Consider the following 72,089-nt stretch of genomic DNA (forward strand, 5'->3'; position numbering starts at 1 on the left):
GGGCTCCATGGGAACCAGGACAGAAGCCAAGCTCCTCAGCTGTGTACAGTTCCGGATCAGTGCAGACTGGTATTAATGTGCTGGGCCAAATGCAGCCCTGCTGTAAGTGGGTGCAGTTCTAATATTTTTGTGGAAACTTTTATTAAGGAAACTTGGCTTTTCAAAGGAAACAGAAATGTTTGTGGAAAAACTTTTTTCCTTTAAAATTTTCTGATTTTTTTCCAGCTGAACATCAGAAATCAAAAACTGAAAGAAGTTCGGTTATTGGTAAAAATGTTTGGTTTTCTACAACTGAAAATTTTTACTGAAAGCTGAAAAATTTCATTGTTCAAAGAACTGAAAAAAAAATCAGTTTTTTGGAAATTGTTTGAAAAAACTTTTTTCAGTTTTGTATTTTTTGAAAAATGGAACAATTTTCTCAGGACATGTTAATAAAAATTAAAATGTTTTGAAATTTCCAGAAATAGTTGGTGTTTTCTGAGCAGTTCTAGTCAACAGAGTTCCATCCACCCACAAGAGAGCTGACTGTGCTCCAAATGTATTTACTTCAGAAATGATCACAGAGCTGGCCATGTGTGAGTCCGTGTGTGCGTGTCTAGTTAAGGTGATCAGATACTATGGTGATGGACAATGTCTAAAACCCAGATAGACTGATCCTATATTATTACTATGACAGCGCTTAGAGCCCCCAACTGAGATCAGGCCACATTGTGCTAGGCTCTGTATAGACACATAATAAAAGACCCTGCTCTGAAGACCTTACAATTGAAACTGACAAGACAGGAAAAGGGTGGGAGGGGAAACTGAGGCACAAAGAGGAGAAGTGGCTTGCCCAAGGTCACACACCAGATCTGCGATAGAAGTAGGCATGGGATCCAGATGTCCTGAGTCCCAGACCAGCGACCTATCCACTGTCTCTTGTCCCTTATACAAAACACTTACAGAATTTCATAAAGTTTAAACTTCTAGATTTCACTAGATATATAACAGGATTCCACGGAAATTGCAGTAACAGCTACAGAATGTAACAGGGAGTGAGGTCCTGTCAACAAGCTTTTGAACCCTCCCGTGTTCTATTAGGAGGCTGCTGGTAGAATCAGGCCAGGTCTAAATACTTCCCAGGGTCCCCTTCCTCAGGCAGGGGAACAAATTCTGCTGTCAGAGCCAGCACAAGAGTTCACCAACGTGTGGCAGTGCTGGGACTGAAAGGTGCAACAACAATATGCAAATGTCTCAGAGAAATGAATTCTGGGAGCCTTATGCATAGTAAGATACTGTTTAATAACTATTGATTAGTTATAAAATGTGACCAAAGTTAAATTGACAGTGGTGTGGATTTGGGGAATGGTTTTGGACCAGTGCCACTATAAATACCATACCTTAGCAAAATATATTTTAGCTTTGTAGAGCAGTGGCTACATTTATTTGCTTCATTTATTGTGCATTACATACAAAAAAGCTACATTGGCAGATTTTTTAAGCTTGCAGAGCCAAATGCTCAGAAGTTAGAGAAAGCCAGGATTAATGTTACCTACGCAATCTTAATTCTATTCCTTTGACCATATGTATTTCAATGCTGTCTTTAATCACAAGCTTTCTTTTACCCCTGATCCCTGCCTCATTCAATGCATGGGATAGATGGTGTCTAGTGAATTAGGGAGCTGCTTAATTTAGAGCTGGAAGGGGCCTCGACAGGTGATCCAGTCCAGCCCCTGTGCGGAGACAGGACCAAGTAAACCTAGACCGGCCCTCACAGGGTTTGTCCAAACTGTTCTTAAAAACCTCCAGTGAAGGGGATTCCACAGCTGCCGTCGGAAGTCCGTTCCAGAACGTAACTACCCAGATAGTTTTCCTAACATCTAACCTAAAAGTCAGAGAACTGGTAGGTTAAGTCCCATGGGAAGAAAATTTAAGGGACAAAGGAGTTCAGGAGACCCGGCGGTTTCTCAAGGAGCCAATATTAAAGGCACAACTGCAACCTATCTTGCTGCAAAGAAAAGCTAGGAAGAATAGTAAGAGGCCCATATGGAGCCATTAGGAGCTATTTAATGACCTGAAAATCAAAAATGAATCCTACAAAAAGGGGAACCAGAGACAAATTGCTAAGAGGGAGTATAAAAGAATAGTGCAAGCATGTGAGGACAAAATCAGAAAGGCTAAGGCACAAAACAAGCTACGCCTAGCAGGGGACAATAAAAGGCAATAAGAAGTTCTTTAAATACATTAGGAGCAAGAGAAAGACAAAGGAAAATGTAGGTCCTCTACTTAGCGGGGAAGGAGAGCTAATAACTGATGATGTCAAGCTGACTGAGGTGTTTAATGCCTATTTTGCTTCAGGCTTCACTAAAATGGGTTAATGTTGACCAGATACTCAACACAATTAATATTGACAACCAGGGGGAAGGAATGCGAGCCAAAGTAGGGAGAGAACAGGTTAAAGAATGTTTAGATAAGTGAGATGTATTCAGGTCGTTAGGGCCTGATGAAATTCATCCTAGGGTACTTAAGGAACCAGCTAAAGCAATTTCGGAACCATTAGAGAACTCATGGAGGACGGGTGGGGTCCCAGAGAACTGGGGGGGGAGCCCCACAGGTGCAGACAGACGAAGAGCTAGCAGTGGTGCTGGTGACATGCCATTTTCCTCCCATGGCAGGTTCTTCTTTGTAGAGTACCTACAATTGCAAGTTAAGGACAAGTATCAGGGGGTAGCCGCGTTAGTCTGTATCTACAAAAACAACAAGGAGTCTGGTGGTACCTTAAAGACTAACAGATTTATTAAGGACAGGAAACAAAAACCAACCCCACACGACCCTACCTCCCTCTGCTGACCAGCTCAGCCGGCTGTCTCCCTTCGTCTCACCAGCCGTGTCTTACCAGCCACTGGAGCCTGCGTGCTTTGTAAAGCCTGGGCCCCACACACAGCCAGAATGGGTGACTCACTCCTTCTCACTCAGCTGGCCTATCCAAGCAAAAACTGCCCTGCTCTCGCTTCTAAGAGATACATCTATATTATCCTCATCCATCAGTGTTTGGCCCAGACCTTATTTACTGCATGCCATCCAAACCATGCTCTGAAGACATGATTTCCTCATGGACTTTTCTAGGATGCTCATCACCTTAGTGTCTGAGCATCTCACAAACATTTCTGAATTTATTTTCAGAAATCTCAGGTGAGCTAGCGGAGTAGCATGAGCCCGTTCTTGCACCACATTGCTATGATTGTTAGCCTTATTTTACAGATGGATAATTGAGGTATAAAGTCATTGAGGCCAAAATTGGCAACAATTTCCACTGATTTAAGGTGTCTCAGTGACTGGGCGCCCAAACTGAAACCCAACTTTCCAGAGTATTTATCCTGTTTTGGGTAGCACGTTATATGCTCAATGCACTGTGCAGACTGACTGAATAGCCCGCCCAATGCTCCTGTGACATAGTTAGATAAGCACCATTATCCCCATTTTACAGATAATGATTGTCACAGATTGGCAAAACAATCTGAGCAAGGCCACTATGTGAGTCGGGATTAGACTCAAAACCACCTGATTTCTTAAACTGTGCTGCTCCAGCAAGGCCACATTGCATCCTTGCCTCTCACTGACTTCAGTTCCTGCAGACAGTGCTCAGCACCCCTAAAAATGAGGGCTCCAGTGTCTCAAGTTGGGTACGATTTGTGACCACCTGCAAAAATGATGGTTGAAGTGACTTATCCAGTATCACACAGGAACTCAGCATCATAGACAGAAGCAGTGAATTGCCTGAACCACAAGACCTTCCTTTTAGTTCCTGCAGTCTTCCTGCTTCATTCGCGACACAAGTTCCTACTTCTGCAGTGAATGAGGCAGGGCATAGAGATAATGGCCCTCATTCGTTCCCTGAGCTTTGTCCATCCTCTGCACTGAGTGAGGCCCGGCCCAGCAGAAACAATAATCTGTGATCCTGTAATTACATGTAATTAAATGTATTATAATCACACGCACAAAGGGGTTCAATTAAGGTTGCACAGGCAGCCTTAGTTCTGGCATTTCCTAACTTTTGAGTGCTTGACTTTACAACCTTAATTTTTTTTTAAATGTTTGTAATGTAGTTTCTTAACTTTTTTTTTAAAAAAATGTCTTATGTCCAAGTGTAACCCCCTAACTGTACCATTACCAAGGTTTGAACACTGGACTGTTAGCTCTGCAGTATACACTGATAATACACGTGCTAAAAGGGCAATTACAGCTAGTCCCTGTGGACCAGCTGCTAGAGGAAGACCCACAACATACTGACCCAGTGGGTTTCCTGTGAATGAGTAGCCCTACTTTATGGACAGCAGAGCCAAGCACTTGGATTCAAGGGTGTTTATTTTAAGAGTCAATGTGGATAAGTGGCTGAGACCATGGTTGGCCAGAGGAGAGAGCTGGGTATAATCTCACCCGGTTTGTGCACTCTCTTAGTGGGTGTATGTCCTTGCTCAGCAGGAAAGGATTTAAAAGGCACAGAACTATTAACACGAGCTAGTAGAAGAGACTATTCTAGGGTTCATGGCCTTGTAGGGCCTAGTTCTCAGAGGTGTTTAGGGGCTGACTTCCCATTAAAATCAGTGGGAATTAGGTGCCTAAATACCTTTGATCTTGGCCTTAGCTCCCAGCCTCCTGGCCTCTCCTTAGGCTGAAGGGTGTTAGAGGAAGAGGCTGGTCCCAGTGGGAGGTTCAGTTCTGCAGGGCAGGCTGACGTGAGATGCTGGGGAGCACGCTCACTGCAGATGGACGGAGGGGCGATTTTAGCAGCAGGCCGCTAGCAAGCTCCACTGAGCATAACACAGCTTGCAAATGGCAATTTGACACAGCTTGTAAGTCAGCCAACTGTGAGAGGATTTGTATGGGGACAGGGAAATGCACCTTGTTGGCCCCAGTATGACCCCCTTGCCAAATGTCAAAGTACTGCCACAAAGCATGGAGTCATCACAGCACTTCAAAATAAAAGTTAGGAAAAATGTTACAAATGGAGGCGTTAGGCAGCCTTTGTATAGGGGTCACTATGGCTCCCCTTATACTTTACTGTGTCAATACGGTGAGTCATGTATCTCTAACTGAATACATCACTTACGGATCATGAAAGAATTTGCTCTTTCTCTGGACAATTGATAATATTTAGTAATTAACTCCTTTGCTTGGCACCTTGCTTCAGACACTGCACCCATGAGCAGGTGGGCCAAGAGCCCCCCCATCCCCTCTCTTCTCCATGCCCGCTCACTCCCTAGCAGAGAGAAATTTCTGAGAGCGGCTGACCTAGAGCAGAGATCCAGTGGGCTGAGGGAACGTGTGGGTGGCAGGGTGGGTCCCTCATTCCATTACTTAGTAATTTGTCATTAAAGAGCAATTCACTTGCTCCACAATAATAATGAGGAGAAGTTACTATGACTTGCTCTGTATTCCCACAGCCTGCTTCCAGGGTGGGCACATTCCCTCCCCACTCTTAGGATGAATCACAAAGTGTAAGTCCTGACAGGAACGTGTAAGTGTGTGCAGCGAAGAGGGAACACTGTGTCTGCACAGCTTCTTGCGCAAACAGGCTCTCAGCGGGGGGGTGGGGGGGGGGGCGCTACACATTGTTGTTGCCATACAGATAATGAAGGATAATAATTTGAAGGCTGTGCTGCAGTTTGGCTCGAGCCGTGGAGCGTGTTATGGGTCTAGTGTATTACGTGTCGGTGGTGCTTCTGTCTTGTCCAAGGCCAGAAGTGGCAAGTTTCCCCAAGTCTCCTCCCTGGACGAGAACCCAGGCATTCCATAAAATGGGTTTAGCCAATGCCCCTGCATAAGAGGTGTGACAAGGGCACTGCTCAGAGAATAAATACTAGTCTCTTCTCAGCCCTCCTAGGGGCCATGCTTTTAATAGTGTCAGAAGCAAACCAAATCTTGGCAGAAATGCTCGAAATATTCAGACCGTGGCAGCTCCCCATAGCCAAGCAGGACTGTGCTGGTTCGTGCACCTACTGCGTTCAAGACAAAGGTGCAGCCCACGAACTCATGGGCTATTGTCAATTTACCTTCCCCTGGCTGAACTTCACGGTGGCTTCTAAGCGAGGCTAGGATGAACCCCCCCTGGATTGTGAGAAAGGGTGAAAGGCCAGTTAGGTTCATTCATAAAGTTTAAGGCCAGAAGGGACCGCCAATCATCCAGCCTGACCCCCTGCGTATCCCAGGCCACCAGCACCACCCCGCCCCCGCCCACCAAACCCAACAGCCAGAATTAGACCAAAGTCTTACAGCTCCCTCTGGGTGGTAATGAGATCGTTACTTGTCTGCCAGAGAGAGTGGCACTGCAGAAGGATCAGGTGATAATTCAAAAGACACCTGGGCCTTATGAATAGGCTGAGAGAGTTGAATCAGGAGAAGTGGCTGGCTGGCTGAGTGGGTGGCTCGCTCGCCCCTGTGGAGAGCTGAAGTCCCAGAGACTATTGGAGGCTAGAGGCCTCCATAAGAGTGAGGCTGGGCAGGATCGACCATGATACCAGAGCTGGGAAAAGGCTGTGGGACCCCAGGAAGGGGCTGAGCACAGGGCCCAGCAGATAGTTTATTCTTTGGATGATGCTTGTTAATCGCGTCTCAGCCAGAGAGCTGAGTTGTGCATAGAGGTGGATGGCCCAGAGGGGACACTGGAGACAAAAACCGCTGCAATGCTGTATCCATAGAGGTGGACACAGTTGACACCTCACCTCAAAGGGGCAGGGGATTATTGGGGACCTTTCCTGGGAGCTTGCAATGTTTGAGATTAAATATTCAACCTTAGCTTGGAATTTCCTCCTTGTTAATGTTTGGAGTTTTTAAAACTACTTTTTTGGCACATTTTCCCCACTGTAAATCACTTCAACTTTCTGAGCTTTAACTCCAGTTTCATAAGGTTCTTGGCCTGGGAGCATTCAACATGACTCCCATGGTAGGAAAAGCATCAGTTCCTTTGTATTGTAGGCATCTTTTTCTTTATTGGGGCCTCTGCTTTAAAATTACAGAGTAGGGGAACACGAGTCCTGTTTATAGAGAACTTGGAGGACTTTCAGACTAGCAACGCACCTCTGTTGGGACTCACAGCTCCTTGGCCCCTCCAGTTATGCCCCCTCCACACAGCTCTGCCAGTGCACCTCAGGGCTTGCTTGCAGCATCCTTTGCTGGTGCCACTCGTTTTATCTAAAGCTCAATTGATGAAAGACTAAAGGCTGGGATACTCAAAGGAGGCTTGAGGGGCTGGGCACCCAACTCCTACTAGCATGTAATGGGTTTGGGGGCAAAAATCCCTTCGGCAACTTTGAAATTCACATGCTAAGGGCTTGTCTACACTTGCAATGCTACAGTGATGTAGCTGCGCTGCTGTAGTGCTTCAGTGTAGACACTACCTACCCCGAAGGGAGGGTTCTCCGGTTGGCATTGGTAATCCACCTTCCCTTGAGGCAGCAGCTAGGTCTATGGACAAATTCTTCCACCGGGGATTAGGTTGTTGTCTTAACTAGGTCACTCAGGGGTGTGTATATTTCATTTCCCTGAGCCAGGTAGCTGGGTTGACCTAACTTTTTAGTGTAGACCAGGCCTAAGATGTTATGTCCCTTTCTCCAAAACAAATGGTTCGATCTGGACCATAGATCCTAGTGCTTATGTCGCTAGAAGCACAGAACGGGTGTGGACATTCGTGTGGCCGTGTGAGCCTATCTGTAATGGGTATCTGGAGGTGTGATGGCTTTGCAGAGAGAAGCAGTCTTTATGTGTGGTGAGGTGTGTCAATAGAGGGGTGATGTTTGCTTCCAGGGGTGTGAACTCTGCATGTGCTTGCAACACTAGTGAGCTGTGAGTGTGTCGGAGAGGTGTGTGAAAGGTGCAGCGTGGGACATGGCTCTCCCTGCATGTGAGCTGTGGAGTGGAAGGAGGGTGAAATACTGCATGTGCGTAGGAGTGGAGGAATGTTGAGTATGTAAGTTTGGAGGATGACAAGAGCAGTGCGTGTGTAGGAGTGTGAACGCTGGGTGTGCAGAGTAAAGGATGAAAGTGCATGGCCAGGCAAGTGTGAGAATGCAAACTCCAGGTGTCTGTGAGTGGAGGACTGTGAGGATTGCTGCAGAGTGGAGGGGCAGGAGGTTAGGCATGTGTGTCAGCATGGGGATGTGAAGTGAAGGGGTGTGATTGGAGGGTGTGGGCGAGTGAGTACGTGTGGGGGGTGTGCTGTCGAGGTGTACATGTTGGAGCAGCTGGAGCGCACAGGCAGCACCTAGATGCTGATGGCACAAAACCCGCTTTGAACCCTCTGCCTGTGTCACAAAGGTTTCCTACCGGCCTGGGCCACCACGGCAAGGCAGCAAAGAAAACCTTCTATTCCAGCGTCATCCCCGCTGTCAGGTCATGGCCAGCTGCATTACTCTGCATGGACAACCATGAACCGACCCAGAGCATGTAACCCAAAGGGCAGGTGCAAGTGTTCACTGCTGCAAGGACAGGATCTCCCTGTCCTCCCCAGACAAAATTCCCCACATCCATCCCTCTGAATCCCCAAAGCCCAAGTGTGGGGCCCAGTGTGTGGTGGAGACCCCAGATGAGGGACACACGGGTTACCGACAATCCTGGGACTCCTGGCTCTCCCTGTCGCCTCGGGTCTGTGACTCTGCACGTCTTTGAGAGAAATCGTTCTGAACAACAGCAGTTCAAACGGGGCGGAGCGCAGGGCATGCTGGGACGGAACTGAGCGATACCCCTTGAAATGAGGAGCACTTGGGAGGTCTTCATGCCTGCAAGAGGCACTCACTGAGCCAGGAAACTCAATACCAGCTGGGGCAGTCTGCCTTCCCCCCCCCACCCCCCCCACACACAGTGGAGTTTGGCACCATAGCACCCACTGAACTTCCAGCAGCCTTGAGAAATATTCAAGCCATCAGCTGCAAAACAGACCCACTCCCGCCCAGCTCATGCCAGCCGGGGAAGGACAATTACATCTGCTATTAACAGAGACTGTCCCGTCTCTAAACTGCCACTCCCAGGCAACTGATGGAGGGAGCAGTGACAGCCAAACCGACAACACGGCCACATGGACACAGCTGGGTTCCACAATGGTGTTTGCTAACTGTATGTAACCAGCAAGGCCTACCTCTCCCCAGACATTGCTACTCTGTTAGGGTCTGCTGTCTTCTGCAATAGAAGACAGGGAGGCCCAATAGAGAGCCCGCAAACTATTTAAAGGAACACCACCCAATTCCTACTACAGGTAGCATTTGGCAACATCCTGGATGCTTTGCACTTACCACTTAGGACTCCTATTGGGGCACCGCATGGAGAACGCTTCACGGCACTAAATGCCAACCTCCTCATAGTGATGGGTAGAGGCCAAATCTCAACATTCAGGCTGCTCAGCCACACTGCAGCTTTCAACCCAGTCAGCCACAATGTGCCATTGACGTACCTCGAAGATATTCCTGGAGAAGAGGGTGCAGCACTGTCTGCAGTTGCTCCAAACTGCCTTTTCAACAGGACTTCGGCGGTGGCAATTGGCAACCAATCATCCTCCCAGAGACCTGCAAAGGCAGAGCGTCTCTCTCGGCTGGAACCCAGTAGCTTAGCACCTACAAAGACTTGATCTAAAGCCCATTGGCATCAACGGGGAGTCTTCGACTTGACCGGGCTTTGGCAACCTCTTTGTGTGCCGCTGTGATGGCATGGAAAACTCCCATTCAGCCAATCAAACTGGGGCTTTGGACAATCCGTGTCCATGGTTTCATTTGATTCCTGTGATGCTCCTAGGCAGTTTTGCACATCTGGGAAGAATGTTAAATAGCTGTCGCTCTCATGGGTTGGATGAGGACTGAAGGGGTACATAGGCACCGTGGTGCCAGGCCTTCTACACAGGTGCCTAGTTCCTCTGCACAAGGGTGAATTTCATCCACTAACTTCAGTGAAAGATTAGGGTATTCAGTGTTTCTCAGGAGACACCCAGAACCTGGCAGGACCGGGCCCTGAGCAATGTTCACTGACATATTCAAACATGCAGGAACTCATCCTGAGAGCTGAAAAAGTCATCAAAACTTTTGTCATCGTTGTTGGTAAAAACAATTTTTCAACAACATGGACATTTTCACCAATAAATACATATTTTTTTTAAATCCATTTTCTTTAAAAAAGGGAAATTGCCCAAATATGGAAAAGTTTTGTTTTTCATTTTCTTAATGAAAATTCAAAAAAATTAAAAGAAAAATGTTGATGAAAATGAAAAAATATTAGGACAAAAAAAATCATTTCCAGTGAGGTTGTTTTTTCTCATCTAGACACAAATTACTTAAAATTCAAATCTGAATTGCTCAAAGAGAATGAGAGGATTTGCTGTGGAGTGTCATAATTCCTATTAAGTAATAAGGAATTGAATTTGCATTATTTTGCCTTAAGAGCTGATTCACTTAGTAATTTATTCTCAGCAAATAGTAAGTACTTTAATTACTAAGTAACAACCCTGTGAAGCAGTTCAGTACTTCGTATTAGAAATGACTGAATTTCTAAATATTGCTACAAATTACTTTCAGAATAAATAACTATTTTTATCACTCCCCAGAAAGGAGGGCGGGATTCACAGAGCAGATGTGGGGCTTGGACGCCATTAATTTTAATGGGAATTAGGTGTCTAGATACCTTAGGGAGCTCTGAAAAATCTCAGCCTTAATTCTTAACTTTCCGTGATTTCAAACAGTGTTATTTCTTTGGGTGTGGCTGTGACCTGAGCTCACATCAGACATTACTTCTTCATTGACCTGCCAGTGTCAGGATCCTGCTGAGTTTATTTTGTAATGATGTAAGCTGTGGTATACCGAACTTTTCTTCTGTTCTACCTTCCTTGGTCACCTCCCCTGGCTCTGCCATGTATCAGCCTGGCCCATGGGCTGTCAAGGCAGCGGCCTCATGTTTGACATGTTCTGCAGAACACCTAACCCAATGAGCCTCTCTAGCCAGGGCTCTACCCTTGTGTGTGTGCCCCATCTCCTGGGCACCAATCCTCAGCTGTATTGCACAAGTCCTGGATCTGCTGGCTTCCTAGAACGAGCTGTAATGATTATAGCTGCTCAGTGCTGTACCCCGACCCCCCAGGGTGCCAGTAACCTAGCAGATGTACTGCGACTTGGAAGCCAGCACTGTAAGTGCTTCAGCAGCTAGACCTTGTAGGCGCTGCCCTGGTGGGTCCCAATAACCACTCCGACACATGGCTCAGAGAAAGGGAGTTTTCCTGGGGCTGGCAGGAAGGGAAGGTTGCAAACCCTGGGCACAGAGGCTTTGTGAACAGCACCTCAGGATTCCTCTCTGCAGCTCCTGGCTTGCCATGCTTCCAACAGAGCCCAGCCATGTCCTGGCTCAGGACTCTGTCCCTTACCTGGCCATCAGGAAGAGGCTGTGCAGTGGGGACCTGGCTGATGGGAGGAGTTGTCCCCTGCTTTGCAGATGCATCACAGAGTGGTGTCTCCACTTGGGAATCAGTCTCCAGGCTGCCATGAGTGCAGGGAAGAGATCATAGAATCTCAGGGTTGGAAGGGACCTCAGGAGGTCATCTAGTCCAACCCCCTGCTTAAAGGGGGACCAATCCCCAGACAGATTTTTGCCCCAGTTCCCTAAATGGCCGCCTCAAGGATTGAACTCACAACCCTAGGTTTAAGCAGGCCAATGCTCAAACCACTGAGCTATCCCTCCCCCCATGGGCAGGAGACAGTGTGTAGGGTAAAGCTTTCTCTGTTTAACACACTAGGAGGTTTGACTCTGCACTTACCCAGAACAGGAGACTACCCTGATCCACTCACAGCTTCCACCTGTAGCCAGATGAGGCCTGCAGTGTCCAGTGACTGAGAAAGGTAACTGACAGGTTTGGGAACAGGACCAGCCACTAGGTACTTTACCTTCCTTGGCAGCTTTGTGAAAAGGGGGGAGGGATAGCTCAGTGGTTTGAGCATTGGCCTGCTAAACCTAGGGTTGTGAGTTCAGTCCTTGAGGGGGAGAAAATCCTGGGCCCTAAAGGGCTCTTCAGTCCAGCACTGGAAAACAGAGCCAATGGCTGGAGGCTAAACCAGACCAATTCTGATGAGAAACAAGGCACATGTTATTTCCTGCCAGTGCGGCTCATTGACCACTGAGACAGATTGCCAAGGGAAGTGCTGGAGTCTCCAAGTTAAGTCTTCCAATCCAGACTGGCTGCCTTTCTGGAAGAGGCTTTAGCCAAACACAAGTGGGCTCAATGCCGGGGTACCTGGGAGAGATTCTCAGGCCTGAGATATAGAGGGGATCCAACTGGATGATCTAGGAATCTATGAACTGGGTAGCAGTTTGATACCCCCTCCCTCCCATGCTCAGGAGCGTGGGTACAATCCAGGCACTCTGACACCCCCCTGGAGCTGCTGTTCTGATGGTTATTTCTCAGCGCTCAGTCTTTCTCCCCTCTCAAGTCCTGCATCTGCTCCACTGCACCAAGTGGGGCCTCTAGTACATTTAGCTTCCCCGCTGTGTGTGCAGCTCTCTGGAGCAGCTCCTCCCCCTCCCCGGACCATTGCCCCTTGGTGCTAGGCGCTGTACAAACAGAACCAAAGGAGAGTCCCTGCCCAGAGAGCTCACAATCTGAGTATGACAAGAGACAATGGGTGGAGACAGACAGACGGGCGAGAACAAGGAGATTATACTGACCATCATGGTGGGAAGTGGTCTCAGCTCACCATGTCTAACCGTTGTCAAGTTTGTTGCAGGCATCAAAGGAGGGTTTTGAAAGAGGGCAGTGAGGGAGCTTTGCGGACGTTTATGGACAGCTCCTTCCCTGGGAGGACGCACCATAGATCTGTAGATTCCAAGGTCAGAAGGGACGATTGTGATCATCTAGTCTGACCTCCTGTATGACACAGCCCAGAGATCTGCCCCCAAATAATCCTTTAATGATTTTCGTGGCTCTTCTCGGAACCCCTCTCCAATTCATTAACATCCTTCTGGAACTGTGGGCACCAGGACTGGACACAGGATTCCAGTAGTGGTCACAACAGGGACAAATAAGAGATGTAAAATAACCTCTCTGCTCCTACTCGAGATTCCCCTGTTTAGGCATCCAAGGATCACATTAGTTCTTTTAGCCTCAGTGTCACCCTAGGAGCTCATGTTGAGCTGACTATCCACCATAGCCCCAAATCTTTTTCAGGATACCCCCCCCCCCCCATTCTATAAGTATGGCCTGCATTCTTTGTTCCTAGATGGATACATTTACATTTAGCCATATTAAAACTCATATTGTTTGCTTGCGCTCAGTTTACCAAGCGATCCAGATCCCTTTGAATCAGCAACCTGTCCTCTTTGTTATTTACAACTACCCCAATTTTCATGTCATCTACAAACTTTATCAGTGATGATTTTATGTCTTTTTCCAGATCATTGATAAAAATGTTAAATAGTGCAGGGCCAAGAACCAATCCTGCGGGACCCACTGGAAACACAACGGCTCGATGAGGATTCTCCATTTACAGTTACATGTTGAGACCTATCTATTAGCCAGTTTTTAAATCCATTTAATGTGTGTCTTGTTAATTTTATATTGTTTTAGTTTTTTAATCAAAATGACATGTGGCATTAAGTCCAACGCCTTACAGGATTCTAAGTATATTACATCAACACTATTACCTTTATCAACCAAACCTGTAATCTCATCAAAAAAGATATCAAGTTAGTTTGACCAGATCTATTTTCCATAAACCCATGTTGATTTGTATTAATTACATTACCCTCCTTTAATTCTTTATTGAGTCCTGTATCAGTCACTCCATTATCTTGCCAGGGATCAATGTCAGGCTGACAGGCCTATAATTATCTGGGTCATCCTGTTTACCCTTTTTAAAAATTGGCCCAACATTAGCTTTCTGCTGGTCTCTGGAACATCCCTGATGCTTCAAGACTTAATGAAAATCAACATTAATGGCAAGACAGTCAGCTCTTTTGAAACACTTGGATGGAAGTTATCTGGGATAACTCACATGACTGGAGTACTGTCATGGATGGATATAAACTGTTCAGGAAGGACAGGCAGGGCAGAAAAGGTGGGGGAGTTGCATTGTATGTAAGAGAGCAGTATGACTGCTCAGAGCTCCGGTATGAAACTACAGAAAAACCGGAGAGTCTCTGGATTAAGTTTAGAAGTGTGAGCAACAAGGGTGATGTCGTGGTGGGAGTCTGCTATAGACCACCAGACCAGGGGGATGAGGTGGACGAGGCTTTCTTCCGGCAACTAGCAGAAGTTACTAGATCGCAGGCCCTGGTTCTCATGGGAGACTTTAATCACCCTGATATCTGCTGGGAGAGCAATACAGCGGTGCACAGACAATCCAGGAAGTTTTTGGAAAGTGTAGGGGACAATTTCCTGGTGCAAGTGCTGGAGGAACCAACTAGGGGCAGAGCTCTTCTAGACCTGCTGCTCACAAACAGGGAAGAATTAGTAGGGGAAGCAAAAGTGGATGGGAACCTGGGAGGCAGTGACCATGAGATGGTCGAGTTCAGGATCCTGACACAAGGAAGAAAGGAGAGCAGCAGAATACGGACCCTGGACTTCAGAAAAGCAGACTTTGACTCCCTCAAGGAACTGATGGGCAGGATCTCCTGGGAGAATAACATGAGGGGGAAAGGAGTCCAGGAAAGCTGGCTGTATTTTAAAGAATCCTTATTGAGGTTGCAGGAACAAACCATCCCGATGTGTAGAAAGAATAGTAAATATGGCAGGCGACCAACTTGGCTTAACAGTGAAATCCTTGCTGATCTTAAACGCAAAAAAGAAGCTTACAAGAAGTGGAAGATAGGACAAATGACCAGGGAGGAGTATAAAAATATTGCTCAGGCATGCAGGAGTGAAATCAGGAAGGCCAAATCACACTTGGAGTTACAGCTAGCAAGAGATGTTAAGAGTAACAAGAAGGGTTTCTTCAGGTATGTTAGCAACAAGAAGAAAGTCAAGGAAAGTGTGGGCCCCTTACTGAATGAGGGAGGCAACCTAGTGACAGAGGATGTGGAAAAAGCTAATGTACTCAATGCTTTTTTGCCTCTGTCTTCACGAACAAGGTCAGCTCCCAGACTGCTGCACTGGGCAGCACAGTATGGGGAGGAGGTGACCAGCCCTCTGTGGAGAAAGAAGTGGTTTGGGACTATTTAGAAAAGCTGGATGAACACAAATCCATGGGGCCGGATGCGCTGCATTCGAGGGTGCTAAAGGAGTTGGCGGATGTGACTGCAGAGCCATTAGCCATTATCTTTGAAAACTCATGGCGATCGGCGGAGGTCCCAGATGACTGGAAAAAGGCTAATGTAGTGCCCATCTTTAAAAAAGAGAAGAAGGTGAATCCGGGGAACTACAGGCCAGTCAGCCTCACCTCAGTCCCTGGAAAAATCATGGAGCAGGTCCTCAAGGAATCAATTCTGAAGCACTTAGAGGAGAGGAAAGTGATCAGGAACAGTCAGTATGGATTCACCAAGGGAAAATCATGGCTGACTAACCTAATTGCCTTCTATGATGAGATAACTGACTCTGTGGATGAGGGGAAAGCAGTGGATGTGTTATTCCTTGACTTTAGCAAAGCTTTTGATACGGTCTCCCACAGTATTCTTGCCAGCAAGTTAAATTAATGGAGATATCCTATCTCCTAGAACTGGAAGGGACCTTAAAAGGTCATTGAGTCCAGCCCCCTGCCTTCACTAGCAGAACCAAGTACTGATTTTGCCCCAGATCCCTAAGTGGCTTCCTCAAGGATTGAACTTACAACCATTGGTTTAGCAGGTCAATGCTCAAACCACTGAGCTATCCCTCCCCCCAAGTAGTATGGGCTGGATGAATGGACTATAAGGTGGATAGAAAGCTGGCTAGATCGTCGGGCTCAACGGGTAGTGATCAACGGCTCCATGTCTAGTTGGCAGCCAGTTTCAAGCGGAGTGCCCCAAGGGTCGGTCCTGGGGCCGGTTTTGATCATCATCTTCATTAATGATCTGGAAGATGGCATGGACTGCACTCTCAACAAGTTTGCAGATGACACTAAACTGGGAGAAGTGGTAGATACGCTGGAGGGTAGGGATAGGATACAGAGGGACCTAGACAAATTGGCGGATTGGGCCAAAAGAAACCTGATGAGGTTCAACAAGGACAAGTGCAGAGTCCTTCACTTAGGACAGAAGAATCCCATTCACTGTTACAGACTTGGGACTTAATGGCTAGGAAGCAGTTCTGCAGAATAGGACCTAGGGGTTACAGTGGACGAGAAGCTGGCTATGAGTCGACAGTGTGACCTTGTTGCCAAGAAGGCTAACGGCATTTTGGGCTGTATAAGTAGGGGCACTGCCAGCAGATCGAGGGATGTGATCATTCCCCTCTATTCGACATTGGTGAGGCCTCATCTGGAGTACTGTGTCCAGTTTTGGGCCCCACACTACAAGAAGGATGTGGAAAAATTGGAAAGAGTCCAGCGGAGGGCAACAAAAATGATTAGGGGGCTGGAGCACATGACTTATGAGGAGAGGCTGAGGGAACTGGGATTGTTTAGTCTGCAGAAGAGAAGAATGAGAGGGGTTTTGATAGCTGCTTTCAACTACCTGAAAGGAGGTTCCAAAGAGGATGGATCTAGACTGTTTTCAGTGGTACCTGATAACAGAACAAGGAGTAATGGTCTCAAGTTGCAGTGGGGGAGGTTTAGGTTGGATATTAGGAAAAACTTTTTCACTAGGAGGGTGGTGAAGCACTGGAATGGGTTACCTAGGGAGGTGGTGGAATCTCCTTCCTTCCTTCGAGGTTTTTAAGGCCCGGCTTGACAAAGCCCTGGCTGGGATGATTTAGTTGGGAATTGGTCCTGCTTTGAGCAGGGGGTTGGACTAGATGACCTTGTTATCTCTAGCCTTACTCACTCTTGCTTGCATATTTATACTTGCCCCTGGAAATTTCCACTACATGCATCCGAAGAAGTGGGTATTCACCCACGAAAGCTCATGCTCCAATACATCTGTTAGTCTATAAGGTGCCACAGGACTCTTTGCTGCTTCCAACCCTGATATTCTATGATTCTATGACCTGCTGAGTTAAAAATGCCTAACGTTAGTAGCTTCTGTTTAACAGCCTCCAGAAATACTAGGGGAATGAAGAGAGTGTTAGCATCACCGTATGATGAGAATATATCATCTGCTTTTTCCCCAAATGCAGAACAGAAATATACATTGAACATGTCTATCTTTTCTGCATTATTGTTGCTAATTCTACCATTTCCATCTAGTAATAGACCAATATATATTTTTTGTTCCTAATATACTTAAAAAACCCTCCTTCTTATTGTCCTTAGCTCCATTGACTATAGATTTCTCCTTGTGTCCCTTTTCTTCTCTTATCAACCTTCTACAATTCCTCACTTCTGATTTATATTCATTACTGTCAACTTCTCCTTTTTCCCATTTGTTACAAATTATTTTTTTATTTTTTACAGCTGTGGGCACAATCTAGCAAGGTGTTCTTACATGATTCCCAATGACCATTCATAGTTTTCTGATTCAATTCTTCCTCCCAGCTGCTTTGGCTCATAAATGTTTTCAGCTTTGTGAAATTAGGCCTTATTAATGCACCAAGTATACATATTATTGGTCTGGACTTTATTCTGCTTGCACATTAGAAATGTGATCAAGTCATGATCACTTGTACCTATTCTCCCGTTCATTTTTAATTCTGTGATCCAATCCTCTTTATGTGTTAAGATGAGGTCTAAGATGTTTCTCTCTCAGTCTGGACACTTCCCTGGTCTGCAGCCAGAGGATTGGGCTTCATGCCGCTGGGTGCATTGCCTGCCCGTGACTCTTCCCCCTGTGAGCCCTTGAGGAATTACCTGCAAGGAGGCCGGCCTTCAGTCTAGACCTGACACAGTCTCACATGAAGGCACCAGCTGCAGATCAGCAGCAAACTCCTTCTTTCTCGGTTAGTTCTCTCCTTCAGAGAGACAGACCTAGCGTGGCTGATGCCATTCCATAACCCTAAGGGTGAACCACTGAAGCCCAGAGAATGCCCATACATAACCACAGCTGGGAGGGAGGGAGGAATTTGAGCGTGTGTGTGACCATTCGTGTCTGTCCCACGGGGGGTCCCTGGGCAGTTTAGGTGGTGGGCTCTCTTACAGATGCCCCTGGCAGCTTAGGAGGCGAGGTTGGTGTCAGTCTCCCCAACAGCTGGTAGGAGGAGGAGAGGCCAGAGTAGGGTGTCCGCGCAGAGGCCCCTGGCATGATAGAAAAGGGAGGGCAGGGGGTGAGTCTTGTTTGGGAGTCTCTGGTGTGTGTGTGTGTGTGTGTGTGTGTGTGTGTGTGTGTGTGTGTGTGTGTGTGTGTGTGTGTGTGTGTGTGTGTGTGAAATGCCCTGGCTGTGTTCTTAGAAGCCAGGCGCCCCTTCCCCTTCCCTGGCTGGTTGGGGACACACAAGCATCCCACTGAGCCAGCAGCTTCTCTGGGGCCTCCTGCCTGTCAGGTGAGTGGTTGTTTGTGCAGTTGTTGTACAGATGAAATGTATTTATAGATGTTGTTAAACCGTAACTGTGCAGCTGAGAGACTGGGCCGGTTCCAAGGATTCCTTGCGCCGAGCTGGCGGGGGATGGAGGCAGGTTACATATTTACACATTCGTTTAAAATGTGGATTGTTTCCTCCAGGGACTGGAGGGGCTCAGAGGCAGCTGCTCCAGCCATCCACTATTTATTTGTGTTTTTCAAACATTTACCCTCATATTTACAGAGTAGATGCAATATTAGTATTATCTGTAATAATTTATATGACACCATCAGGGATTTCTCTTGGCCAATCACCGGGCTGGGGAATTGGCCACTATTCCCTGTTAAAAGCTCTAAACAGTACAAATTAGCAAGCCATAAAGCAGCTTATCCCAAAAAGCACAGAGACAGGGACCTGATCCTGAGCGGTGCTGTGCGACCTCAGTGCCCTCTGGAGTCACTGGTAAGGGAGGGTGCTTGGCGCCTTTGCAGGATCCATCCCACAATGTCCCATGATAAATACTAATGGCCACGTTCACTATTGCTCTGGAGTTCTACCCTGGAACCAGCTTTTTTGGGTCAGCTTGTGAAACAAGTTTTTGCTGCCCCCCACCCCTGCACCCTGACTACACAGGATCCCAGTCCCCCCCAACCACACTGCTGTGCACAGGCTGGCCCTCGGACTTGGGGAGGAGGAGAGCAATGAATCCTTGGCACCCCCCACACTTCCCTGGTCCTCCCTCTTTATCCGTTCGTGTCTCTAATTCACTCCTATCCCACCCAGGGATGCCGGCCGTGACCCCTTTTTATCCATTTTGTTCACAATCATCTTTGCATTGGAGCATCTCCCAGAACCAACCTGCAAGAACCCTGCCCTCCCCCATCAGACCCCAGTGCAGCCACCCGGCCTGCAGCAGTTCCCCTCCAGCGCTGGCTGTGGCAAGGCCCAGCTGGGGCGGCTGGATGCTGATCCGAAGGGGAGGGAGCCTTGCGGGAGCAGGCTCGGGAAGCGGGGGCTTGTAGCGTAATGGAACCGTGCTGTGCCACATGGCACTGGGAGCCTTGGACAAGCAGGGTCGTGTGTTGTATTTCAATCTGCTCCGCAGAGTCTTCAACTCCGCAGCCACTTGCCATATTCAAACCAGATGCAATATCCGGTTGTCAGCAGTGTAAGGTACATGGGGGGGATTTCGTTCATAGGCTTTGGCCCCGTCCCAAGCTAAACAAATGATGGAAAGGCATAATTACCCGAATATCAAAAATAACCCACAGGGAGGGCTGCTGCGTCCGAGGCTCTGCCCACAGCGCAGGGCGGCTCGCCTCACGATGGGGGCAGATACATTTGTACCCTCAGCTAAAACACAACAACCAGCAGGTGGGAATTGGAGGCTTCCCAGCACTATGGGCGCCCTGGTGGGCTTGGACTTTACCTGGGACTGTTGACAGATGCTGATCTCGTGAGCCACCTGCCAGCAAGAGGAGACCAAACTCAGCGAAAGGACGAAGAGTCGGAGAGGTGCTCCGATCCCAGGTGATGGGCTCAGGGTGAGGCCTAGAGGATTGAGGGCCAATCTGCAGCACATCAGATTTTCTTCCCTAAGTGATGGACTCCCCTGGCAGGTCCCGTTGGGGAAGCACTAGAGCGGGGAGCACTTGGCCCTGTTTCAGTTCACCAGGATTCGGACATGCTGCTCCCGGGGGTGACACACCTGGGGCCCAGCTCTCCACTGATGTAGTCAGGTGCGACTCTGCTCACTGCAACAGAGTCACACCCTCTTCCACCAGCCATGCCCCCTGTGAACGGGCAGAGCCCTGCCCGGGTTACATCCAGCACCACGCGCTGAGCTGGGACGTCACTGACTCCCCCTTGCCCATCAGAGCCCAGGGCCTCTCTTCACCTGCCTCCTGATGCAGGGAGAGCTGGTAGCCTGCAGAGTTCTTCCACCACCTCTGACATCTTTGGGAGGCAGCTAACTCCATCCCTCTGGGCTCTTTCGTGGCCTGCTTGTCCCCAGTTCAGTCTGCAGAAAGTGGGGGCTGAGGGGGAATCACTTCTCCCATCCGCCATTTTCCAGGAAAGCACTTCTGTGGTTTGGGAACCATGACTGCCCCCGGCTGCAGACAAACCCCTGGAATAACCACACGCGCAGGAATAAGTGTCTGCATTTCATGTTAGATTCCATTGATGTTTAAAGCCACGGTAGATTTTTTCTTGTCTCTCTGGTGTCACTACAGGGCAGAGTTAAGATGGTTCAGGTGCATTCCCTGATCTTAACATTTATTAATTGCTTTTAAATTTACTCTTCATTCTGAAATTTCTGGGTTTATAATGCTTGATTTGGGGATAATTGCAACAGCCTTATAACATATTTGACCTAAATTACTGAGATATCTGTAGTCTCAACTTTAACTTCAACTCAACAACCCTTTTTGTCTGGGAATTTTCATGTTTAAAAATTATTACCATTTTTCTCCTGCTCCCTGAGCAAGAAACCCAAAGCAAATGTTCCTGTGGGATATTTCTCTGGATTTGCAGATATGGCGAATCAGCTTTAAATCTCGTTTAATTTCCAGGGCCAGATTCACCAGTGCGACCTGGCTGCCTCATGCCCCTGTGGGCTGGACAGAGCAGCTGGTGCACACAGCCAGTTAAGCCGGGTTTGCATCTGCTTGAGTTGCCAGAGCCATGCAAAGCAGCTGGAGTGTCTAGGCCAACTTCCTCCCACCACTTTCCTTGTCCAGCTTGGTTGGAGTCCCGGAGCTGGGGAAATGCTGTCTCCATCCTAAGGCTGGCTGGAGTCACAGTTCCCAGGTGGGGGGTGATTTGGCGTTCTGCTCCGCTTGGATTTGCCGGCTGAGAAATACTTCAAATGTCACAGGGTTCAGCCAACTTCTGAACCCCTGTCGGAGCCCACATCCAAGAACATCCATGCTTGGCCACTGCGCTCGAGGGGCCTTCAGACGGCAGAGTGCAATTGTTCCCGATGAAGCTGTGCCACTGAGGGTGACTTGCATAGTTCTCCCAGTGAGCAGAGGATAGAGCCAGGACTCCTGAGTTCCTATCCCCCAGACCAGCCTGCCCCATCAGCACTCTGTCTCCCGGCTCTCCCTGCGCAGCCCCAGTCTCTCTCCCATCCCCTTGTGTCTCTCCTTGTCCCGTTCCTCCCCTCTCTGCATTCCGCTGTCATCCTGGCCCTGCTCTCCCAGCCTGCCCCATCCCCATGTATCCATCCCCCCCACCTCCCCGGGTCCTGTCCCTGCTGGGGGTGGGACGTCCCAGGCAGGTGAGTGAGTGCATGTGAGGAGCCCGTCTCTGGCTGCAGTCTGCTTGGGAGCAGCACTTCTGCAGGGGTGAGTGCCCAGCGAGCGCAGGCTGGGCCCTGGCGGGCGTGTAATGGCCAGTGCTGAAGGGGAACGCAGGGCCGGTTGTGCCCCCTGGCTGGGCTCTGTCACACTCCAGTGGCCATGACAGCCCCCCCGGCTCGCTTCGATTACTGTGCAGCAGAGCTCTCCTCCCGTGAGTACAGGCTGCTCAGCTGTTCCCTTGGGAGTGGAATTCACACATTGCAAGGCCAGCAGGTGCCATGGGATCACCTTGTCTGACCCCCTGCAGACACAGGCCAGAGAACTTCCCATCACCACCAGAACGGAGACTTGACCCTGCACCCTCAGATTAAAACGCCGCTAGGCCATCCACTGCACGCTGCAGCCTCCTGTTGACAGGTGCTAGCCAAGCTGTGGCTCTGAGTGGAGCTGGGCGATTCGCCTCTCGGCGCTCTGCTCCGGGCGGTCCAGCTTTGCGCCCGGGAGCGCCGTGATGCGGCTCTGCTCATGCCCTGGCAATGCCAGAGTGACAGCTGGAGACACCTCGCCCCTTCCTAGCTGGTTTCTTTCGGGTTGGCCATGGAGAATGTCCCTGTCCTCGGGAGCAGCGATCTGCCCTGGCTGCATGGGCCCTTTGCAGCACCTAGTGGAGATGCTCTAAGTGCAGATTGATGCTGGTGTCAAAGGTCCTTTGGCAGCTGGCTCCGCCCCCTGGCCCTCCCCATGAGAGGGAGCTGAACTTGCATATACTGTGAATTCCCCAAACCCTTCCCTAGCAAACTGGAGCTGTTTGCAACACGTGTGCATGGGCTGCCCCACTGCGCCCACAGGTCGCTGGGAAGCAGTCTGCTGCAACCAAGCCCAGACCAAGCTAGAGCACCGAGATGTCAGGCCCCGTTCTCTGCCAGGCAGCACAGAAGCTATTTATGGCTCCTTACACTGGGTTTCTTAGGCTTGGTCCCTTCACAGCTCATTTGGCTACAGTTGCTTGGATGCCTTTCCCACTGCCTGGCATCATTGCATTCGTGACAGCTAGCAAAGCCAGATGGCCTGTGTGTTCGAGAGGGAGAGTCTGCCTAGCCCTTGAAGCTGCATTTTGTAAGCTTACTGCTCTCCAGCGAGGACACTGGGATGGTGCTGGGGGTACCTCCTGCCTGTCATCACAAACCGTAACACTGTCTGGGGGCCCAGAGGTTGGGCTGTTGCCTATCTCACTTGGGACAATGACTCAGACTGCGGTCCCGTTACTTGAGAAGTTCTTTCCTAATGAAACAATGATCATTCAAGCTGGGTGAAAGTTTTTCAGCAGTCAATTGGCCTAAAAACGCATTTTTCGGGGCACCAAAATTATGAATGATTTCAGATCAAATCTGAGGAATAGTTTCAGCCAACCCCCCCTGAAACCTAACATTTCAGAAAGGCTCAAATGGGTCATTTAAAAACAAAACGGAACGGAACTGTTTTGAAATTGTCACTTCCAAAGGACATTTTCAAAACCGAAATGTCCAAAATGGCATTTCAGTTCGATGGTTCATTCTGACCGAGAGACAAACAAACAAACAAATAAAATTCAGTTCTGGTTCAAAAGGAACTGCAGGTTTCCCCCCTGATTCCATTGGGAGCGGCTTTGCATAAGTCACAGTCTTAGAGGGCCTAGGAGGACATACGCACGGGCTAATGGCTAGCCAGGCTCTTCCACAGAAGGCCAAGCGCTCTGCCTCATCATGCAGAGAGGACTTTAGCAGCATGGAGGCACGGACCCCTTGCTGGTTATCAGGGGAACCAGTGCTTTGTGCTCAGGCAAAGGATTAAAGAACTCCAGGCCACAGGAGCACTTGCATAGGCCCAAACTGAAAAGTGCCTCCATCCTCCCTTCTGACTCAATGTACAAGGCATTTCAGACTGAGTCGGCGCTCAGCAAGGAGGCATGGACCAGCGTTCACGTCGTGCTCCCCGTCAGTACCCAGCTCGGGCAAGCTAAAGATCCAACCAGGGGACCAAATTCAGGGATGAATCCCGGTCACGGGCCATGTGAAGCACTTGGTCTGTATGATGAGACATGCTCAGCAGTAGCACGCAAGGGGAGTCAGCAGCCCTTCATGCCTTTGCAGTAGGTTCCCTTTAAACCACTTAGCACTGGCATTTGAACATGGGACTGTTGGCCTAATGGCAATGCAGAAAGGCAGGGCTGGTGGTCACGGCTGTGAGCTGTTTCGTTCTATGAATCGCCTGTTCTCAAGGGTCAGGAGTGATTCCAGAGAGTGGTGACAGGGCTGGTGCTGGCTTTGGGGCATCTCTCTGCACCATGATCTGTCTCATTGAGCCCCCAAAGGCTCAAGGCTTTTGTGGTTTCTCATGGAGTTCTAGCCTGTTCAGGGCGCCAGGATCCTTATCTAGCCCTTAGGCGGGGTAGTCTATGGGGTGAGTGTCCTGCGACAGTGAGTCTTGGTGTCACAGCCAGGATGTGGGCAGTCTGACCAAGTGCTCAGAGCAAGAGTTGGGAGATCAGAGTCCGAATCAGGCCAGACGGCAAAACTGAGGTCAGGTGTCAGGCAACCAGGATATCAGAGTCAGGCAGGAGGAGCAGGTATTGTGGGGGAAGTGGTCCTGGGCAGAGAGAACTCAGTTATATGGACAACTTCCTGTTTCTGTGCTGGGTTTATACAGATGCTGTGAACCAGTCAGGACCCCCCAGCCTTGGGCCAATCAGATTCCAGGTCTGGGGTCCTCGGCTGGAGTTTAGCTCCTATTCTGACAAGTAGCAGGTCCCTAGGTGGTGCTTACTGTATAGACCAGGTTCGAGACCTGTGTCCCCTGATCCAGAGCCTGGGTCAACTAACTTGGGCTTGTGCGGTGGGGCTAAAACTAGCAGCTTGGACTGGAGCCTGGGCTCTAAAATGTGGCAAGTAGCTTGGATGTGGGCTCCAGCCCCAATACCTCCACTGTTATTCAACTCTCACTGAAATGGGTGCCCAGCTCCCCTCAGGAACAGCCTAAACTCACCATGTTCTTTTGTTCCACCAAAAAAGGCCTCCGCCAGTCCAAGAATTTCACCCTGGGCTCCACCAGATCCCAGGCATTTGTGTGGGGGGAGCATTCTCATTGGCACTGCAATGGCTGCGGGGGCAGGGCAGCATTTTTACTGGAGCCCAGACCTCTGCTAGTTTTGCTCCTGCCCATGATGGGCTTTGAACATGAGGAGTGTTACTGTGACATCAGAGGTGATTTACACAACCATCACCCTTCCTCATTAGTGCATTTGCATACTGTAATTCTATTGGCCAAATAAGCCAGTGCAATGAGTGGTACTGTACATGTGTCAAGGCCTGGTGAGTTCCCATTGGTAGATTATTTGATCATGTGTCCGCACACCAAAAGAGCACTGGATTGGCTCCCTGCCCCATCAGTAGCTTTGCCTCAGTGGGGCCTCCATAGGCATCTGAGTGTATAGGCTACTAGATTTCAGTAAGGCAGTAAGCAGAATCTTCCCTCACCAACATCAAGGAGGAGGTGGCAAAGTTATCAGACTCAGCTGGAGTACATGCAGTGGCATCTCCCCCTCCAAATTCCTGGATCTCTAATGCTTAGTTCTATAACAACAGCAACATCCTTGTAAGCTTTTTCTTTACGCCAAATTACTGATAAGTTTCCAGTCAACTCCACCTGCACACAGATTTTTGTCTCAGCCATGCATATATTCGAAATTATTTTAATGTTACAACCCTAGAAATACTGTGGTGTGAGCAGTAGGATCACACTGACTCACTACAACCCTAAGAGGCAACTTAATCAGTCACTCTCTTGGGGAGTATATTCAGCCACAATTTCTACCAAGTTCGATGCTTATTGTCACAGTTCAGAGAAATTGTACCTGTATTTCCCCCTTTTGGTCCAGGAGGGGTACCCACTCTCAGACTTCCAGCTCCTCAGCCGTCACCCCTCTTGGGTGGAGACCCGCATTTCTCTTCTCCTAACTGGGTTTATCCAGGCTGCATAGGTCCTTGCCTACACTGTGTTAGTTCCAGCAAGCCAGACTGCCTAGACAGGCCAGTGTCTGTACCTTGCTTTCTCTTTGAAGGCTGTGCACCCTGTGATTACCACACAGCCCTTTCTAAGCAAGCACATGTATTCTTAAGGTGAAAGCATTACAGAGAAAACATATTAAAAACAATAAAAATTCCTATTCATGTGGTAAAGGCTTACCAGAGGTCACCCATCAATCTTATGGAGCCTCAGTAGACCAAAGTCCTTCTAATCCCTCCGAGGAAGGATTGGGCCCCCTCCCCCCTTGGACAACAGGTTCTGTCCGGTTGCTGGATCTGAAAGCAGGCCCTGAGTCAGTTTAAACTCAGGCTATTTATCTCAAAGTCCTTTCTTTGCCTGTTAATTTCTGGAGAATCCAGTTTGAAACAGCATATCTGAGCCTCTCCAGCTGGTGGGACCTCTCTGGAGCTGCTACAGCCTGAATGAATTTGCCTAATCACCCCCCACTGTTCTCAGTTCCTGGAGAGCTGGGATCATCCTGCCCCATGGAATTACAGCCAGTCCCTGCCCCACAATGATACATAAACTTACTCCAGCGAGAGCCCCCAAGGATATTGCATGAAAATGCCACATCTATCCCACAGCTACAGTTCTCAATCGCCCTAGACTCCGAGTGTCTCCCAAACGTTCCTGTATTTCTCCTCACAATGCCTCCGGGAGGTGGGGCGTATAGATGGGAACTGAGGCACACTCATAGCAGGTGACTTACCCCAGGTCAGTGCAGTGCAGACCCCCTGACTCCGAGGCCAGGGCTGGATCACAAGGGTCCCTTCCTTCCTCAGGGTGACTTGCTGCCATTTGGAGTATCCACCATCCTTTCTTTCATGGTGGACCTTGAGACCGAAGCTTGAAACACAAAGCCTGGGGCAGGTCAGGATTACTATTGGTATCTGTATTGCCGTGGCTGCCACAGGCTCCTGAAATTACCCCCAGTAAAGCAGAGTTGGTCCCGCTCTAAGAGGTGCACACTGTGGTAACCCGAGCCCAGCCCCACTCCCCAGGATCTAATCCCCATGTTCCCTCTGCTGGGGAAGGAGCCACCGTGCAGCTAATTTCCTCTCCTGCACATGCTGTTACTTATCACCTTATTATCTTCTAGATGTTTACAAATTGATTGCTCATTTATTTGCTCCAGTATCTTTCCGGGTACAGAAGTTAAGCTGACTGGTCTGTAATTCCCCAGGTTGTCCTTATTTCCCTTTTTATAGATGGGCACTATATTTGCCCTTTTCTAGTCTTCTGGAATGTCTCCCGTCTTCCATGACTTTTCAAAGATAATCGCTAATGGCTCTTCCGACAGTGGCCAATGCCAGGTGCTTCAGAGGGAATGAACAGACAAGGGAATCATCAAGTGATCCAGCCCATCGCCCATTCCCAGCTTCTGGCAAACAGAGGTTAGGGACACCATCCCTGCCCATCCTGGCTAATAGCCGTTGATGGACCTATCCTCCATGAACTATCTAGTTCTTTTTTGAGCCCTGTTATAGTCTTATAGCTCATGTAGGAAAGGAGAGGGAGGAGCTTATCGGGAAGAGCTGCACAATTTGTTGGCAGCAACAGCTTATTCTGGAATAATAAGATAATTTATTAAAATAATAATAATAATAAATTCTGGCACTTGGGAGAGAATCATCAACCTTTTCCCTTTTGATCAAGGAGCCAAACCCAAGGAATCTAGCAGAGCCCAGCAGCATGTCTGAGCCCCCCTGAGGGGAAGCCATGCCCGCGGCCCCACGGACACACGTGTTCGTATTTTGATCTGTTGTGAGTGGCATTTCACGTGGACAGAGCTTAGTTCTTGGGGAGGTTTAGGTTGGATATTAGGAAAAACTTTTTCACTAGGAGGGTGGTGAAGCACTGGAATGGGTTACCTAGGGAGGTGGTGGAATCTCCTTCCTTAGAGGTTTTTAAGGTCAGGCTTGACAAAGCCCTGGCTGGGATGATTTAGTTGGGGATTGGTCCTGCTTTGAGCAGGGGGTTGGACTAGATGACCTCCTGAGGTCCCTTCCAACCCTGAGATTCTATGATTCTATGATTCATGGGCAGAGCTCAGAAGAGCACAACCACTGCTTTGTCTCCTCTCTGCGCAACCCCCATTCAGGAGAAGAGGTGACAGGGTTTTCCATGGTGGTGAGGCATGGGATTGTAGGATTGTCACTGGCAGGGGCCTGCTCAGGCGTTGGGATATGGCTCAGACACAGGGCCTGGGAAGGGAGTTGTAGCCTTGTCAGAAGAAGTAGGAGGTTTCTGGCTTGATTACAGCATATCGCCCTTATAGCATGTATTGAAGAGGGGCCATGGGCAGGTTAGTGGATGGGCCACAGTGGGAAATGCTGCAGTTGTTGGAGAGTGTGATAACTACGGTGGGGCCAGCCACAACCCTTCAGAAATCAGGCCCAACAAAATCATGAGATTGGCTGAAAAATCGTGAGATTAAAAATGTGTTTTGAGTTTTTTATTTATTGTCTGGGGTTGGACCTCTTAGGATACACTCAAATGATGTTTCAAACTATTTTCAGCAACCAAAAGGGCTTTAAAAAAAAAAAAAGCTGATGTATGTTTGGATTCACATGACTCCAGGAGCTGGGTCTTTAAGAAAAAACACTAAATATTGTGAGATTCATAATAATGTCATGAGAGTTGGCAACATTGTAATGATATCATAAATTCCATTCCCTTTGCACGTGTTGTGCGCTGCATAGCCCACAATGCACTGTGCCTTCAGGATCTCCTGCCAGGCCTGTTGGGCCCCTTTGTAAGGGATGAGGCTAAAAGCCTGGGCCTGCTCCAGTGTTTGAGGTGGCTCCTGGGGGGGGGGGCGCATCTGCAGCAGACTTCACACACTCTTACAGGCGTCGTGCATGGTGGGGCCTGTAACCCCAGAGCATGTGGAGCTGGATTTGCATACATGCTTCCCCCACAACCTCCCTGCTAGGTGTTGCCAGCCTCTCTGACGGGCCTGGTCCCTGGAAGCCTTATACTGAAGCATCACCGGTGACTCTCCACAGCTCAGCACCTTAACAGCGACTGACGCTAGGGCTCTAAGTAATCATCGTCTAAAACACTGCCACCTAGTGGTACGTCTGAGACACAGCACAGTGGGAGTGACCCTCCCATTTCTGCGGGAGCCAGTCCATTGGAAGCTTGTAGCAGCTGACCCTGTCTTTGGCCACAGGAGCTGAAAAGGCAGTCAGTTATTCCCGGCTTCCCTTCCATGCCTCCCTGGTGTCCTCGCTGTGTGCTGGACAGTTTGGGAAGAGTGTTTCGTAGAGCAATTTGTTTATGAAGACGGTAAACAGTCGATCTGGTGGAGGTATTTGCAGCAAGACTTTTGCTTCAGCGTTCAGTGTGGAAAGCCAGCTAAAAGCAAATTGGGTTTCAGCCATTCAGCTCGGACGGTCCAGCTGGCAAGTGGTGCTCGTGTGTCCCTTCCAGGGGTTACAGATGTGTGCTGGACACTGTGGGAATGGGATTTTACAACAGTAATTAGTTTATTCCTGAGGTAAGCAGTATAAATAGGAGAAAAATTTGTTTCCTGTTCCAATGCAAATAACCAACTGGCAGCCAGTTGGCCATTGGCCATCAAATATCAAAAGGCCAACAGGCAACAGTGTCAGCTCTCTATCCCCTTCTGGCTTGTTTGCACGCTGCTTGGTAGAGGAATGTTTCTCTTTAGGTTACTAAATTTACTAGCTTACTGTATTTTTTTTAGCTTGGTGCTGGTTATTCAAATGGCCCCTGTCCAACTGGCTGCCTACTGTTTATTTAAATGGCTAGTGTCCAGCACTCTGTCATTGGTCCTTTGAGCCTCCAGTAACCAATCAACTTTCTTGACCCAGGAGAACACGTGTCTTCTTCTCCAGAGTGAACCCATCCCGATGGCGGAACCCAGCCTCATTCCCAGGTGGGCCAGTCACTAACCCCTAATCACTCAGGCACTTGGAGAGACTGGCCAGTTTCTTTCTTTCTGTCTGTCCATCTTTTATTTTATAGTGGCACAAGCCACAGCTATAAAGATCCCGGTTCCATCATGGGGCAGAGCCTGCATCCTCCAGTGGGACATGCTTTCTAATAATAACTGAACCGAGATCGCTGAGAGACCCTAATTTCTGCACCTGTGTACATGTGCAATCCTCTTCCCGCTCCAATGAGCTCCAGATCGGTGTTCTCTTAGGGATCCCCTCACCTGCAGTCCTTTCGGTCTGTGAGGGATCCTTGCTGTCCTGCACGCTACAATCAGATCAGAGTCGAATGAATCCCAGTTTGTTTTCTTTGGCTTCTATTTCTCTGGCCATGACTCCAGACCAGGTCAATGGAGTTCACTTCTCTTCTCATTAACTCTGGCAGAGAAGCAGCTGATTGTTATTGTGATCAGACACAGTAAAGCCAGAGACCCAGTTTCTAGCTCAGCATCTTGATTGCAGATTATTAGGGCTCCACAGGAAGAGAACCTAGCAGAAGACCCTTTTTTCTGTCTCATTCACAGCAGAGGCACATGCGTATTTCTCTGAGTCTGATGAGCCCTGGTTAGCAGGAGACCTCTCTTCCTCTTGGGCTTCCTGAATCTTTCCGAGTCACTGGAACATCCCTTGGGCACTGATCTATCCCCAAACATGTTTTTACCTCAGTGGAGTCATCAGTAAGGATGGGGAGTCCTGGGAGCATGTGCAGGGTTGGCACTGTTCACCAAATCCCATGGGTTGTATTTCACTCACTCATCAAAAATTGCACTTTATTTACAGTTTCATTTTTTCTAACCTCAACTTCCAGCCATTGGATCTTGTTCTGCCTTTGCCTGCTTGATTAAAGACTGCTATCTAGCTCTTATGCAGTACTTTTCATCATTACAGCTCAATGTACTTCCCAATCTTTGATGTATTTATCCTCCAGTGAAGGAGGGAAGTACTATTTTCTCCATTTTTATCTATGGGAAACTGAGGCACAGAGAGGCTAAGTAACCTTCCCAAGGGCACACAAGAGGTCTGTTGCGGAACAAGGATCCTGGGTCTGTCTCCCAAGTACAATGCTAATGCCCTCATCATTGGGCCATCCAAGAGCCGTCTGGTATCAGAAATTTTCTTCTGTGTAGGTACTGAGAGACTTAATGTTATGGGCTGGGTGAAACCTTGTTATGGGATTCAGGTTGATAGGTGTGAACTCACCCTTCAATTAATATATCCTAAGCGTAAGCCCCACCTAAGACAAAGGAATGAGTGAACCTTCCCAGGGGCTTTCACTGAGTGTTGATTTGGATTGGGGGGGGGGGGGAGGGGGCCAGTCTGTTTGGGAAGGCAGAACAAAAAGAAACTGAGAACAGACAAGAAAGACTTGGCGAGTGAAGGAGCAGCTGAAAGCACGGTGGCTGACCCTGGAAGAAACCTGGGGAGAGGTTTTTGGGTTGGAGTACAGGCGGAAAGGGTGCTCGCCATGCTGTGAGCAAAAAAAAAGCTGTTTCCTGTGATTTTGTCCCTTCCACATTCAGAGCCATAGAACTTGGTACATTCTTTGCAAATAAACAAAACTGCACTAAAGAAATACCTGCCAACACCGATTTCTATTCACAACTGGAACGCCCACAGGGGCCAAGCTTTGACCAGCTGCTCGGGTCAAAAGGGGCAACAATAAAGTCACCTCTTAACCTTCTCCTCAAGAAGCTAAATAGATTGGGCTCCTTATATCTCACCGGCAGGCAGATTTTCAAGGCCTTGACTCATTCTAGCAGCTATTCTATCCTTTCTTTCTTCTGCTGATGTACATTGCTAAGGTCCAACAGGGCTAAACATGGATCTTTCTTGTCACGGTTCGTTGTCTTTGAGAGATGTGATTGACTAGCTCTCTCAGGGCGTGTCTACTCACACAAATTGTACCCCTTTTACTATACCATTAGAGATAAGCCGTACAACCCCCCCCCCCCCCCCCATGTAGATGCAGTTCTACCAGTACAGATGTATTTATACTGGAATAGCTTAAACCCGTAAGGGAAGGGGAGCGACCTATACTGACAAAAGGCATCTCTAGACTGGTATAATTGCGTCCACACTAAAAGTTGTATCGTATAACCATTTCTGTAAACAAATCACACACACCCCCAACCAAAACAGTTATACCAATTCAAAACCGGTGTGTGGAGCAGGCCTCAGCCATCCCACTCCTCTGTGGGTATAATGGGGAGGGGCTGATGGACTCAGACTAGTAGGCAGTGAGTTCCTGAAATATGGCACTTGAGAACTGAGGTCCTCTCTCAGGAAACTGGAGTCCTGGTGCTACACAAAATCACAGCAACGTAGGGCAGGAAGGGGCCTTGAGAAGTCATCACACCCCGTCCCCGTGCTGAAGCAGGAAGTGTCCCTGAGAGGTGTTTGAACAGCCTGTTCTTAAAACCTCCAATGATGGGGGTTCCACAGCCTCCTTTGTCAGCCTACTACCCTAAGAGTTAGCAAGTTTTTCCTAATATCTAATCTACATCTCCCCTGAGGCAGATTAAGCTTATTATTGAGTGTCCTATCTTCAGTGGACATGGAGAACAATTGATCCCCGGCCTCTTTATCATAGAATTGTAGGACTGGAAGGGACCTCGAGAGGTCATCTAGTCCAGTCCTCTGCATTCAAGGCAGGACTAAGTATTATCTAGACCATCCCTGACAGGTGTTTGTCTAACCTGCTCTTAAAACTTCCAACTTCCCAGGACTGGACACAGGACTCCAGCTGAGGCCTCACTGGTGCCAAATACAGCAGGACGATGACTCCCCCTGTCTTACATATGACACTCCTGTTAACACACCCAGAATAATATCAGCCTTTTTTGCAACTGCATTGCATTGTTGGCTCATATTCTCTTTGTGATCCAGTATAACCCTCAGATCCTTTTCTGCAGTATTACCACCTAGCTAATTGGTCCCCATTTTGTAGTTGTGTATTTGATTTTTCCTTCCTAAGCGAAGTACTGTGCACTTGTCTTTATTGAATTTCATCTTGTTGATTTCAAACCAATTCTTCAATTTGTCAAGGTCATTTTGAATTCTAATCCAGTCCTCCCAGAGTGCTTGCACCCACTCCCAGCTTGGTGTCATCTGCAGATTTTTAAAATCATGCGTTCCACTCCCCTATCCAAGCTATTAACGAAAATATTGCATAGTACTGGACCTATGACTGCTACACTGGAGTACAGGTATGGAAGAGTATGTGCTGTTTAGGAATGACCGGAAAAAAGGTAAAGGTGGGGGTGTGGCATTGTATGTCAATAATGAGCTAAAATGTAAAGAAATAATAAGTGATGGAATGGATAAGACGGAGTCTGTCTGGGCAATAATTACACTGGGTAAAAGAACTACTAGAGCCTCCCCTGAGATACTGCTTGGGGTGTGCTATAGACCACCGGGATCTAGCCTGGATGCGGACAGAGAACTATTTAATGTTTTTAAGGAAGTAAAAACTAATAAGAGCTGTGTGATCATGGGGGACTTTAACTTTCCAGACATAGATTGGGGAACAAATGCTAGTAACAATAATAGGGCTCAGATGTTCCTAGACGTGCTAGCAGATGAATTCCTTCATCAAGTAGTAGCTGAACCGACGAGGGGGGATGCCATTTTAGATTTGGTGCTGGTGAGCAGTGAGGACCTCGTTGAGGAAATGGTTGTAGGGGACAACCTTGGCTCGAGTGACCATGAGCTAATTCGGTTTAAACTAAATGGAAGGATTAACAGAAATAAAACAGTGACTAAGGTTTACGATTTCAAAAAGGCCAACTTTAATAAATTAAGGCGACTACTTAGGGAAGTGGATTGGGCTAACATACTTAGAGAGCTAAAGGCAGATGAGGCCTGGGATTATTTCAAGCTGAAGTTGCACGAGCTGTCCGAGGCCTGTATCCCGAGAAAGGGGAAACGGTTAGTGGGCAGGAGAATTAGACCTAGCTGGATGAGCAGGCGTCTCAAAGGGGCGATTAAGAAAAAACAGAAAGCGTACAAAGAATGGAAGAGGGGAGAGATCGGCAAGGAAACCTACCTTATTGAGGTCAGAGCATGTAGGGATGCGGTGAGAAAGGCCAAAAGCCGTGTAGAGTTGGACCTCGCGAGGGGAATTAAATCCAATAGTAAGAGGTTTTATAGCCATATAAATAGGAAGAAAACAAAGAAAGAGGAAGTGGGGCCGCTGAAGCATGCAGATGGAGTGGAGATTAAGGATAATCTAGGCATGGCACAATATCTAAATGAATATTTTGCGTCGGTCTTTAATAAGGCCAATGAAGGGCTTAGGAATAGAGGGAGCGGGACAGAGGGGAATAAAGGAGGGGCGATTGACATTACAGTATCAGAGGTGGAAGCCAAACTTGACCAGCTAAATGGGACTAAATCGGGCGGACCGGATGATCTTCATCCTAGAATATTGAAGGAGCTGGCGCGAGAAATTGCAAGCCCCTTGGCGATAATTTTTAATAAATCTGTAAACTCGGGGGTGGTACCAATGGACTGGAAAATAGCTAATGTGGTTCCTATTTTCAAGAAGGGGAAAAAAAGTGACCCGGGTAACTACAGACCTGTTAGTTTAACTTCTGTAGTATGCAAGGTCTTGGAAAAAACTTTGAAGGAAAAAGTAGTTAAGGACCTTGAGGTGAATGGCAATTGGGACAAATTACAACATGGGTTTACGAAAGGAAGATCGTGCCAAACCAACCTGATCTCCTTCTTTGAGAAAGTAACAGACCTTCTAGATAAAGGAAATGCGGTGGATCTAATTTACCTAGATTTTAGTAAAGCGTTTGATACTGTGCCGCACGTGGAATTATTGGTTAAATTGGAAAAGATGGGGATTGATATGAAAATCCAGAGGTGGATAAAGAACTGGTTAAAGGGGAGACTGCAGCGGGTAGTACTGAAAGGTGAACTGTCGGGTTGGACGGAGGTCACCGGTGGGGTTCCTCAAGGTTCGGTTTTGGGTCCGATTTTATTTAATCTATTCGTTACTGACCTCGGAACCGAATGTAGGAGTGGGCTGATAAAGTTTGCGGATGACACAAAGTTGGGAGGTATTGCCAATTCGGAGAAGGATCGGGATATTCTGCAGGGAGACTTGGATGACCTTGTAAATTGGAGTCACAATAATAGGATGAGATTTAATAGTGAGAAGTGTAAGGTGATGCATTTAGGGATGACTAACAAGAATTTTAGTTATAAGTTAGGGACGCATAGGTTGGAAGTGACTGAGGAGGAGAAGGACCTCGGAGTCCTGGTTGATCGCAGGATGACTATGAGTCGGCAATGTGACGTGGCTGTGAAAAAAGCTAATGCGATCTTGGGATGCGTTAGGCGAGGTATTTCTAGTAGGGACAGGGAGGTGCTGCTTCCGTTATACAAGGCGCTGGTGAGACCTCATTTGGAGTACTGTGTGCAGTTCTGGTCTCCTATGTTTAAAAAGGATGAACTCAAACTGGAACGGGTACAGAGAAGGGCCACTAGGATGATCCGAGGAATGGAAAACCTTTCCTATGAAAGGAGACTCGAGGAGCTCGGTTTGTTTAGCCTAACCAAAAGAAGGCTGAGGGGGGATATGATTGCTCTCTTTAAATATATCAAAGGGATTAATACCAAGGAGGGAGAGGAATTATTTCAGCTCAGTAGTAATGTGGACACGAGAACAAATGGATATAAACTGGCCGTGGGGAAGTTTAGGCTTGAAATTAGACGAAGGTTACTGACCGTCAGAGGGGTGAAATTTTGGAACAGCCTTCCGAGGGAAACGGTGGGGGCGAAAGACCTCTCTGGCTTCAAGATTAGGCTTGATAAGTTTATGGAGGGAATGGTTTGATGGGATAACGTGATTTTAGTCAATTAGGCATTAACGTGCCATCGCGGGTAAAATGAGGGTCCAGCTGTAGAATCTTGCCTGTATGCTCGGAGTCCAACTGATCGCCATATTTGGGGTCGGGAAGGAATTTTCCTCCAGGGTAGATTGGCAAAGGCCCTGGAGGTTTTTCGCCTTCCTCCGCAGCATAGGGCAGGGGTCGCAGGCTGGAAGACTCTGTTGTGGGTGGGTCAGCTTTTGTGGCCTGCATCATGCGGGAGGTCAGACTAGATGACCATATTGGTCCCTTCTGACCTTAAAGTCTATGAGTCTATGAGTCTATGAGTCTACCCAGGACTGATCCCTGCAGGACCCCCTAGCTACGCCTCCCACAGTTTGACAGCAAACCATTGATAACTACACGTTTGACTATAGTCTTTCAACCAGCTGTGCACCCATCTTATAGAACATTCAGCTACAGCACACTTTCCTAGTTTGATTATAAGAACGTCATGTGTCAAAAATGTTACTAAAATCAAGCTATATCATGTCTATTGCTTGCCTTGCGCGTTGTGATTTTGAATGAAGTGCAGTAACCAGCATTATCCTGCTTGTGTGTGTGTGTTAGTTTTGAAATTGCCACAGATTATTAACCAATTAACGGTTAAATAGGCTCCTTTGTCAAATTTAAATAAGGAAGCCTCCTCCTTGGCTATCATGTCAGTTATTTGAGTACTCATCCCAGCCAGGAACAAAATCTTTTCTGCCGTTTGCTTACAGTTGTCCATCCCTGATGACTCCTAGAGTGATATTTCAATGATCATTTCTTTTATCAGCTCTGCTTCCCTCAATACAAGGTAAGTTTGGCGTCTAACTCTGCTCTATCCCTAGGCCTTCCTGGTAATAGTTTATGCTAAACTGGACTACACTGGATTTCATTTGGAAAGGTTGCAAATTTGGAAGTAAGTAATAGACATATTCCTCACTATATAAATACCATTCATCAAAATCTTGGTCAGGTGGTGTTGATCCGTTTACTACCCTGTGAAAGGTGTGTGCTCTGTGTAGCTCCTTGTTCAGTTTAGAGTCCAGATGAAAATCATGTCTTTGTACCTTCTGAGCCACCCAGAGATTCTAAGTGTTCCTAAACACAAAGTGGTTTGTGATCAGTTTCAACATGTATCTTTTCTTTCCCCTCTATTATAGGCGGAGCTGGTAGGGCCACCTATAGTTAGGGTTGTCCTACACTTCCCAGGATGAGACCCCGTTTTCAGTTCCTTATAACTTTGCCAAACTTTAACAATTTAGGCTGAAATTCTCCATGCCAGGTGTTTGCCTCAAGATGAGTTTTTTGGGAAAACTTAATCAAAAGCAGTTCAGCTGTTTCTCAGAATGAGGTCAGGGAAAATACATTGTTTGGCCCATGTTAAAAAATGTGTAGAGCTGTTTTGCTGAAAAGCCCTAGCACTTCCATGCTCTCTAGCAGGGACTTAAACTTTGACAGAGGTTTGCCCTGGTGTCAGGGAAGTCCTGTTCCCATGAAAATTGTCCCCAATTTGGACAATTTATGGAGCCTCTGAATAGTCTCAGCTTGCACATACTCAGTAGAAATTTCTTAGAATTCAGTAGCTAAATTCCCCAAAGATTCCACCTGCATTGAGCATGCTTCATCCCAGCCCTGCACAGCTGAGCAGGGCTTTCCCTGGCATTTCACTGGGCAGAGGTACTGAGCGCAGGGAGATGGTCTGTCCTGTGTTCTCCATGCCCCTTGCTGGCACCCAGGCCTAGGGTGACCAGATGTCCCGCTTTTATAGGGACAGTCCTGATTTTTGGGGCTTTTTCTTATATAGGCTCCTATTACCCCCCACCCCGTCCTGATTTTTCACACTTGCTGTCTGGTTACCCTACCCAGACCCAGGCCAGGCAGCGAGGAGAGGGAGGGAGGAGTGTCGGGGGGAGAAGGCCAGACCTGGAGTGGTGGCCATGTGACAGGGCCAAGTGGCTAGGGAGCAGGGGGAGAATGGGACAAGGACAGGCTGGAGGGGGCAGGGGCAGGAAGCGTCAGGTTTGGAGACCGTGGTCTGTAACCGTGAATACCCCCTCCAGAGCCTACAAGCGAACCCAGGATTTCTGAGTCTCACCAGCCCCGTGCTACTGCTATCAGTTACTCCATTAGCTAAGACGGCACAGGTCTACGCTCTGGATCTGCTGAGTGGGGTGTATATGGTTCCACATGATGGAATTTTTGTTTTTTCAGTTTACTTTTTTAAACAATTAAGAAGTGCACACAAAAAACTACATTAAAGGAACATTAAGGTTGCAACATCAAGCATTCAAAAGTTAGAAAATTCCAAAATTAAAGTTAGGCCTGGTCTACACTATGACTTTAATTCGGATTTAGCAGCATTAAATCGAATTAACCCTGCACCCGTCCACACAACGAAGCCATTTATTTCTAAATAAAGGGCTCTTAAAATCGATTTCTGTACTCCACCCCGACGAGCGGAGTAGCGCCAAAATCGATTTTGTCATTTCGAATTAGGGTTAGTGTGGCCGCAATTCGATGGTATTGGCCTCCGGGAGCTATCCCACAGTGCACCATTGTGACCGGTCTGGACAGCAATCTGAACTCGGATGCACTGGCCAGGTAGACAGGAAAAGCCCCGCGAACATTTGAATTTCATTTCCTGTTTGCCCAGCGTGGAGAGCACAGGTGACCACAGATGAGCTCAGCTCATCAGCACAGGTAACCATGCAGGCCGATAATCGAAAAAGAGCACCAGCATGGACCGTACGGGAGGTACTGGATCTGATTGCTATATGGGGAGAGGATTCAGTGCTAGCAGAACTTCGTTCAAAAAGACGAAATGCCAAAACTTTTGAAAAAATCTCCAAGGGCATGATGGAGAGAGGCCACAATAGGGACTCAGATCAGTGCCGCGTGAAAGTCAAGGAGCTCAGACAAGCCTATCAAAAAACAAAGGAGGCAAACGGTCGCTCTGGGTCAGAGCCGCGGACATGCCGCTTCTACGCCGAGCTGCATGCAGTTCTAGGGGGGGCCGCCACCACTACCCCACCTCTGACCGTGGATTCCCAGGCGGGGATAATCTCATCAGCTACACCTGAGGATTCTGCGGACGGGGAAGAGGAGGAGGAGGAGGACGAGCTTGCAGAGAGCACCCAGCACTCCGTTCTCCCCAAGGCCAGGATCTTTTTCTCAGCCTGACTGAAGTACCCTCCCAACCCTCCCAACCCAGTATCCAAGACCACGACCCCATGGAAGGGACCTCAGGTGAGTTTACCTTTTAAAATATAAAACTTGTTTTAAAAGCAAGGGTTTTTAATGATTACTTTGCCCTGAGGACTTGGGATGCATTCGCAGCCAGTACAGCTACTGGAAAAGTCTGTTAACGTGTCTGGGGATGGAGCGGAAATCCTCCAGGGACATCTCCATGAAGCTCTCCTGGAGGTACTCCAAAAGCCTTGCCACAAGGTTTCTGGGCAGTGCAGCCTTATTCCGTCCTCCATGGTAGGACACTTGACCGCACCATGCTTGCAGCAAGTAATCTGGTATCATTGCATGACAAAGCCTGGCAGCGTATGGTCCCGGTGTTTGCTGGCATTCAAGCAACATCCGTTCTTTATCTTGCTGTGTAATCCTCAGGAGAGTGATATCGCTCATGGTAACCTGGTTGAAATACGGGAATTTAATTAAGGGGACAGAGGTGGCCGTTCCTACTGGGCTGTTTGCCTGTGGCTGAAAACAAATCCTTCCCTGCAGTTAGCCAAGCGCAGGGGGGGAATTGGCCCAGAGCTTTTCGCGTTTGGCTAGCAGGGATCTTCCCTGATACCAGCCACGCAGTGGGGGGAGGGGTAAAGCGATCATCCCAGAGAATTCATGGCGGGGTGGGGGGTGTTAGTTTGGTTCCTGCAGGGATCTTCCCTGATAGCAGCCACGTGGTGGGGGGAGGGGTAAAGCGATCATCCAGAGAATTGGATGGGGGGGGGGGGTTAGTTTGTTTTCTGCTGCTGAAGGTTAACAGGAAAACCGCAGCACTCAACGGGCTTTGCTTGGTATGTGGGAAAGCAGGGCGCAGAAGCCAAAAGACAATGGCTTACCATGGCCGCATGCAAGCCAAATTCTGTTGCCCGGACCTGCGTCTGTGATCTCTAGCAGCAAAGCCACAGGCACTCAATATTAAGAGGCAAAATGCGACCTTGCACAGAAATCTCATGTGCTATGTAATGTGAATAGTGTTGGTCACCGTGAAAGAGTATAAGCATTGTTCTGCAAAATGTATCTTTTTAAAAAATTCTCTCCTTTTTTCCCTCCCTCCAGCAGCTGCAAATTCTTCAAGCCTCCCTCCTCCGTCCCGAAGGCTATCACAGATAAGGCGTCGGAAAAAGAAGACGCGAGACGATATGTTCGCAGAAATCATGGAATCCACCCGCAGTGACAGAACTCATCTGAATGAGTGGAAGGACACGGTTTCAAAGTATAGGAAAGACGCCAGTGAACGTGAGGACAGGAGGGACCAACGTGAGGACATGAGGGACCAACGTGAGGACAGGAGGGACCAACATGAGGAGAGGAGAGACGCTCGAGATGAGAGGTGACGGCAGGAAGATCAGAGGAGGCAGGATGCAACGCTGGGGCTGCTGCGTGAGCAAACAGACATGCTCCGGTGTCTGGTGGAGCTTCAGGAATGGCAGCAGGATAACAGAGTACCACTACAGCCCCTGTATAACCCCCCTCCCCCCTCACCATATTCCATAGCCTCCTCACCCAGACGTGTAAGAACGCGGGGGGGGAGGCTCCGTACACCTTCCCATTCCACCCCAGTGGACAGCCCAAGCAAAAGGCTGTCATTTTTTTAACCTTTTTTTAGTGGCCTTTTCCTTCCCGCCGATCCTCCTCCCAAACCCCACCCGGGTTCCCTCCCTCTTTTTATAATCTATTAATAAAGAATAAATGATTTTTAAATGATAGTGACTTTATTTGGTTTGAAAGCAAGCTGGGGGAAGGGGGAGGGTGGGTTCCTTACAGAGAATGAGTCAATAAAGGGGGCGGGTTTTCATGAAGGAGAAACAAACAGATATTTCACACTGTAGCCTGGCCAGTCATGAAACTGGTTTTCAAAGCTTCTCTGATGCACAGCGCTTCCTGGTGTGCTCTTCTAATTGCCCTGGTGTCTGGCTGCGCATAATCAGCAGCCAGGCGATTTGCCTCAGCCTCCCACCCCGCCATAAAGGTCTCCCCCTTACTTTCACAGAGATTGTGGAGCACACAGCAAGCAGAAATAACAATGGGGAGAATGGTTTGGCTGAGGTCTGAGCGAGTCAGTAACGATCGCCAGCGACCTTTTAAACGGCCAAATGCACATTCTACCACCATTCTGCACTTGCTCAGCCTGTAGTTGAACAGCTCCTGACTCCTGTCCAGGCTGCCTGTGTATGGCTTCATGAGCCATGGCATTAAGGGGTAGGCTGGGTTCCCAAGAATAACTATTGGCATTTCAACATCCCCAACGGTTATTTTCTGGTCCGGGAAGTAAGTCCCTTGCTGCAGCCCTTTAAACAGAGTAGTGTTCCTGAAGACGCGAGCGTCATGAACCCTTCCCGGCCAGCCCACGTTGATGTTGGTGAAACGTCCCTTGTGATCCACAAGTGCTTGCAGCACCATTGAAAAGTACCCCTTGCGGTTTATGTACTGGGTACCCTGGTGCTCCGGTGCCAAGATAGGGATATGGGTTCCATCTATGGCCCCACCACAGTTAGGGAATCCCATTGCAGCAAAGCCATCCACTATGACCTGCACATTTCCCAGAGTCACTACCTTTCGTAGCAGCACCTGAGTGATTGCTTTGGCTACTTGCATCACAGCAGCCCCCACAGTAGATTTGCCCACTCCAAATTGATTCCCGACTGACTGGTAGCTGTCTGGCATTGCAAGCTTCCACAGGGCTATCGCCACTCGCTTCTCAACTGTGAGGGCTGCTCTCATCTTGGTATTCTGGCGTTTCAGGGCAGGGGACAGCAAGTCACAAAGTTCCATGAAAGTGCCCTTACGCATGCGAAAGTTTCTCAGCCACTGGGAATCGTCCCACACCTGCAACACTATGCGGTCCCACCAGTCTGTGTTTGTTTCCCTTGCCCAGAATTGGCGTTCCATAGATAGAACCTGCCCCATTAACAACATGATCTCCAAAGCACCGGGGCCCGCGGTTTGAGAGAATTCTGTGTCTGTGTCCATGTCCATGTCCATGTCCTCATCATGCTTGTCGCTGCGCTGCCACCGCCGCCGCCTCCTCGCCTCGTTTTTCTGGTCCTGGCTCAGCATAAACTCCACGAGAACGCGCGAGGTGTTTACAATGTTCATGACTGCTGTCTTGAGCTGAGCGGGCTCCATGCTTGCCGTGGTATGGAGTCTGCAGTGTTCACCCAGGAAAAAAGGCACGAAATGGTTGTCTGCCGTCCGTTGCTTTCATGCAGGGAGGGAGGGAGGGGTGAGGCTGTACCCAGAACCACCTGCGACAATGTTTTTTGTCCCATCAGGCACTGGGATCTCAACCCAGAATTCCAATGGGCGGGGGAGACTGCGGGAACTATGGGATAGCTATGGAATAGCTACCCACAGTGCAACGCTCCAGAAATCGACGCTAGCCCCGGTACATGGACGCACACCGCCGAATTAATGTGCTTAGTGTGGCCGCATACATTCGACTTTATACAATCTGTTTCCCAAATTCGAATGATATAAATTCGGATTAATCCCGTAGTGTAGACGTACCCTTAGAGAGACTAGGTGGGGGAGGTACTATCTCTTATTGGACCAACTTCTGATGGTGAAAGAGACAAGTTTTTGAGCCACACAGAGCCTCTTCTTCAGCTCTGGGAAACACTGTCCCAGCCTCACAGCTAAATACAAGGTGGAACAGACTGTTTAGCATAAGTAGTTAGCACATATTGCAAGGGACCATTCAAGGCAGAGTGGCTCATTAACGCCTCTGCAGTCATAAGACAAAAAGAGGTGGTTAGTGGGTCACAGATTTTTGTAATAAACCAGAGGTGGCCAAATGTACTGACACTCCGAGCCGCTTACGATAATCTTCAGAAGTTTGAGCGCCAGGTACACCTGCCGGGGCTTGGGGCTTCAGCCCTGCAGGCAGGGCCGGCTTAAGGTTATAAGAGGCCTGAGGACAAGTCTTCACTAGCAACATTAAACTGCTGCCGCGGCAGCACTTTAACATGGCTGTGTAGTCGTGGCACCAGCGCTGGGAGAGCTATAAAAAACCCACCCCCACGAGGGGAGTAGCTACCAGCGCTGGGAAACTTGCAGCGCTCAGGGGGGTGTTTTTTCACACCCCGAGCAAGAAAGTTGCAGCGCTGTGAAGTGCCAGTGTAGACAAGGCCAGAGGCTAATGGGAGGGAAGGGCCTATGTATGAATTACATATCGCAAAAAAAAAATAAAAAAATGATGAAGTCATCAAACATTTCTCTACACACGTATTTACATATTATTTATTTATGTCAAATTAACAAGTTTATTCTATGCTCACGTCACTCAATTCTTCAAACAGATATAACTTAGAGAATTTTTGCACTTCAAGGTCCCAGAAACAAAGGCAAGGTTTTCATCTCGAGGCCAAAAGACCAAAACATCAAGACACTTGATCACGGCCTTGGATAGACCAAGAGACTACCTACACTTGACCAGAGCTCAAAGAGCCGAGTACTTCTGAGTAAGAGGTAGCCCGGGGGATGCTACGCTGGCCTTCTCCTGGGCCTCCTTCCTCCTAGGTAGTTGAGTGCTCATCTGTATGAGGGTGAACACTGCAACATTCCCCATCCTGCTCACCTCTTTCCACCTTCTACCCTCAGCTCTCCACATGGCACAATGCAAAGCCAAGCAGTCTGGGAGGCAGCCAGCTTTTATTATGTAAAAGAAAACCACTCAGGTGTAAAATCCACTGAAGTAGAGGAAGTAGCAGTGGGAAAATGACATTGTGTGGCATTGTATTTCAGGCTGCCTTGCTCTGAAAGCTGCCTCCCAGTGTTGCACTGGCTGAGGACAATGAATTACACCTCTACCCCGATATAACGCGACCGGAAATAACATGAATTCAGATATAACGTGGTAAAGCAGCGCTCCGGGGGGGTGGGGCTGCGCTCTCCGGATAGCAAGTTTGATATAACGCGGTTTCACTTATAATGCGGTAAGATTTTTTTGCTCCCGAGGACAGCGTTATATCGGGGTAGAGGTGTACTAGTTTCACACTGAACCCAAATATTATTTGTGGGATGTTACCCAGTTTGTGTAGTTAAACTCCAGTGATTCACTGCATCAGGTCATTCTGTCTCCAAGCTCTTCCACAATTAGAATCATAGGACTGGAAGGAACCTCGAGAGGTCGTCTAGTCCGGTCCCCTACACTCATGGCAGGACTAAGTATTATCTCTTCTAGAATGTGTGATCAGCAGCTCTGACATGAGGTTTTTTAAACATGAGTTCCGTGTGCACCAGCCCCCTACGGTTTGCATTTGTTTGTTTTAAGCTTTCTGTAAGAAAAAGGTAACAGCTAGAAGGGACACAGATCTTTAGATGGTTCCCCAGTCATAATATTTAGCACTTCTGTACTATGTTAGTTCTTCAAAATCACTGTACAAACATTAAACAAACTTAATCTAAAGCCTTTCAGCTTTTGACTGACTAGGAGTTGACAAAACAGAGCTATTCACTGTTGTGTTCTCTGCCCCGCTGAACAAAAAGACTTCTCTGAAAATCAGCATCTTAAAAGAACCATTAAGGCTCTTTCAAAAGAACAGTCCAACCAAGGCTGCTGTAGTGACACCCTTTTACATCAGGTCTGGTGTTTGTTTAAGGCTGGTGTTCCTGTTTCATTTGCATGTGTAAATCATGCAGACCTTGCTCATTTCCCCCCCCTTAAAATGCTCAGAGTTTAGGGAAGGAAAGTGAATGGTGAGATTCTGCTTATACCAGGTGTGAAAAAGCAGAAGGGACCAAAATCTATTCTTATGCAAAAATCTGTTCCCCCTGAAGTCAATAAGGCTACACAGGTGTAACTGTCAGCAGGAATTGGCCTGTGTTCTCATTCCCATCTCGAATCACATTCCAGGCTTACCCAACGTTTTCCACTTGGGAAAGAAGTTAGTTTGAGTTGGGGCAGAAAAATGAGAACTACCTTCAGGTTTATTTAGCTTTACCTTTTTGGAATGAAACTCAAAAGAATGTGAGGTTTTTTTATGAGGGATTGAACGGCTAGAGAACCAGCAAATGGACAGAACCTGCCTTTAGCCTGTTCAGCCAGTCTTTCTATCATAGCCTGCTAAGAAGTGAATTTAAAATCCTTGAGGGAGAGGGGAGGGAGAAACCTACAACATTGTGGGTTGAGCTTCCTCCAGTGCTGTTGCAACCCCTTAAAAGTACAAAGCTGCGTTGGCCTGTGGATCTAGGCTGAGCATGAGGGAAGAACTTGGTGGCCTGTGATCCCAGGACAGAAGAACACATCAAAGACAAACATTGGATGTCTTTGATTTTTAGTACAGTTCAGTACAGTATTGAACACAGTGCTCATACCTCTGAAGCCCCTCGCTGGCAGGGTCTGTAAAAGTTAAAGTAGGGTTACCATATTTAAGGTTTTAAAAAAGAGAACACTCCACAGGGCCCTGGCCCCGCCCCTTCCCTGCCCCAACTCCGCCCCTTCCCCAAAGTCCCCGCCCCAATTCCGCCCCCTCCCCTGAGCGCCCCGCATTCCTCCTCCTCCCTCCCAGCCATGCGAAACAGCTGCCCGAGCGCTACCGGCTTCACGGTTTGCCGGGCAGCCCCCAGACCTCCAGACCCTGCGCCCCCGGCCGGGCGCTTCCCCTCCCGGGCTCTGGCTGCGCTGGGGAAGCGCCCGGCCGGGGGCGCAAGGTCTGGAGGTCTGGGGGCTGCCCGGCAAACCGTGAAGCCGGTAGCGCTCGGGCAGCTCGGCTCTTCAGCTACACAGAGCTGAGGTGTCTGGGGGGAGCAGCAGCAGCCGCTGCCGCAGCGGGGAATCCGCTTGCAGCTCACAGCCTGCCGTAGCCGCTCAGGTAAGCAGGGGACTGGGACAGGGATGCCGGCATTTTCCCGGACATGTTCGGCTTTTTGGCAATTCCCCCCGGACGGGGATTTGAGGACCAAAAAGCCGGACATGTCCGGGAAAATCCGGATGTATGGTAACCCTAGTTAAAGGACTGGTATCCAGAATGGGATGGTTTGCTTTGTTTTTCCTACACATGTGTGGGAATTCGTTCCTTATACCTGGGAGGGGCAGTAGTTCCGGCTGGAGCTGGATAAAGTGTGGGCAGGTTCTGTGCAAGCTTCCCACCCTACCGCTCTGGTACTGCCCCTTCCCCCTGTCACCCCCCTGCCCTGCCCCCCCATAGGCACTCACCAGTTGGCCACAAACGGGACCCAGCACACATAGAAGATGACGGTGACAGGCACTAGGACCCAGCGTCCTGGAGCTGCCTGCCAGCCTCAGCCCAGGAGAGGGACAGAGGGAGCCTCTTCCCTCCCTGACAACCAAGCAGAGCTCTGGAGGAATTGGGGAGGTGGGTTGGGGGGGGCAATGGCTGCTCAAACTACACCCACGGCTGGCACGGGTTCCCGCAGTAACCGGATTTTTAGTGTCCGGTCACCAGTGTTAACCGGATCCCTGGCAGTGTGTTCCTGCAGCGTGGTGCCGGCTGAGCTCCTGCCAAGCCGCAGGGGGCTGCTTTGCCTTCCCCGCTGGCAGGAGCGCTCCAGCAGGGCTGTGAGCAAGCTTGTCCCCCCCCCCCCCCCCCCGGCCCCGGCCGCGCCCCCTGTCTGACCAGTAGGGCCTAAAAAATAAGAGGGCCTAAAGCTAGAGGCTTATTAGCCTAATGGTTAATGGGCCCTGCCTGCAGGGGGCTTCAGCCCTGCTCCTGCTCAAGCCCCAGCAGGTGCCTGCCATGGGGCTAAAGCCCCGAGACCCCCCCGCCCCCGCCGGGGAGAAGCCCCTCGCCCCACCACCCTGCCACAGGGCAGAAGCCCTGAGCTCCCCGCACTTCTGTCTGGTAGATGGAGCATGGTGGGGAGTGTAGGGGGCTCGCCAGCCGCAGTTTGGCCAGCCCTGTAATAAGCCATAATCCACGTCCCTGTTCACTCTGTCCCACCTCGTATTTAGCTGTGACACTCAGAGCACCTTTCCCAGAGCAGAAGAAGGGCTCTGTGTGGCTCAAAAGCTTGTCTCTCTCACCAACAGAAGTTGGTTCAATAAGATTCCCTCCCGCACCTTGTCTGTCTAATACCCTGGGACTGACACGGCTACAACTACACTGCATACAAAAATGAAGGTTAGGCAGGAACCTTAGCTCTGGCATTTACTAACTTGTGAGTGTTTGACTTATAATCGTCACAGTCGTTACCATCTTTTTAACGTGCTATATATTAATACACAAAACGACTACACTCCGGTTAGTGTACACACAGACATCTAACAGAAAACCACTAACGCGAGGAAATGAAAAAGTGAGAAATCAGTTAACGCCCTCGGCTGCTCTACCCAGAGACCTACCCTTCCCCAGCAGAACAACCGACACAGACAACACATCATGCCCCCACATTGGTTTCACTGTATCTGCCTTGTCTTATATTTAGATTGTAAACTCTTTGGGGCAAAGCCTTTCTTTGTGCTCTGAGTTTGTACAGTGGCTGGAACGATGGGGGTCTGGTCCATGCTTGGGCGTCCTAGGTGCTATTGCAATACAAATAATAAATAATACAAACAGACTAGCCCCCCCCCCCCCCAGGCCTTTATTCACAGTCCTGGGAAAATAAAACTAGTTCCACATTTGGAACATTTTTCAATTAAGCTTTTTGTTTTCAGTTTCCTTTTCTTCTCCCAGTTCTCCTTTTCTTTTTATTGTCAGTGACTAAAGAGTAGAGCTCTGTGTCTGTCACAGGTTGCAGAAGTCACAAATTCCATGACTTTCCGCAATCTCTGTGACTTCTGCAGCGGCCAGTGTGGCTGACCCCAGGGCCACCCAAGCAGCTGACCCTGGGGACAGCCACACCAGCAGCTGCTGGAGCAGCTGCTGGAGCAGCTCTGTAGCCAGCCACTCGGGCGGCACCGCAGCCAGTCACACTGGCCACTGCTGGAGCTGCTCCAGGGACAGCCGCACCGGCCGCTGCTCGGGTGGCCCTGGCATCTGGCCCCAGGGACTGCCCGAGCAGCGGTCTGGGGGGTGGCTGGAGCAGTGGCAGGGATGCAGCCCGGGGGACGGCTGGAGCAGCCGCTGCTCAGCAGCACTTGGCAGGTGGTGCTGCTGGCCCCGCCCCCCCTCCCCTCCAGAGCAGCGGTACCTGGGGACCCCCCAGAGCAGCAGCCTCCGGGCCCCCCCTAGAGCTGCGGCCCCCCAGGACCCCCCAGAGCAGCAGCTTCTCCCTGCCCCCCAGCAGAGGCCCCCCCCCCAGCAGCAGCTCCCCCAGGGCTCCCCAGCTAAGATTTAGTCAGGGGTATTTATAGTCATGGACAGGTCACAGGCCGTGAATTTTTGTTTATTACCCATGACCGGTCCATGACTTTTATTAAGAATACCCATGACTAAATCGTAGCCTTAATAAAGAGCAGTCTCCTGTGGGCTGTGATACTTTGGTCTCATTTCGGTTACTGGGTGGTGTTGGTGGCCTGTGACACACAGGAGATCAGACTAGATGATCCTGGTGGTTCCTGGCCTTAAACTAGGGTGACCAGGTGTCCAGTTTTGGACTGGAAGACCAGGTCCAAAGGGGATCCTGGCGGCTCCAGTCAGCACCGCTGACTGAGCCGTTTAATGTCCAGTTTGTGTGGTGCCGCAGCAGGGCTGGCAGGCTCCCTGCTAGCCGCCGCACCGTGGACCACTGACTGCTCAGAGCTCCGGTATGAAACTGCAGAAAAACCTGAGAGTCTCTGGATTAAGTTTAGAAGTGTGCGCAACAAGGGTGATGTCGTGGTGGGAGTCTGCTATAGACCACCAGACCAGGGGGATGAGGTGGACGAGGCTTTCTTCCGGCAACTAGCAGAAGTTACCAGATCACAGGCCCTGGTTCTCATGGGAGACTTTAATCACCCTGATATCTGCTGGGGGAGCAATACAGCAGTGCACAGACAATCCAGGAAGTTTTTGGAAAGTGTAGGGGACAATTTCCTGGTGCAAGTGCTGGAGGAACCAACTAGGGGCAGAGCTCTTCTAGACCTGCTGCTCACAAACTGGGAAGAATTAGTAGGGGAAGCAAAAGTGGATGGGAACCTGGGAGGCAGTGACCATGAGATGGTTGAGTTCAGGATCCTGACACAAGGAAGAAAGGAGAGCAGCAGAATACAGACACTGGACAGAAAAGCAGACTTTGACTCCCTCAGGGAACTGATGGGCAGGATCTCCTGGGAGAATAACACGAGGGGGAAAGGAATCCAGGAGAGCTGGCTGTATTTTAAAGAATCCTTATTGAGGTTGCAGGAAAAAAACCATCCCGATGTGTAGAAAGAATAGTAAATATGGCAGGCAACCAGCTTGGCTAAACAGTGAAATCCTTGCTGATCTTAAAAGCAAAAAAGAAGCTTACAAGAAGTGGAAGATTGGACAAATGACCAGAGAGGAGTATAAAAATATTGCTCAGGCATGCAGGAGTGAAATCAGGAAGGCCAAATCACACTTGGAGTTGCAGCTAGCAGGGGATGTTAAGAGTAACAAGAAGGGTTTCTTCAGGTATGTTAGCAACAAGAAGAAAGTCAAGGAAAGTGTGGGCCCCTTACTGAATGAGGGAGGCAACCTAGTGACAGAGGATGTGGAAAAAGCTAATGTACTCAATGATTTTTTTGCCTCTGTCTTCACGAACAAGGTCAGCTCCCAGACTGCTGCACTGGGCAGCACAGTATGGGGAGAAGGTGACCAGCCCTCTGTGGAGAAAGAAGTGGTTCGGGACTATTTAGAAAAACTGGACAAGCACAAGTCCATGGGGCCGGATGCGCTGCATCCGAGGGTGCTAAAGGAGTTGGCGGATGTGATTGCAGAGCCATTGGCCATTATCTTTGAAAACTCATGGCGATCGGGGGAGGTCCCGGATGACTGGAAAAAGGCTAATGTAGTGCCCATCTTTAAAAAAGGGAAGAAGGAGGATCCGAGGAACTACAGGCCAGTCAGCCTCACCTCAGTCCCTGGAAAAATCATGGAGCAGGTCCTCAAGGAATCAATTCTGAAGCACTTAGAGGAGAGGAAAGTGATCAGGAACAGTCAGCATGGATTCACCAAGGGCAAGTCATGCCTGACTAACCTAATTGCCTTCTGTGAGGAGATAACTGAGTCTGTGGATGAGGGGAAAGCAGTGGATGTGTTATTCCTTGACTTTAGCAAAGCTTTTGATACGGTGTCCCACAGTATTCTTGCCAGCAAGTTAAGTATGGGCTGGATGAATGGACTATAAGGTGGATAGAAAGCTGGCTAGATCGTCGGGCTCAACGGGTAGTGATCAACGGCTCCATGTCTAGTTGGCAGCCGGTTTCAAGCAGAGTGCCCCAAGGGTCGGTCCTGGGGCCGGTTTTGTTCAATATCTTCATTAATGATCTGGAGGATGGCGTGGACTGCACTCTCAGCAAGTTTGCAGATGACACTAAACTGGGAGGAGTGGTAGATACGCTGGAGGGTAGGGATAGGATACAGAGGGACCTAGACAAATTGGAGGATTGGGTCAAAAGAAACCTGATGAGGTTCAACAAGGACAAGTGCAGAGTCCTGCACTTAGGACGGAAGAATCCCATTCACTGTTACAGACTAGGGACCGAGTGGCTAGGCAGCAGTTCTGCAGAAAAGGACCTAGGGGTCACAGTGGACGAGAAGCTGGATATGAGTCAACAGTGTGCCCTTGTTACCAAGAAGGCTAACGACATTTTGCGCTGTATAAGTAGGGGCATTGCCAGCAGATCGAGGGACGTGATCTTTCCCCTCTATTCGACATTGGTGAGGCCTCACCTGGAGTACTGTGTCCAGTTTTGGGCCCCACACTACAAGAAGGATGTGGAAAAATTGGAAAGAGTGCAGCGGAGGGCAACAAAAATGATTAGGGGGCTGGAGCACATGACTTATGAGGAGAGGCTGAGGGAACTGGGATTGTTTAGTCTGCAGAAGAGAAGAATGAGGGGGGATTTGATAGCTGCTTTCAACTACCTGAAAGGGGGTTCCAAAGAGGATGGATCTAGACTGTTCTCAGTGGTACCAGATGACAGAACTAGGAGTAATGGTCTCAAGTTGCAGTGGGGGAGGTTTAGGTTGGATATTAGGAAACACTATTTCACTAGGAGGGTGGTGAAGCACTGGAATGGGTTACCTAGGGAGGTGGTGGAATCTCCTTCCTTAGAGGTTTTTAAGGTCAGGCTTGACAAAACCCTGGCTGGGATGATTTAGCTGGGATTAGGTCCTGCTTTGAGCAGGGGGTTGGACTAGATACCTCCTGAGGTCCCTTCCAACCCTGATATTCTATATTCTATGACCACGCAGCTCCTGGGTCGGGAAGCAGCCAGCATGTCCGGCTCCTAGCCTTAGGGGCTGCCGGGGGGGGTCTGCGTGCTGCCCCGTCCCCCGCCCTCAGGCTCAGCTCCCATTGGCTGGGTCAGGGCAGGGGAGGAACTAGCGCCTCTCGAGCGCTCAGCAGGCGGCTGTTGAGGGGTTGCGAGGCACAGGCTTCTCCCACTGTTGCCCGGCCTCTTCTCCTGCGCGGCTGGGCTCAAGCTGCGGCACGTGCCCCGCGGCGAACCGCAGTCTGTTGCCCCATCACTGGCACCCAGCAGTTGGAGGTGTGTGTATCCCTGTTTCCCAGTGCTGGGAATGGGGCTGCACCCCCACCCCTCTCACTGCATCCGTCCCACCTCCCCCGCACCCTCATCCCCCCGTCATTGCATCCCTCCCCTCCCCTCCCCGTACCACCCCCGTCCCCCATCCCCCTCACTGCATTTCTCCCCAGTCCCATCCCATCCTGCCCCCCACACCTACCCATCCCAGCCCTGTACCCCTTACAGCACTCTCCCACCCATCCTATCCACCTCCCAGAGCTGCCACTCCCATGTTCTTCACCCCCCACACTCCTGCACCCCATTCATACTTAAAACACACTAACATGCCCAAAGGGATTTTCCTCCAAACTTAAAACAATATAAAAACCAAGCCTGGAAAAACTTCAGCCTCAGAAATTTGGTTGAAAAAGTTCTGAGCAACTGGGAAAGGTGGATTAGAATCGAGCCTGGACGCCAATCTAAAGTACAGCAGGTGCCCGTAATCATGAAAGTAATAGAGCTAGATGCTAAACTGGGTTGTGGGGCCCAGGTCCTGGACTCCAGCCTATGGGCTGTGAAGTTTTCTGGTGCAGAAAAGGAATCTGGAACCCAATCCTGCAATTCTTAGTCATAGGAGAAGTCCTCAGTGTTACCAGCTCATGTGATTTTGTTGCAAGTCTTGCAATATATATATATATATATATATGTGTGTGTGTGGACTGTCAAGTCAGGGGAGGGATAGCTCAGTGGTTTGAGCATTGGCCCACTAAACCCAGGGTTGTGAGTTTAATTCCTAAGGGAGCCACTTAGGGATCTGGGGCAAAAATCAGTACTTGGTCCTGCTAGTGAAGGCAGAGGGCTGGACTCAATGACCTTTCAAGGTCCGTTCTAGGAGATAGGATATCTCCACGAATTTATTTTTTAAAAGTGATTTAAAAAAATTATCACGATTAATTGTGCAATTAAAAAAATTAATAGTGATTAATTGCATGATTAATCACACAAACAATAATAGAATACCATTTATTTAAATATTTTTGGATGTTTTTTACATTTTCAAATATACTGATTTCAATTAGAACACAGAATACAAAGTGTACAGTGCTCATTTTATTTTTGATTACAAATATTTGCACTTTAAAAAACAAAAGAAATAGTATTTTTCAGTTCACCTAATACAAGTACTGTAATGCAATCTCGGTATCACGAAAGTTGAACTTACAAATGTAGAATTATGTACAAAAAATAACTGCACTCAAAAATAAAACAATGTAAAACTGTAGCTCCTACAAGTCCACTCAGTCCTACTTCAGCCAATTGCTCAGACAAACACATTTGTTTACATTTGCAGTCGATAATGCTGCCCACTTCTTGTTTACAATGTCACCAGAAAGTGAGAACAGGTGTTCGCATGGCACTTTTGTAGCTGGCATTGCAAGGTATTTACATGCCAGATGCACTAAAGATTCATATGTCCCTTCATGCTTCAATCACCATTACAGAGAACATGTGTCCATGCTGATGATGGGTTCTGCTCAATAACTATCCAAAGCAGCGCAGACCGACACATGTTCATTTTCATCATCTGAGTCAGATGCCACCAGCAGAAGGTTGATTTTCTTTTTTGGTGGTTCGGGTTCTGTAGTTTCCGCATAGGAGTATTGCTCTTTTAAGTCTTCTGAAAGCATGTTCTACACCTCGTCCCTCTCAGATTTTGGAAGACATTTCAGATTCTTAAACCTTGGGTCGAGTGCTGTAGCTATCTTTAGAAAACTCACATTGGTATCTTCTTTGTGTTTTGTCAAATCTGCAGTGAAAGTGTTCTTAAAAAGAACAACATGTGCTGGGTCATCATCCAAGACTGCTATAACATGAAATATATGGCAGAATGCGGGTAAAACAGAGCAGAAGACATACAATGCTCCCCGAAGGAGTTCAGTCACAAATTTAATTAACACATTATTTGTTTAACGAGCGTCCTCAGCATGGAAGCATGTCCTCTGGAATGGTGGCCGAAGCATGAAGGGGCATACAAATGTTTAGCATATCTGGCACGTAAAGACCTTGCAATGCGGGCTACAAAAGTGCCATGCGAATGCCTGTTCTCACTTTCTGGTGACATTGTAAATAAGAAGCAGGCAGCAGTATCTCCCGTCAATGTAAACAAACTTGTTTGTCTTAGCGATTGGCTGAACAAGAAGTAGGACTGAGTGGACTTGTAGGCGCTAAAGTTTTACATAGTTTTGTTTTTGAGTGCAATTATGTAACAAAATAAAATCTACATTTGTAAGTTGCACTTTCACAATAAAGAGATTGCACTACAGTACTTGCATGGGGAGAATTGAAAAATACTATTTCTTTTGTTTGTCATTTTTACAGTGCAAATATTTGTAATCAAAAATAATAATATAAAGTGAGCAGTGTACACTTTGTATTCTGTGTTGTAATTGAACTCAATATATTTAAAAATGTAGAAAAACATCCAAAAATATTTAATACATTTCAATTGGTATTCTATTTTTTAACAGTGCAATTAAAACTGCAATTAATTGTGATTAATTTTTTTAATTGTGATTAATTTTTTTGAGTTAGTCACGTCAGTTAACTGCAATTAATCAACAGCCCTAATATATATTTAAGCTTGATCTCCCTATTCCTGCCTTGCATCATGAAAAATTTCCCTTATCCAAAATGGCCACCATCTCCCATTATTTTCATTGGACTGAAGCCAGGAAAGAAGGCCATCGTGTCCCTATAGCTTCTGCATATGGCAGAAACACTGCTTCTGGTAAGATGGACACCAGTTGCCATTGTTGTCAATGAGACTGAAGTCAAGTTGCCCTCAAGGAAGATGGTTGCCACTCTGTTAGGGGAGCTAGCGAGGTTACTGTTAGCAGATGGGGGATGGGAGGAGTTGAAGGGGTGCAGGAGACTCTGGGGTGTTCAGAGGGATGGGGATGCAGGGATATGAAGGGAGCAGGAGGAGACTTGGGGGACGGGGGAGTATAGGGCTTAGGGGAGAGACAGATGAGCAGGGGAGTGGGCCGTGAGGGGAATGTGGGGTGCAGAAGGGAGGCTGAGGGGGTTCAGGGGAATGCAGGATAAGAAGAGATGAAAGGAAATGTGATGAGCTAGGGGGAGATTGTAGGGTGCAGGAGGAGACTGGGGGAAGCTCCGTCCCTTCAAAGGGTAAGAGGAGTGAGACCCTCTGAACGTCCTGCAGAGGCCTGCGTTTCTCCCTGTGCATTGAAGGGTGAACTCTGACCCCGAAATGATCCCACACAAGTTGGGGGTGGGCACGTACCTCCTAAAGTGCCAAAATCAGAAGGCAAACAAAATAACTCCCCTGCCCCCACTAGGGTGACCAGACAGCAAGTGTGAAAAATCGGGATGGGGGTGGGGGGTAATAGGATCCTATATAAGAAAAAGACCCAAAAATCGGGACTGTCCCTATAAAATCGGGACATCTGGTCACCCTAGCCCCCACATTTACTGTGTTTAGCCCCTCTCGTGAGCTGGGGGACAGCCAGAGGGGCCAGTCCTGAATCCTTGCTCACGTGAGCGGCTGAGCTGGAGTCTGGGGGGTTTGCAGTTTCCCGCCCCTGCTCAGGGACAGTCTGTGTGATGGGATGCACCAACCTCATGTTAACGCAGCCAAGCGATTGTCACTGGAAGTCATGTCAGAATGGCCCCTCCCAGGCGAGAACGTCCCCACAGGGCGCAGCCTCTCATTGTGCTGCTGTTTTATTTCCTTTGTTTTTTAGGCCCATCTGCATTGTTGGGACTGTCTGGGGCGTGCCAGGGAGAGCCCAGCCTTGATTGGCTGCATCTGCATGCCTCTCCAGAGGAGCTAGCAACACCCAGCCCTCACACAGCGGGGTAAGTTGCTGGAGATCCTACTGGCCACCAGAGACTGAATGGGGCAGGGCAGATCCTGCTGACCTTCCTCACCCCCCTCCCTGCCATTACTCTGTAACGTCCATGAAACACTGGTCAATGGCACCAGCGGGACTGCTCGGCGCTGACCCCCCCACCCCTTCCATCAGGATGGGATCTGCTGCAGACTTATCATGTGCCTTTTTGAACAGAGGTCGTAAATACACCCCCTGGCGTATTTCAGCCCCACACAATGGGGCTTTGTTTGGGAGAATGTCCTTTGCACAAACTGTGTCCCCCCCACAACTCTGCTGTAAATAACGCCAAGGCAGAGGCAAACAGAGGTACCAGCAAGGGAGAAAAGGCCAGAACGTGACAGGGAGTCTATCAGTCAAACAGATACAAGGGGCCTCTTTGGGAAGGCAGGAGATGCAGAGGAGAAGACTCTCCCATCACCAGGGGGGAGATGGTGGGAAAGGGACAAGGAAGTACATGTGAAAGCTTGAAATGGGACCCATCCAGCCAGGGCCGGCTCTAGGTTTTTTGCTGCCCCAAGCAAAAAAAATGTTGGCTGCCCCCACCCCAGCCCTGGGCTCCCCCCTGCAACCCCAGCCCTGGGCTCTCCCCACCCCGCACCCCATGCTGTCCCAGCTCTGGGCTTCCCCCTTCCCCCCCCTCACCCACCCCCTGCCGCCCCAGCCCTGGGCTCTGCCCCCTCCACCCGCACCTCCTTCCGCCCCAGCCCTGGGTCACTGGTAACTTGCTCCCAGGGCGGGTCATCAGCAGGAATTTTGGATGTGCACAGAACACAGACAGGATTGGTTCCCATATGGTTACAGAACTGCAGTAAAGTGGAACAATTTTCAGCTTGTGTGATTGGAGGATATCTGGATGCATATTATAAGACTGTCCTCCATAAATGAGGAAAAGTTGAGGTGCCTTTATTATTCTTTTGTTCCACTCTTTGTTTCTATGGGGAATTTGCCAATGCAATATCACTGTTTTCCTTTTAAACAAATAAAATTAAAAAAAAAAAAAGGCAATGGCTGTTGAAAATAGCAATTCCAGTCCTAAAAACCGCTGGGAAGCATTTCTTGCTCAATTTTATCCTACTTTTTCTACAGCAAGTTACAGTGGATCAGTATATTTGATTTGGGAGAAATGAAGTAACAGCTGCCCAAATTGAGCTTGAGCACTCCTGAATTTTGAGGGTGTTCAGATCTGGAAGGCAGATGCTAGATTCCCTTTCTGAATATTAGCTAAATCTGGAAAGGAAAAGTCAATTTCTGCTTCCATGGCTCAGAAGTGGAAATCCTCCTGCGTGCCTGGTACTGTATCTAAAGCTGCCCAGGTCCTCTAGCCTCCCCTCCCTTACTTTTCATTTTAAATTCTAGTGGGATCCACGTACCTCCCTTGCTAGGCTTCAGATAGAGAGGGGCACTGTCCATTTAGTCCACCCAATTCTTTCTTTGGGGGCTGCAAGGTGAGGTCACACCAGTATCCCTAATCCAGGCTGGGGATGTCTTCTGAGAGGGATATCTGGGCCAAAGCCTTCTACTCCTTGGGCACACTTGTTCCCCGTTCCCAGGGCCACCCCGTTCTAGCAGCGAGCTCTCCGTTCACAGCAAGCTGCAGCATGAGGTTTCAGCTACCACACTCCCTCCCCCTCCCTTTTCTGTTGATAGCGGCCAAGGGAATGCTGGGAAATGTAGTTCTTTCCCTGCTCCAGGGCTGGCTCTATAGGCAGGGAGCTAACCAAGGAACTACAGCTCCCAGGGCCCCCTGTTGGTTCTCAGCTCCCAGGCTTGCTCCCTGCTGGCTGCCGCCCTTGCAAATGGGCTGCCCGAAGCACCTGCTTGCTTTGCTGGTGCCTAGAGCTGCCCCTGCATCCTGCCCATCCAGGGAACGCTGAAGCAGGCAGGATCCCTGCATGGCAGGTGGGTGGTGAGTGTGCTCCTCGCTGTGATGAAGTCTTTATGAGGCACTGAGCCCCCAATGGATCACAGTGACTGTGAGGAAGCTGGTGAGTGTGTGGAAAACTTGTGCAACACCCCCAAGTGACAAGCTCACAGGCTGGGGGGAAAGTTCCTGAGAGGTGGCTGATCTGTTGGTTCAGATCCCATCCACTCGCAAGCAGTCTCTCTTCCAGGGCCGATAGCTACAGTAGAAACATGCAGAGCTTGGTGAATGCTGAGGGATCTACCCAGTGACTGAATTCGCTCCCAGGAGGAGAGGCTCTTTAGGGTAATTACATCTAGTGGCTTGGACATCAAGGCAGAGGAATTCCTCGCGTCCTTCAGAGCTCCCTTCCTGAAATGGCTAAACCCTAGTAAAGCCCATCTCTTGTGTGGTGGATGGGTGAGACTCAGTGGCAGGCCTGGACCAGAGGGAGAACTGGTCTCCCGTCTCCTTCCAGTGCGGGCTCCTCGACCGCCAGGAGCCCCTCAACCAGGGTGGGGGAGTTGTGTGGCGTTGCTGAGGGCTGAGGGCTGTGCTACCAGGGTCTTTTGAATTGTCCAGGTTGGTCCCTCATCGGGCTGGTTCATCCTTTGATCCGTGATGGACGGCTAGACTCAGGTCGCTTTCAGCAGCCCAGCCTTGTGCGTGCTCCTCCAGGCAGCACTTAGATCAGTCTGGTCGGAAGGTGAGGTAAGCGATTCCTCCTCAGAGCGGCAGTTGGTGGCCAAGCGCTATTTCAATGACATGCGTCCGTTCCACGTTCCCATTCAGCGGGTGCTCCCATCCCTGCGGTGATGCCTTCTGAACTGGAAGTTGCCTTTACCAGCTCGGAGGCTTCAGAAGCAGGGATTTCAGATCCTGGCCTTTAATTCCTTCATCCATGCTGCCAAATCCCTGGCTGCCTCCCCGCCTGCTGCGGGCTGTCCCTCCAGCAGATTCACAGCCCCCTTGACAAAGTCTCCCGCCATGGTTTTGAATTTAAAATCCTATTAGTCTTAAATTAATTGCCTTTTCTTGCTGAGCACCGGGCTGGAACTGGCAGCCGAGGTCTGCAATCATTAACTGGGACAGGGATAGTGCAGAGAAAAGCTGCCTTTCTCATGCTGGGCTTTGCTCCATACTCCCAGCCTTCTGTCCAGCTTTCTTCTTTATCTTTTATTAACCAGCTCGTCCCCTTTTGCTGATCACCCTTTTATCTGGCCCGGCACCAGGGAGCTTTGAACCTTGGAATTAAATTCTCCCCGGAGCCATGACGAGGGGGCAAGTTTTGGTTCATTTCACGCTCCAGAAAAAAGGAAAAGCCCCACAGGGAATGGAGCCCTGTTTGTAGGGGTCCCTAGGGGTTAATGTGAAGTGGGGTGACCTCAACACCTGCTGAAATAATCCAATAACTGAGTCTCCACAGGCAAGAGGGCTCGGGGGTCCCCTGGCTGACTCCCAGAGAGCAACCCTGGGTTTACTTGGTATTCCATAGCAACACAGGCATTGGAAACAGGAACCCTTCCACACCCCTTCTATTCAGCAGGGGAGCCAAGGGATTGGAGGGGTGTCCCAGGGATGGCACTGCTGGGCCAACCTCAGAGGCTGCTTTATGTCCTGGCCGTCGACGGGCCACTCCGTAGCACAGAACAGCCTGAGCATAGTGCCCTGCACGCTGGCCACAGCCCCTTCTGACCCCAAGAGTTCAGAGGTCAGGAGTCAGGCCTCGGGAACTGTGAGATTGGCTTAAAAATAATGAGATTTCTAAAATATAATAACCAGTGAGTCGTCCTTTTTCTTTCCCTTCTGGTTTCTGAGCCTTCAGGGCACACCCGGTCATGCTGTCAGGCTTTTCTCCACAACCAAGAGGTCTAGAAATTTACTTTTTAAAAAATGCAAGCTGAGATTCTCATGTAACCCCAGGACTCCAGCAGCTGGAGCTTTAAGAGAAAAAACAAATACTGTGAGACTCACATTAAAATCCTGAGAGTCGGCAACACTGCATCGAAACTGTGCTAGAGGCTGAGCAGGCAAAAAAGGAGCTTAGAGCCCCCTTTCTCCCCCACCCTCCCAGGGTTTGCCTCCGCATACAGCTCAGAATTGGGATCACGGACTGTTCTCATGTCCTCTGAGAAGGATGAAGTGTTAAATACACTGTCAGCTGCCATCGCTTCATTCCTTGGATCTGCCCCGTGGGAAACCCCCTCATGTAGGCACAGCTGGATGGAAGGAGGGGTTGGGGCCCATAGTCTGGTAGAAACATGGTGAGTTGCCAGTACCCTTTGCAGTGATAAGACGAAAGTGTCCTGGAAGGAGACTCCACAGAGACTGAACTGCACTTTGCACACCTCCAGGGAGACAGATCTCTGCTTTGTGCCAGGGTTTCCCGGAGAGCCAGCAAGGGTGTGAGCATGTGCCAGGCACAGAAGGCAGCAAAGGAGAAGCCAGGGATTTGGAGGGAGGAAACTGGTGAAGGAGGCTAGAACAGACTGGTAAGTACTGGCCGAGTGTGGGGCACAGGGCTGGCTAATGAGGAGTGGAATGAGAACTGAGCAGTGCAGAGATTTTAAGGAGGTGATGGGATCTTGAGGCAGAGAGGGGATGGTGTAGGGAGTAATTGCTGGTGGGAGGATCAGAGAGGGAGAGCAGAGCGACTGGTGTGAGTCCTGGAGCTGGTGGAAGAGGCAAACGATACCTAAGAGGGACAGGAGTTAGCAGCATGTATATGGAAGTTGCTGGTACTAATGGAGCTGGAGGAGGACAGGCCATAGTGGAGATGACATCTATACAAGGCAGTGAGTCGGCCAGTGGATTATGGGAATGTTTCAGCTTGGGTGTGGTGTTTAAATCAATTCCACTGGCCAGGAATTTGGGGAGAGCAGAGAAGGGGTGCTGCAGAGAACACAGGGCTGGATAGTCTGGCACCAGGTCAGGTCCAGTGCGAGCACATGCATGTAACCTGTAGAGAGCAGCTCCACACTGAGAAAACAGTTCAGTCACAGACAGGTTCAGGGCAAACAAACTTTGCTCAGTATGTACGGGGAACTGCACCGCAGCTGATCATAAGCACCCCTTCAAGAGCTAATTGCTATACATTCAGATACACCGAACCTAGCCTGCCCATCTGCAATAGCGCCACCTTGTGATCCCCAAAAGGGGAGTAGCTGTTTTATCAATATACCATATAGGCGAGAGGCAGGTCAGGGGTTGTTTAAAAGAGCTCTTTGTTGACCCATTCATGTGAGTTCCTGGGTACCCTCAATTCCCAGTGACTTTAGTTGTAGATCTCTGATGATGCGCTGGAGAGGTTTTAGTTGGGGGCTGAAGGTGACAGCTAGTGGTGTTCTGTTATTTTCTTTGTTGGCCCTGTCTTGTAGGAGGTGACTTCTGGGTACTCGTCTGGCTCTGTCAATCTGTTTTTTCACTTCAGCAGGTGGGTATTGTAGTTTTAAGAATGCAAGACAGGGCCAACAAAGAAAATAACAGAACACCACTAGCTGTCACCTTCAGCCCCCAACTAAAACCTCTCCAGCGCATCATCAGAGATCTACAACCTATCCTGAAAGATGATCCTTTACTCTCACAGATCTTGGGAGACAGACCTGTCCTCGCTTACAGACAACCCCCCAACCTAAAGCAAATACTCACCAGCAACCACACATCACTGAACAAAAACACTGACCCAGGAACCCATCCTTGTAACAAAGCCCGATGCCAACTCTGTCCACATATCTATTCAAGTGACATCATCATAGGGCCTAATCACATCAGCCATACCATCAGGGGCTCGTTCACCTGCACATCTACCAATGTGATATATGCCATCATGTGCCAGCAATGCCCCTCTGCCATGTACATTGGCCAAACCGGACAGTCTCTACGCAAAAGAATTAATGGACACAAATCTGACATCAGGAATCATAATACTCAAAAACCAGTGGGAGAACACTTTAACCTGTCTGGCCATTCTATGACAGACCTGCGGGTGGCTATCTTAAAACAGAAAAACTTCAAAAACAGACTCCAACGAGAGACTGCTGAGCTGGAATTGATATGCAAACTAGACACAATCAACTCAGGATTAAACAAGGACTGGGAATGGCTGAGCCATTACAAACATTGAATCTATCTCCCCTTGTAAGTATTCTCACACTTGCTTCTTATCAAACTGTCTGTACTGAGCTATCTTGATTATCACTTCAAAAGTTTTTTTTCTCTTACTTAATTGGCCTCTCAGAGTTGGTAAGACAACTCCCACCTGTTCATGCTCTCTGTATGTGTGTATATATATCTCCTCAATATATGTTTCACTCTATATGCATCCGAAGAAGTGGGCTGTAGCCCACGAAAGCTTATGCTCTAATAAATTTGTTAGTCTCTAAGGCCTGGTCCCCACTAAGCCCCCACTTCGGACTAAGGTACGCAAATTCAGCTACGTTAATAACGTAGCTGAATTCGAAGTACCTTAGTCCGAACTTACCGCGGGTCCAGACGCGGCAGGCAGGCTCCCCCGTCGATGCCGCGTACTCCTCTCGCCGAGCTGGAGTACCGGCGTCGACGGTGAGCACTTCCGGGATCGATCCGGGATCGATTTATCGCGTCTAAACCAGACGTGATAAATCGATCCCAGAACATCGATTGCCTGCCGCCGGACCCTCCGGTAAGTGTAGACATACCCTAAGGTGCCACAAGTACTCCTTTTCTTTTTGCGGATACAGACTAACACGGCTGCTACTCTAAAAGCAGTGGTGAATCTTCCCCAACAAATCGTGTTCATCTATGTGTCTCATAATTCTATTCTGTACTATAGGTTCTACTGATTTGCCCACTGCTGAAATTACGCTTCCCAGCCTGTAATTGCCAGGATTGACTCTGGAGCCCTTTAAAAAAATCTTGCATTATATTAGCTACCTTCCGGTCATCTACCAGTGATAGGTTACATGCAACAGTTAGTAGTTCTGCAATTTCATATTTGATTTCTTCAGAACTCTTGGGTGAATCCCATCTGGGCCTGGTGACTTATAACTGTTTAGTTTATCAATTTGTTCTAAAACCTCCTCTATTGACACCTCAAATGGGACAGTACTTCTGATTTGTTGCCCAAAAAGAATAGCTCTGCTGTGGGTGTCTCCCTCACATCCTCTGCAGAGAAGACTGATGCAAAGACTTCATTTAGCTTCTCTGTAATGGCCTTGTCTTCCCCGAGTGCTCCTTCAACACCTTGGTCATCTACTGGCCCCATTGCCTGTTTGGCAGGCTTCCTGCTTCTGATGTCCTTAAAAAATTTTTACTGTTAGTTTTTGCGTCTTTAGCAAGTTGCTTCTCAAATTCTTTCTTGGCCTGCCTGATTACACTTCTATATTTTACTTGCTAGAGTTTGTGCTCTATTATCCTCACTAGGTTTTTGACTTCCAAATTGTAAAGGATGCCTTTTTGCCTCGAACAGCCTCCATTACTCTGCTGTTTAGCCATGGTGGAATTCTTTTGGTCCCCCTACTGTCTTTTTTGATTTGGGGTATACATTTAGTCTCAGCCTCTATTATGGTGTTTTTTAAGTAGTCTATATGCTTTTGCAGGCATTTTACCCTTCTGACTGCTCTTTTTAATTTCTGTCTAACTAGTGTCCTCATTCTTGTGTTACTCTGGTGGGGTTTTTGGTATTTTTTCCTCTACAAGAATGCTAAGTTTAAATACATTATGGTCACTATTACCAAGTGGTTAAACTATAGTTACCTCTTGGACCTGATCCTGTGCTCCACTTAGGACTAAATCAAGAATTGTCTCTCCCCTTGTGGGTGCCAGGACTAGCTGCTCCAAGCAGCAGTCATTTATGGTGTCTAGAAATCCGCCAGCACGCAATTTATCTTCTTTTTCGCTGTGCTCTGATACGCCAGGGAATCCAACATGGGGCTGCCTCACAGGAACACTCCCTGGCTTAAGTACAATCCAATGTTGCATCCGATCATCTCTCCCAAGCTCTTCGTTATTCCTGGAGAACACACTTGCATATCGTTAAAGCAGCTGTTCTAATCACTTCCTTTCACTGTCTTCTACGTCTGCTTCTGTCACGTCAACCCCAAGCTCTTTTACGGACTGAGCTGCTTCACAGCTCCTTGTGAGAGGCTTTGAGCCACCAGCGACATGTGGACACTGTCCCCAGGGTCTGATTTTTCACTAGCTGTCCCCATGGTCAGTCACATTAATTGCTCTGACCCAAAGCTCACCCTTTGGTCCTGCTTGAAACAGAGTTCTGTAAACAACAATCCTGACTGGCTAGTTGTAGCTTCAAACACTCCTACAGCTTCGCTTCGCTGCGGCAGTCGTTTACATTATTGCATGATGACCAGGGCCGGCTCCAGGTTTTCTGCCACCCCAAGCGGCAAAACAAAACAAAACAAAAAGCCGCGGCAGCGCGATCGCGCCGCTCCACTCTTCGGCGGCAGGTCCTTCACTCCGAGAGGGACTGAGGGACCCGCCGCCAAATTGCCGCCGAAGACCCGGACGTGCCGCCCCAATAGCGGCCGGAGTGCCGCCCCTTGGTATTGGCTGCCCCAAGCACCTGCTTCTTTAGCTGGTGCCTGGAGCCGGCCCTGATGATGACCTGGCTTCATCACAGCTTTATTCTGGGCCACCCCAGGAAGCGGTTGCTCTTTGTCACCCTTTAGGCATGGTAGAGGCACCTCTAAAGTCCCAGGAATTGCTCCCCCGGGTCCACACTTCTTCCTCCCCACAACCAGGTAGAGTATCTGAATATGGTCCAGGGACAAGTGGGTTCTAGTAACACCCCAGGAGTTCTTGTGATGCTCTTGGATGAAATCCACGCCTCATAGAACAGCACTAGAAATACTGGTCACCACAACAAAAGTCCATTTAGTATGCAGAGACAACAAGTTCAGTGGGAGCTGGATTTCTCCTGCTGTCAGCAGTGGCTGATGATTGCTAGTCACCAGTTTAACTCCTGCACAACTTTTTTCTTCCCCAGAACTGGGTGTTCACCAGCGATCAGACATATTTCAGATCCTGACTCCAACAGCACTGTGATTTTCCAGCTGTTGACGTCTCCAGACACACAGTAATAGGTAGTTGGGCAGCTCCTCACATGAGCCATTCTAATATCTACTGTTGGTGGCCATACTGCATCAGCAACTTCCAGTTTCCTTGGCGTGGCTTCCCTCTGCTTGGGCAATTCCATCTCCAATGGCCTCCACATTGCCTGAAAATGTCATCTGGCCCGGGACACTCAGGAAACAGTCTCATGAGACTTCTGGGAATAGCCAGCACTTGGGCTTCTTCTAATTTTGTAGCCGCTTTGCTAGCAATCATTTTTTGAAGTGTGGCATGTAATATAAAGGAGTCACCCTGAGGCTGGGAATTAACAGCTGATACCTTTAAGGAAATCCCAATTTCTGCTTCCATATTTTGAGCTCTGTGTATACTCTGAGCCATAGGTTTATCCAGTATATTATCCTCCTTCTCCAGCAGGTTATGAAGTTTCCCTGCTAAACTCTTTATAAACGGAGTGTTCACATAAGATTCTCTCCTGGCTTGCCTTTAGCACATTCCCCTCTCCGCATTGGCAGTTTCAGATGTGGCACAGCAGATTCTGTTTCACTCAAGCCATCTCCCAGACAGGATGGCACAGGGAAAGCCCTATTGAACAGGGTTCTTAATGTAGGTAAGTAACTAAGCCAGTGGTTCTCAAACTTTTGTATTGGTGACCCCTTTCATACAGCAAACCTCTGAGTGTGACCCCCCTTATAAATTAAAAACACTTTAAAAATATTTAACACTATTATAAATGCTGCAGGCAAAGCGGGGTTTGGGGTGGAGGCTGACAGCTTGCGACCCCCCATGTTATAACCTTGTGACCCCCTGAGGGGTCATGACCCCCAGTTTGAGAACCACTGAACTAAGCAGAGGTTCCCCCTCCTGCCTCTTCCTGGCTTGCTATTCCTTTTGGTACTTCAAAAGAGCCAATCCCCCATCGTAGCAGTCAGATATGTGTTTGCTTAACTGTCTATAAGACCCATGATCCACATTGGGAAGCTGCTGGTAAAATGCTTTGGCATCACCATCCAAAACCATTATGCTGCTTTTTCATCAGTCCACTCATTCACAGAGAGCAACAGAGTCCAGCTCACAGAGTCCAGCCTCATCTGTATGACCAGTAAAGTTCTTAGGCCAAAGTCCTTTTACCACCTTGAAGCAATGACCTCCAGTTCTAACCCTTGTTTATTGAGTCACAGGATTTTATTGGGCTACTGCAAGTACCAACTCCAGCACACATGGGCAGAACTGAATCTCCTGCTAACCCCCAACCTGCCCTGCTCCTCCGGTCAGATCAACAATATCATAACATACAAGACAGCAATTTAACGCTAAGATAAGGACACAGCACCATCTGCTGGTGGAGGTGCTGTCTATACTAATCATTACAATTTAAATCCACAGCCTTTCCCTTTGATCCCATTCTCTTGTTGGGGGACAATAGCAGCCCCCAAGGGGCTTTCTCCATTTTTACCTCTCCTCTCGCTTTCTCCCTTCCCAAGGAAATCATCCTAGGCTTGAAATCTCGTCTCGTAAGGACTCCCCTACCCCGCCCCCAACACACACAGCTGCCATCCCAGTAGGAAACGGGGTCCTGGCCCTGGAATGACCCAACCTGAGCAGTGTCCATGGAGGGAGGGATGTACCATTCATCTGTACAAACCCCAGCTCATCCTTTCTCCCCTGCCTGAGGCAGATCTCATGGACGCTGCTCTGGCCTCTGGGGAAGAGGAATTGCCTGGGAGGAGGGCACTGGGACTTTTGATCCTGACTGCAAGTCTCACTTCAAGTCTGTGCATGACTGAAATTCATCCTTTCCTGTGTCGGCTTAGTGACTGCAGCCAGGGCGGAAGGGAGGGGATCCCTGGGCAGTGCAGGCCGGTTCGCCCAGCCCTGCTGCAGGATTAGGCAGTAACCTCTCTCACAACTGCAGCTGATGGGTAGGGTGAAGCAGGAACGTCAGCTTCCCAGACAAGGTTATTTTGGTAGCTGTGTGTAAACCCCGTTGGAAAATGTGACACGGTTCTTATCCTCTTGTATTTGCTCACAAAACACTAATTAAGGTATGTAATGAAGACAGGAGCATCCATTAATAAAGACTCATTACAGGGCCGGATTAGTGAGCTTATCGGAAACAGGTGGAAGTGATCTGGGCGTCTGCTCTTGCGCGCCACACATGAGCTAACACTTTCCCACTCTTCCAGGACAATGTGCCAATCTGCAGGGAGCCTCCGGCCCAGATTGTGAAATCCCACCCTTGCCTCAGTGCACTGGGGCTTCTGGGGATTGGGCACCCAGTCAGAATGAGAACCTTCTCCTTCTCACTGCTCATTAACTGGGCATTGCCAGGACAGGCCCAAACTCTGCCAGGCACGGCGGGGGCACTGACCCTGCTTGTCTCTCAATTGCACTGTTAATTTTACAGAGCAGCCGCAGCTGTTCCCAAAAGCCCTTTAGCCACTTCACTCTAGCACAAGCACTTGAGCCATGTCTTTGGACCCAGGTTCCAAAACTCAGGGTGGGGAGCAGGGGAGAAGCCTTCCCGGGGTGCTGGAGCAATTTTTATAAGGGGTGCTGATGAGGGAAACCATGTATTTGGTGTTTATTACTTCAAGCCAGGGGGTGCAGGAGCACCCCTAGTTCCAGCACCACTGAATCCTGTAGGTAGGAGAAAATGGCGTCTGCAGATGGCGTCTGCAGATGGAGGAAAGAGCTCTGGAGACCCCGTGCCTGTTGGAGCAGAATGTCCTCCAGCTCCAGGTCTGTCCTTTCAAATGTCCCGGGTCCATCACCCATCCTCCCTGAGAGTCCTCCCTCTTGTGACTGACCTGTGGGGCATGCCGTCAGCAATCCCTTGAGGACATTCCACGCTTCTTCACCTGTCTCTTTAGCCCTCGGAAGCCCTGCTACAGCCCCGAAGATCTCCAGGGAGATCACAAGGGGAATGCGGATTCCATGGGCTCATGCCAAAATGAGCTTCAGGCAGAGAGACAGGGTCGCTCATGCCCTCATGGGAAGCCCCACCCAGGCGGTGGAGCAGATAGGATCAGATGGCAGGTTAGGGGACAGGAAGGCCTGTCTTGTCCCACGTTGAGAGGGGGCAGGAGCAGTGAAGAGGGGGCTGTGCCTGGCCATGGGGGTTATTTTATCTTTAAGATATAAATAGAGACTTTGTTACTACAGATGAGAGCAGTGTCTGTTCTGCCCCTTGTTAGCCCCTTGTATCTCACTGTCCTCTGCCCCACTATAAATACAGAGCTGAGTCAGCCTCTGCCATCCCTCGGGGCTGAATATAGTCTGTGAGTCTCCTGCAATCCACAGGGACACAGCTGAGTTATTCGACGGTGCGTTACTCAAAGCTATTTCTGAAGTGTTTCATTAGGGCCAACAATGGGGAATGAAGCGCGGCTGCTGCTGGCCTTTGAGCGCGATGGAGGACAGAATCAAACGTCACATTTAGGGCTTCTGTTTTACAGAGTTTATTCATTTCATTTTTCAGGGTCAATTTTAGCAATTTTTTTACATCTGTATCGATGTCCCAAACTTGGAGGGTTTGGGGGCTTGCTCTTTGTATGGACGTGTAGCGCTGGTTCAACGGGCACTCTGGTAAAGTGCACTAACCGGAGCTGTCCGGAGATGAGCTCCGGTAAATATTTGCAAACCCGCGGGGCAGAAGCCCCGAGCCCCGGTGCGCCCTGGGGTGCTGAAGCCGCGAGACCCTCCCACCCCGCAGCTAAAGCCTTGAATGGGGGAGGGTGTGGGGGGTTTCGGGAAACACTGTCTGAGAATTGAAGCCCCCCACACTAGGGAACCTATAGTGCATAGCAGCAGACCCTGCATGGACCAGCTAATGCACAACATGTTAGTGCACTTTCGAAATCACACCCCTGTAGTCTGTGTCACTGCTCCATGTAGACAGGCCCTTAGATACAAGCCAGGGAGCAAGGATATCACCTATGTAAACAAACTGCACTGGGAAAGGGATGAAGATAACACAAACTGAGTAACCATTTCTGGGGGTTTTCCAGTGTTTATTGGCTAAACACAGATTTTTTTTTCTTTGTATTGGGGGTGTTTTCTTGGTTAAAACCTAAAATCGGAAGCCCAAATCATATTGTATCCTTCGTCCTTACCCTGCAGTACCACGCCTTCCAGTCCTACTGCACCCCTCTTTATTTACCAATTTTCTCCAAAAAAATTCCCAGGATTTGAAAAAAGCCAGTATTTGGGTTTTATCCATTTGTTTTACCCGAACTTTGGCTGTTCTGGGACCTGGCAGTTTTTCAGAAAGATGCGCAGGGAGCCGGGTCCCGGCAGCCAAGACCACCTGAGTGCTGCAGTCCTGTGAGTACTGGCCCCCCTGCGGACCTCGGCCCTTCAGCATGGCCCCAGGGCACAGAGCCCCATGCAGACAGAGCCTGTGCAGGGGACGTGGATGGGGCCTTGCTGAAGGGCGGGGGTCAGCAGGGATCAGTACTCACAGGGTGCAGCCTTCCCTCCCCCTCCAGACTCTGACCCTTCCGCACAGACTCATCCGCTTCCTCTGCGCTGGGGGAGTGAGACGGGCAGGGAGCCAGGTCCTGGGCAACTGAGACTGTCTGATTACTGCAGGGAGGGAAAACGTCAACTGCCACATGACGAGTGGCGCCCCCTATGGGTACCGGGCATCCCTCCACTGCTGAGTACCAGGCACCTCTCCCGGCTTTTCCTGGGGTCCTAGCTTCTGGTGTTATCTATTCCTGCCTTTCTTCCTTCCTGCCCCCTGCAAGATCGCATTCCCTCTGCATTTCCCTGTGACCCCAAATATCTTCATGCCCCTCACAGGTATCCTGGCATCCAGCCCATCCTCCTCCCCTGGAGTGCCCTCTAGGTCCCCTTTTACCCCCCGCAAGGCTCCTCCCCCACAACCCACCACTCTTCCCTACTCTCCTGGCATTCCCCCTGCCCAGACCCCTTCACTGCCATCCCCTCCTTTATCCTTTCCTCCCTTTGTACTCCGGTGTCCTGCTGTCCCCGGCCTACCTGCCGTTTTCCCTAGGACTACTTTCCCAGCAGGATCCCTGGCCCACTGGTAGGGTGACCAGACAGCAAGTGTGAAAAATCGGGACGGGGGGTGGGGGGTAATAGGAGCCTATATAACAAAAAGACCCAAAAATCGGGACTGTCCCTATAAAATCAGGACATCTGGTCACCCTACCCACTGGTATCTCCCACTGCCTTTGGCATCTACGTCTTTATGCCTTCCCAAGGACTCCCAGCCCACTTCCCCCTGGCAGCCAGGCTCTCTCCCGCTTCTCACAGATTTTAAGGCCAGGAGGGACAATTATGATCATCTAGTTTGACCTCCCGTGTGGCACAGGCCAGAGACCCTCACCCAGAGAGTCCTGCGTCCAGCCCAGAACTGCTGGCTGGAAGGCCTCCAAGAGATGGAGAACCCCCCATGCCTCATTCAGTTGTTCCAGTGGTTAATCACCCTCTCTGTTAAAGCGTGCTGCTTACTTCCAGTCTGAATGTGCCCAGCTTCAGCTTCCAGACACTGGATCTCACTTGGACTATGTTTGCTACGGAGGCTTGTCTACACTACAGGGGCTACAGTGGCGTAGCTATGCCACGGTAACCCTAGCGCTTAGCTGCAGACTTCAGTGACACAAGGGCTTTCGTCGTTGCAGTAGGAACTCCACCTCCCCGAGTGGCAGCAGCTAGGTCAACAGAAACATTCTTCCAGCAACCTAGTCGCGTCTACACCAGGGCTTAAGCCGGCCTAACTGTGGCACTTAGGGGTGTGATCAACGGCTATATCAATCTAGATTTTTACTGTAGCCCAGGCCCTGGATTCAAGAGGCCTTTGCCATTAGAAATCTTCTCTCCATGTACCTACAGCCTGCTCAGGTCAGCTCTAGGGTTGCTAACTTTCTATTTGCAGAAATCCAAACACCCTTGCCCTGCCCTGCCCCTTCCCCGAGGCCCCGCCCTGCCCCTTCTCCGAGGCCCTGCCCCCCACTCCATCCCCGCTCCCTCCGTCGCTCGCTCTTCCCCACCCTCGCTCACTCACTCATTTTCACTGGGCTGGGGGAGGGGGTTGGGGTGTGGGAGGGGTGTGAAAGCTCTGGCTGGGGGTGCGGACTCTGGGGTGGGACCAGGGATGAGAGGTTTGGGATCCAGGAGGGGGCTCCGGGCTGGGGGTTGGGGCCGAGGGGTTCGGCATGTGGGAGGGGGCTCCAGGCTGGGACGGGGGATTGGGGTGTGGGAGGGGGTACAGGCTGTGGGCTCTGGAGTGCCAGAAATGAGGGAGGGGACTCCAGGCTTGGGCAGGGGGTTGGGGTGTGGGAGGGGGTGAGAGCTCTGGGGTGGGGCTGGGGCTGAGGGGTTTGGTGTGAAGGAGGGGGCTCTGGGCTGGGGCAGGGAGTCGGGGTGTGAGAGGGGCTGAGGGCACCAGCTGGGGGTGCGGGCTCTGGGGCAGGGCTGGGGATGAGGAATTTGGGGTGCAGGAGGGGGCCCAGGGCTGGGGTAGGGGGTTGGGGTGTGGGCTCCGGGAGGGAGTTTGGATGTGGGAGGAGGCTCAGGGCTGAGGCAGGGGGTTGGGGCATGGGAGAGGGTCCGGGGTGCGGGCTCCTGGCAAGGCTTACCTCAGGTGGCTCCTGGGAAGTGGCCAGCATGTCCCTGTGGCTCCTAGGCGGAGGCATGGCCAGGTGGCTGCGGGCACTGCCCCCGTCCACAGGCGCCGCCCCCACAGGTCCCATTGGGAGCCTGAGGGCTCCATAGCAGACGGTCGCTGTGGGGAGAAGCAGCAGCAGCACCGGGGAGCAGGGAGGTGTTTGTGCCTCAGGGATGATACCCCATGGAATGCAGGGGAGAGACCGAGATTTTGGCCTCTGGAATCAAAGGAGCGTGACTGGAGCAGCCCCAGAGGCTGTCAGAGCTGGCGAGGGGGGAGTTAACTTTAGCCCCCGCCCCAGCGTCTGCACAGAGCAAAAGGAGCTCCCTCCTTCCCAGTCTGCCCCTCCCCCAGGGCCTGCCCCAAGCAGAGCAGTTTCCCCTGGGGAAAGGGGAGGCTCCCCAGGAAGGCCCGGGGAGCGCTCAGAGTGAGGGCTACCAGAGGGAGAGAATGGTCCTGACTGGCAGTACTGGGGAGAGGGTTGGCGTGGGGATTCGCCCTCATTCCTGCCCCACACCAGACATTCTCTCTTGACTTTATTATAAAGGTGAACGGCCCTATGCCTGGTCAGCACAGTAGCTGATGTAGACATGTGGCATCTTTGGTGCAGCACTGGTTGTTGATGCAGCGGTTAATTGCCAGACAAAAGCCATGCTAAGGTGGCATTGAGAGAACGTATCAGACATTTAGGGTAAAATGCAATACAGGGGCGCTGTACTGACCCCAAACCGTACATTAGAAACCCAGGAAATTCACAGTTAAGGTTAAATTTAAAAATAATCCAAATTGAACATGTTAAGATGTGTAGCAATGCAAAGGGAAGGAAAGGGAGAAAAATGAAAAATTTTGAACAAAATGAAAATTTTCTGCAAAAAAACATTGGTTTTACAAATGATGTAAAACCATCATTTGTTGGAAAACCTTGTCACCAAAATGTTATCCAGCTCCCTTCATGATAAAGAACCCTCCAGTATTCTGGTTTAACATGACCCTGTCTTGGAGCGCCTAAAGCCCTGAGCCTGGGCTTCTCACAGGGGACCAACTCCCACTGAGTCCCAATGCCTGTGTCTGTGTGTGAAACTGGGAGTTCTGCAAAACTACTGCTCAGA

The sequence above is a fragment of the Emys orbicularis genome, chromosome 22, assembly GCF_028017835.1.
Source record: "Emys orbicularis isolate rEmyOrb1 chromosome 22, rEmyOrb1.hap1, whole genome shotgun sequence".
NCBI lineage: Eukaryota > Metazoa > Chordata > Testudines > Emydidae > Emys > Emys orbicularis.